Source organism: Pinus tabuliformis, chromosome 1_1, assembly GCF_031772625.1.
Source record: "Pinus tabuliformis cultivar Carrire ecotype Pingquan chromosome 1_1, CPIR1, whole genome shotgun sequence".
Taxonomy (NCBI): Eukaryota; Viridiplantae; Streptophyta; class Pinopsida; order Pinales; family Pinaceae; genus Pinus; species Pinus tabuliformis.
Genome location: NC_142297.1, coordinates 132,940,350 through 133,012,438, shown reverse-complemented (window position 1 = coordinate 133,012,438; position 72,089 = coordinate 132,940,350). Strand labels below are relative to the sequence as shown.

Here is a 72,089-nt window from a genome sequence, read left to right as displayed (position 1 = left end):
TCAATAAGATTTTGTGGCAGAGGATATTTCACCTTCCACTTTGAAACCAAGGAGGATAAAGACCTTATTTTCAGAAACGGACCATATTTTATGGATTCTAGGGGCCTCTATCTCAACAAATGGACCCCGGATTTCGATCCTGAGTTAGACATTCCGAATGCAGTTCCTGTCTGGGTCAGATTGCCCCATCTTCCTCTTCACTACTGGGGGGACGATTCGGTTAAAGCAATAGGAAACGCGGTGGGAAAATATATCGATCGAAGCGAACCCAAAGACAACATGCAGGCATGTGCACGGATCTGTGTTGAGGTCGATTTGGGTCGTGGACTGCCGGAAGCAATCAAACTGAAAGTGGATGACTGGTGCCACATTCAGCAGCTGGACTACGAACAGATCCCCTTCAAATGCAAGGTATGTCACGAATATGGACATTTTGCAAATAGATGCCCTAAAATAGTTAATGTAGAATCTGAAGAGCATGATGGGCAATGGGAAACTGTTAAAAGAAAGAAATCTTCCCTCCCTCCCAAATCTATGGATTCTGATGTCCCTGGCCCATCTCACCAGCCCCCTCCCTTTCATCATCCTCCCCCCTCTCATCCCTCCTCCTCCTCCCATCAGTCCCCCATTCCGCACCCTTCATCTCCCCTCCGGACCTCTGACCCTTCCATTCCTCCTTCTTCTAATCCCTTTGCCTCCCTATCTGAGGAAGGACCTGAGCCTGAAATCCCCTTCTCTGAACCTCCCCTCCACTCCTCCCCCCCCCAATCCTCTCAGCCCTCCCCTGATAACCCTTCTGCTCGGATTACTAGAAGCTCCTCAAAGGAGCACGGAGCTCCCAGTGATATCCCCAAAAAGCATGGGCCGGGCAGGAAATCGGCCAAGCAGCATAGAGAAGAAAGCACCCAGAAAGATATCGCCATGGGCTCCCAGACTCCTATAGAATCCTTTATTCTTGGAATCTCGGACAAAGAAAATAACAACAAAGGCAAAGAGAGGCGGGCACCTCTCCATGTAAGCAGTAAATCATGATGAAAATTCTTTCTTGGAACAGTAGGGGATTAGGGCACCCCTCCAAGACAGCAGCCCTCAAGGATCTAATTCAAAGTGAAAATCCTGAAATAGTTCTGATTCAAGAAACAAAGCAGGACCAATCTGAAACTAATAAATTCATTAGCCAGCAAAAGCGTTACAGTGGGTGCGCAAGTGAAGCAAGAGGAGCCTCAGGTGGCATTTTAACAATGTGGGACTGCAATAAATGGAATTGCCACTCCTCCAGAATACACCAGCATTGGATCTGTGTTGATCTAGAGAACAAGATAGATGGAACAGCAGTAAAGATTTACAATATATACGCCCCGAATCATTATAGAGAGAAAGAAGAGTGTTGGAACACTTTGGAAACAGATATAGATGAAGAGCAGGACAGCAACCTCATTCTTGCAGGGGACCTAAACTTGGTTTTGCATTCCAATGAAAAAAGAGGGGGAAATTTCAACCTCGATCCCTTCAGGAATCGACTTGAAAATATAATGCAGGAGCAAGATCTGGTCGATGTCAGACCCAAGAACCGAAGGTATACTTGGAGTAATAGGCGTATAGGAGCTGGCAACATTATGGAACGTCTTGATAGATTTCTCATAAGTATTGCTTACTTATCTACCTTCACCACTGGCCAGTTGAACATCCTCAATGTCTCCGCCTCCGACCATTATCCAATCACGCTCACTCTGCAAAGTCACTGCCAACTAGGACCGATTCCCTTCAAATATTGCCCCATTTGGAACCGAATCTCAGCAGCAAAGGAAGCGGTTTGGCAGGCTTGGTCCCAACATGTTGAAGGCTCCCCAACTTTCATATGGGAAACAAAATTGAGGAGAACAAGACAGGCTCTAAAAGAATGGGCAAAGAGCAACTATCAAGAGCCCGAGTTGAGCAAGAAAAAAATCAAACAAGATTTAGAGGATGTACAGCAACACATAGAAGCCATTGGGCTGTCCCAACAAGCCAAAGAAAGGGAAACAAAATTATATTCTCAGCTGCGGCAAGCTACAAAGGATGAAGAGATAAAATGGCAGCTGAAGTCAAGACATCTATGGCTGCAGGAGGGAGATAAAAATACCTCCTATTTTCATAAGCAGGCAACAGTACGAAAGGTCCGAAACACTGTGAATACAATAAAAGATAATGAGGGGAACAGCTATTGCACCCAGGAAGCGATAAAAGAAGCAGCCACAAACCATTTCAAAAATATTTTGACTGAGGACAAAAGTGAAGAGGATTACTCAAGTTTTTTACAGCACATGAACAAGGAAGTCACCCATGAAATGAACAATAGTCTCAAGAAGGAAGTTGAAGAGGAAGAAGTTCAAAATGCAGTTTGGAATCTACACCCAGACAAGGCCCCTGGACCTGATGGGTTTCCAATCAGTTTTTATAGAGAGTATTGGCAAATGATCAAGAAAGACCTCTTAAAGATGATACGCTGGGTTCTAAAGAAAGGCAAAATGGGGGGATTCACCAACTCAACCCATCTTGCTTTAATTCCTAAAGAGAACAGACCTTCCTCCTTTTCAAGATTTCGGCCTATTTCTTTGTGCAACTCATCTTACAAAATCATCACTAAAATCCTTTCATCCAGGCTCAAACCTCATCTCTCATCCTTGATCTCCGAAAACCAAGGGGGATTCCTCCCGAATAGACACATCTCTAACTCTATCCTACTTGTTCAAGAGGCCATTCACTCCAGCCTTAGTAGAAAGGAGAAAGGATTTGTACTCACGCTGGACCTTGCCAATGCCTTTGACAGGGTTCGGCATTCCTTTTTGTTCGCTGTCCTACATAGAATGGGCTTTGACCCCTCCTTTATTTCAATGATCAAAGCTTGTATTTCGGAACCTTGGATATCCCCTCTGATTAACGGAAGACCGTGTGCTGCTTTCAAATCCTCTCGAGGCCTTAGGCAAGGCTGTCCTCTTTCTCCCTACCTGTTTATCCTCATGGCTGAGTCCCTTAGCCAATCCCTGGATTTTAATCGAAGAATAGGCCTCATCACTGGTATCAAATTTGAGCATGGCACAAAAAATATTAATCACTCCCAATTTGCAGATGATACCCTCCTGATAGGAGGAGCGTCCACCACCATTGCAAGGCGCTTCAAGAAGATTTTAGATCAATTTATGGAATACTCAGGAGGGAAAGTTAATCAGTTAAAAAGTTGTATCTATGGTTGGAACACTCCCAGCCATACCATCCACAGCATAGCTAGCATTCTAGGAGTCTCCTACAAGCTCAATTGGAACCACTTCACTTACCTTGGAATGCCAGTAAGTCTGGGACCTCTAAAATCTGACACCTGGAATGAAATCATCGACAAAATAAAGAGAAAAATTCAACAATGGGGCACCATGTGGCTAAACCCAGCTGGAAGACTTGTTCTTCTGAAATCAGGCTTGGCCTCTCTGCCCATTTACCGTCTCTCTTTATGTCAAGCACCTGCAACCTTTCATCAGAAAATGGAAAAAAATCTCAGGCATTTCCTCTGGCAAGGAGGCAAAACGGAAAAAAGAAAGTTCAACCTTGTCAGTTGGAAGAATGTCATCCAATCTCAGGAAAAAAGCGGACTAGGAATAAGATCGCCAAAAATTTTGAATTTAGCTCTTGGAGCTAAAATAATTTGGAGAATGATCACTGGTCCCACAGCTTGGTGGAAGAAGGTCTTAGAGGCTAAATATCTGAACAGTGCGAGGCAGCAACTTCTGAGTATCAGCATTCCCAACAGGGATAGCACAAAAATATGGCAGCTCTGCAAGAAAGCCATACCCTTCATGTCTCAAAATATTTCGAAAATTCCTGGAGGAGGGAGCAGTGTCAATTTCTCCACTGATAGAATTCTTGGACAGCACCCAATCGGATCACAAACGGAGGCAATCCCTGCAATACACTGGCTCAGCAGTAGAGAAATAGTATATCTGTCCCAAATATCAAAATGGGAAAATTCTACTCAAGCTTGGATAGGCTGGGAATTTCTGGAATACCCCAGAGAGCTTGAGACCAGCTTTTTTGCTCTCAAGAACCTCCTGCACAGCAAAGCCCCGACGCAAAAAGGAAAGCAAGACAGCTATCGTTGGGATCCTTCTGGAACTCAGTACACGACCAAGGCCGGGTACCATTGCTTATGCGATAACATCTTCCCACAGGATGTTTGGAATCAATGGAAGCTGGTATGGAGAGCTGAAGCACCTCCCAAAATCAAATTCTTTCTTTGGCTACTTTTAAAAGGGAAGGTTCTAACAGCAGAAAATCTAATGAAAAGAGGTATAATGGGACCCTCTCGATGCCCGAATTGCTGCAGCTCAGAAGAGACTCTTCATCATCTGTTCATAGACTACCCTGTAGCTGAGGAATGCTGGAGGACGATGGCATCACTCGGGAATGCTCCATGGGAGCCTAAGGCATCTATTGCAGACACTCTCCTTTGTTGGAAGAAAAACTGTCCGTGGAAAGGAAAACAGAGTAAATTAGCCCAAAGGATTTGGAACACCATGGCAATAACTCTCCTATGGCGAATCTGGTTAGCACGCAACGACAAGATCTTTCAAGGGAAAAATTGCAATATCAGAGTTATGTGCCATAAAGCTAGGATCTTAGCGGCAGAAACAATCACAGCCCATACCAAAGGCAAGATAGATGTCACCAACTGCAGCGTTGAAGAGAGAAGTCTGATTAGCCATGTGCAAGAAAACATAATCAGTGCTCAGGAGATAAGCCAAAGGAGGGTGCAAACGAAAGAGACAAATAGGACATGGAAGCTGAGAGTAAAGGAGGAGGAGTTCGCAAAATGGCTGGGAAACTGCAACAGGTTCTTACTGTTCTTCGATGGCGCATCTAAATCTAATCCTGGCCAAGCAGGGGCAGGGGGCCTAATCTACAATGCGAATGGCGAAAAAATTCTTCAGTTCGAATGGGGATTGGGAGAAATATCCAATAACAGGGCAGAAGGCTTAGCTTTGTATCAAGGGCTCCTTCAGCTGATCAAGATTGGGATAAAAACAGCAGTAGTCTTCGGGGATTCAGCAATCATCATCAGGCTCATGGTGAAACGGCAAAGCACACCAAACATCCTCCTGCAACAGATCAACCACAGGAACCAAATCCTCCACGATTCCATGCAAGAAGTCCGTTACTACCATATCCTCCGTGGACTGAATAAGGAGGCTGACATGTTTGCCAACAAGGCATGTGAGCGCTCCAAGGGCAACATGTACTGCAATAACACCTCCTCTTTCCAACCGATCCCATGAACCCCACGCATTCAGTCAAAGCGCATTGTACTGCCGCTGAAAGCATCTATGACTACCGCCAAACAATCAGTGCAAGGGACAGAACAGGTATGGCTGAAAGGAATTCGATCAGAAATTGGATTGGGAGATCTGCCCAGAGCGTGGGAATCTGGCGAACTGCAGGAGGAAATCGTCCCGCCAGACAGATCTCATGTGCCTATCAGGATTCGCTTTGGGCTGTGTGGACCAATTTTGGAAACCGCATACGGGTTTGTTCCCGCCTCAACAGCATGTATGCGCTATTTATATCTATCCTGAGCTTCAGGATCCTTCAGTTTGGAGAAGCCTATTGTGACAGTGATCATAGCTTCAGCACCGTTTTAGTTTATCCCCCTTCTGCCAGAGGTGCCGACCATAAGGCTGCTGAGCATTCAGCGGAAGCCGCTAGAGACAAGGAGCAAGACCAGCGCCCCTGCATCAGAAAGGTGACCATAGCACATAGGCCTACTTCAGCACCAATGGAGCGCCCAGAACAGTGCTTCCACTGCCGTGACCTGCAGGCAGAATTTGAGGAAGTGTGCGCGCAACAGAGGACTCTGGAAGATCATGTCCGCAGTATGGAAACCAGGCATGCAGACCAAGTTCGGAATCTGGAAGCAAAACTCGATGAACAATGCAGAATCTTACATGAAAAATACCGAGCTGAGATGAATTTATTCCTACATAGAGTTCACTCTTTGCACGAGCAGTTCAACAATCTGAGCAACAGATGTGCTCATGCCGAAGAATCAATCACCGTCCTCAAGTATATGATGGAGAAAAAGTTCAAAGAAGTGTCATCCTCCTCCAGTGCAAAGCCGAACGAGCCAGACCCCAACCCGGAAGACTCTACAGCACGGAAGATTAGTCACATAGAAATTGATTAGCCATGTGTTGCAGTTGTAAATTTTGGTGTTTTCAGTTTGTAAGAATCTATAGTAGTGAAAGATGCCTCATAGGTAGGACCACTAGAATCAGGACCAAGGAAAGGGAATTTTTTGTAATTCCTTGGATCCACAATGCTCAAGAAGCACTATATGTACGGCAAGCTGCCCCCCTCTTCTTTTTTCAGATTAATACATAGCAACCGAACTTGTCAAAAAAAATAATAATACTAATAATTAAAATTAAAATAAAATTTGATTATACATTTTAATTTAGTGTATAACCAAATTAATTATTTTTTCTCTTTTTTTCCAACTAATTAATAATATTGTTTCCTTCTTATTTATTTTTTCCTTTAACTTAATTGATGTTTTATTTGATTATTTCTTCCATTAGTTTGGTTTAATCATTTCTTTCTCCTTTTCTGAATAACTATTAACTAAAAAATAATATATTAATAAATAATTAAAATTAAAATAAGATTCGATTATTTTTATTACATTTATATTTAATATATAACAAATTTAATTATTTTTTCTCTTTTTATAACTAATTAATAATATTAATTCCTTCTAATTTATATTTTTTTCCTTTGACTTAATTGTTGTTTTATTTGATTATTTCTTCTATTAGGTTAGATTAGGATATATTCCTTTATCTTATTATTTTTATTTTAAGGGTCATGTTAGTTAAATATTATTATATAATGTATTTCTAATTTAATTTAATTTACTTAAAAATAATAATAATAATAATAATAATGATAATAAATTAATTAATTAATATTTCGATCCTTTTTCCCATCTAGTAAAAAATAGTCATTTTCTAGTTGTTTTTCCCCATAGTTGTTAGAAGGTCTTGACTCCCTAGATGGATTCGTACCCATTTGATACAACCTCCACTAATCTCAGAGTCAAAACAGTATTGTTGATCACCAAATTCCTTGGCTTCCAATTTCAAAATTTTATTCCTCGTCTCTTATGGAGCAGCCTCAAAAAAGTTGGCTACGGACTCCCATCCAAAAATTCGTTAATGCATGGATGAGGATGGTCGTGTAGCTCCTCCTTGACATGTCAGTTGTCATTTCCTAGGCTCCATGAGTTCCTTGCAAACCACAAAGACTGTACTACTACGAAAGATAATAGAAAACGATGCAATAATTATAGCGAAGAAGTGAAAACTAGATGTGAGTACTAACGTAATAGTTTAAACTAAGGAGGAGAAGGAGATGTTAAAGGACTGAAGTGTGATAAGAGTCTTAAGGGAGACCTAAGACCAAATATGAGTTTTTAACTTGGATAATTGGTGATGTACATAAAGACATGTAGCTGAAACACCTTGATTCAATCCTGAAGACTAAAGACTAATTATATGACCTGGACCCAAAGAGCAGAGTGGATTGTAAGGTCCTGTGAGCCCTTAAAAGTTTATTTTAAAACCAAATAAAAAAAGTACCTGAATACCAAACCCCACAGATGAGCACTAGATAGTTGAAAGAGACGCCAATTGGTTTAGAGCTTTGTAAGGAAGTCGAGGAAAGGATGACGACCAACGCAAAACTGGGTCAGACCCTGTATTGTGCGAGAACAAAAAGAAGAACATGGATGATTGCACCCACCCAGAGACTCTAGAAGCAAATATGAATGACAATTACAAGGTACATAAGAGAATTTGCAAGGAGGGAAGGGAAATCCAGATGTGGAACAGGCCTTGAGATAACACCACTGCCCAGTGGTAGAACCACCATGTCAGAGCTAACCCAAATTCCACAGAACAAAGAGAACTACTTTCGTTTGCAGACGGGGTTCCTATATTATGCCACCCCACAGGATTCGTAAGATCTTTATACAACCTTTTCTGCATGGGATGCCTGATAAGTATAGTGAATACAAAATTGTAGATGTCGCAAGGCGATGGCCATATGTCCTTGAAGGGTCTGAGAATTCGCAATTCAATGTAAAAACTCATGATGCAATCATAAATGGACCAAATTTGTCTTTGAGAAAAATCCCACATGATAACCAATCTGCCATAGGAGGAGGAGTCCATTTCTATAGGGACAAAGGGAATGAAACAGTGCGATGATCTCGAAGTGCTTGAGGATGAAAAGCTCAGGGAGTGGACATTTAATAAGTTGTATCCAGCCAAGAGAAGTACCGTGCTTGCAATCCATTCCAACAATACGGGTTAGCAAAGAGAAGCTATACCACTTAATAGAAACCGCTAAAGATCATGTTAAAAAGAAGACACCGCGTGGTGAGTGGAAGCATGAGAATTAAATATAAGTATTTATTGTGTGCCTATCAAAAAAACGATACTCTATTACCACAAATAATCTAATAGCATTACACAATACATTGAAATAACATTGTACAACGCAATATAAAAAGATAAAATTTTACAACAAACACAAAATAAACTCATAGACTTATTCACTATTCTTATATAAATTATATATAATTATGTTAAAAAAATTGCAAAATGTTTCCTTTCACATATGTTTATATTTTCTAAATTACACCAATATAGTTTCAATGGGTGATAATCTATTAATTATGTTGGTGACAAAGGTTAAAGCACTCCATGTTTTTATTATTTTATAATAAAAAAATTAATATAACATTTATATTTAACATAGATTCTATATTGCAATTATACAATAATTAAATGTTTATTCTAATTGACAAATACAAAAAATTTGAATAACACAAAATTGATAATAATAATAAAAAAAACACAAAGAAGAACAAAATCGTTTTAAATATAAAATTAAGTACAACGAGATGTGCTCACTTTGGAATGCATTCAATCATCAAAGTGAAAGCTTAACCTACGGAGAAGAAGAAGACACGCAACACAAAAGCAACACACAAACGCAAAGCCAGGTATTCTTTAGACGCGTTGTCGTCATGTGACAACAATACAAAGCAAAAGAGACAAATGTAATAATTGAAGTCCCAAAAACTGAACTACACTCCACCCAATGCCAACATGTAAGCAAAAGTTTCCACGTATCCTTCTCCCTTAGCTTCGAAAGGTATAAGACTAAAATTGAATTAATTTGTTATTTTATATTTTAATAAATTTATAAATTTTGTATATTTGTTTTTGTGTGTGGATTTAATTTAATTTAATTTTTTATTATGTTAAAAAAAATGATGTTAGAATTTTTCTTTTAAATTAATAAAAAATTATAGGAAATATAAAACAATTAAACTATACTATATATTAAAGAATGAAATAATTAAATCATGAAATAATTAAATCATGTTTTAGTATTATTGAATAAATGTGAAAATTCTCTCTTCTCCTAATTTTATGACACATAACAATAAAATTAGATTTAATCATTAATTAGTGTTTTTCTTTATAAATTTTGTAAGTTTATTTTTTGATTAGTTACATTATAGTTGAAGGTTTAAGACCACAAACATTTCAACCTTAATTTGTATTTCAATAATCATTTTATATCTACTTAGCCTTGAAAAAGAAAATGATTTGTTCAATTATTTCACTTGATCATAACCTTGATTTAGATTTTAATAATCATTTTACAACCACTTTGCCTAACAAAAATGATTTATTCAATTATTTCACATAAATCATAACCTTGATTTGCATTTTAATAATCATTCTCCCATTTAACCTAGCCAAAGTGATTTGTTCAATTATTTCACATAGGTCATTTCATAGTAAGTTTGCCATCCATAAATATAACCTTGATTTGCCTTTTAATAATCATTTTCCAATTTAACCTAACAAAAGTGATTTGTTTAATTATTTCACATGGGTCATTTCAGAGTAGGCCTGCCTTCCAAGGGTTGTTTCGCACCAACTTAACTAAATATAGGTATATGTATTTTTGTTTAATGTTTTTCCCTTGATTTGCTTCTAAAGGGTCATTCCATGATAGTTTAATTAAATAAAAGTAGTCGCGTGCAAAAACAATTGTCCCTAATTCAATTTTTAATCACGATAATGTGATCCAACAAAAGTGCATATATTTACTTTGATTTACTTGTGGAAGGTTGTTTCCAAGTAACTTGGCTACATAAAAGTGTTATGGGGCTATGTTTTAAGACCTAATTAAATGGAAATATTTATATTTAACAATTAAATTTTGAATATTTTTTCAATTATTTTTTATTTTAAAAATAATAAAATTTATTAAGAAATTTTTTTTGATAGAAATCATATGAGAAAAAAATTTGATTGACATGTTTTGAACCAACAGGTGTGGTTCATCATCAGGACAGATAACGCGTTTCGAACCAATAAGTGTGGTTCATCATCAAGACAGATGAAGAGGCAGACCATGGCAAAGCCTTAAATAGAGAGAAATTAGTCTCTACATTGCTCTCTATTTAAGACTTTGTCATGGTCTGTCTCTTCATCTCGTCTTGATGATGAACCACACTTGTTGGCCTGAAATGCACTGGCCAAAATTTCTCTTATATGATTTCTAGCAAAAAAAATTTGTTAATTCATTATAAATCACAAAAACCTAAATTCAGAAAATAACAAAATTTATTAAAAATGTTTATATTTAATAACTTTTTTTACTTATTTTATTTTTCAAAAAATCATTTTTTATAATAAATTTAATTAAATAAAAAATGTGAACATTCAATATTTCAACGAAGTTTTTTTTAAGAATAATTCCTTTAGTAAATGGAAGTGATCATGCTCACTCAACTTTTTAACAATGTGTTATGATAATATACAAATGCTTTATTCACATTTCTGGCTTAATTAAAGTGTTTGTGTTCATTGTTTAATTAAAGTGTCTGTGTTCATTTTTTTTTTGGTTTTAGGTTATTTTGTTATAACTTGATTAAATATAAAAAGTTCTATATTTAATAAATTAATTTTTATTTAATTATTAAAAAATATTTGTAATATCTATATTTAATAAATTAATTTTTATTTAATTATTAAAAAATATTTGTAGTAATAATAAAGTTAAATTATCACATAAAACTAATTGAAAGATTTCTTAGTATATAAGTTATGGATCACAGAAGCTTAAATTTAAAAATTAAATTATATGTATATAAATTGATTATATTATCTTAAGTAATTAAGAAGAATAATTCAAATCATTTCCAAATTTTATTCTTACAAATACCATAAAGAGCTTTAATATTACCACTTCAAACTTTATTATTAAAGGTAGATAAACTCTCTAAATTTAAAACATCCAGATTTTTCATATAAAATACAAAAATAATTTCTACATTAAAAAAGCAAACATATTTATAATTTAATTATTGTTCAACACTTTATTTTTTTACTATAATTTTAATACTTTTATTTAATGTTTCACTCTCTATTTATTCCCATAAATAGTTTTAGAGTAGTTAATATTAATTAGGTTAATCTTATCCTAGATACTTATAATTTAATAATTTTTTGACATTTTATTTTTTTGGCTATAATTTTAATATCTATATTTATTGTTTCATTGTCCATTCATTCCCATAAATATTTTATAGTAGTTGGTACTAATTATGTTATTCTTATCTATCCATATTCCTCATATAAAATATAAATATTTTTTACATTAAAAAACAAACATATTTATAATTTAATAATTTTTTCCTTACCTATCCATATTCCTCATACAAAATAAAAATATATATATATTTTAAAGAAAACAAACATATTTATAATTTATTGACAATTTATTTTATGGCTATAATTTTAATGTTTCACCCTCCATTCATTCCCAGAAATAGTTTTATAGTAGTTAATATTAATTATGTTATCCTTATCCTACATATTTATAATTTAATAATTTTTTGATGCTTTATGTTTTGGCTATAAGTTTAATATTCATATTTAATGTTTCACCATCCATTCATTCCCATAAATAGTTTTATAGTAGTTGATATTAATTCTGTTATCTTTATTTTTCTATTTGGAGGAGAATTGACCCTGTGACCTCCTAATAAATGAGGATTTTAGTATTGTGACAAAGATTGTCTCAATATGAAAATCAACCATGGTCAGCCATCGCCAATCATGGTCAACCATGGTCAATAATCATGGTCACATTGTGACGAAGGTTGTTCCTTAGTCCAACGTCACAGTATGACAACCATGGTCAATCATGGTCAGCCATGGTCCAATGTTGCATTGTGACAAAGATTGTCTCATGATGAAAATAAACCATGGTCAACCATGTTCAAATGTCGCTTTGTGACGAAGATTGTCTTAATATAAAATCAATCATGGTCAACCATGGTCGAATGTCACATTGTCACAAAGCTTGTATCAATACAATGATCAACCATGGTCGAAGATGATCAACCATAATTAATTTAGGGTTTATAGTATTAAACCCTTAGGTTTAATATTATTCCATTGGGTTCATAATCCCTTACACTTTTAGTATTAATATCTTGTGTTTATTAGTCCCTTGGGTTTATATTATCAATTCCTTGGGTTTATTAATCTATGGGTTCATATTCCTAGGGTATAATATTATTCATAGGGTTTTTAATATTAACCCTAGGGTTTAATATAAATCTTGTGGGTTTATAATCATGGTCAACCATGGTCCAACACCACATTATAACAAAGATTGTCACAATATGAAAATCAAGCATGGTCAACCATGGTCAAATGTCCCATTATGACAAAGATTATGTCAATATGATAATCAACCATGGTCTAATGTTGCATTGTGACAAGGATTATCTCAATATGAAACTCAACCACGGTCAACCATGTTCCAACGTTGCATTATGACAAAGATTGTCTCAATATAAAAATAAACCATGGTCAACCATGGTCAATCATGGTCAACCATGGTCAATAACCATGGTCACATTGTGACAAAGATTGTCTCTTGGTCCAACGTCACATTGTGACAACCATGGTCATCCATGGTCAACCATGGTCCAACGTCACATTGTGACAAATTTTGTCTCAATATGAAAATCTATCATGGTCAACGATGGTGATCCATTGTTCAATGTCACATTGTGACAAAGGTTGTCTCAGTATGAAAATCAATAATGGTCAACCATAGTCCAATGTCGCATTATGACAAAGATTGTGTCAATATGAAAATCAACAGTGGTCAACCATGATCAAGCATGTTTATTTTAAGGTTTATAATATTTATCTTAGGGTTTATATACCTTGGGTTTTAATATTTATCCCTTGGGTTTAATATTATTCCCTTGGGTTTGTAATCCATTGAGTTTAATATTGTTCCCTTGAGTTTATAATCCCTTGGGTATTTAGTATTAATCCCTTGGGTTTATTATACATTTGGGTTTATAATATTTATCTTAAAGTTTATATACCTCGAGTTTATAATATTAATCCCTTGGGTTTAATATTATTTCCTTAGGTTTATAATACCTTAGGGTTTTAGAACTAATCCTTTGGGTTTATAATATCAATCCCTTGGGTTTATCAATCTTAGGGTCCATATTCCTAGGGTATAATATTATTCATCAGGTTTATAATATTAATCCTAGGGTTTAATATAAATCCCATAGGTTTATAATCATGGTCAACCATGTGCTACCGTGGTGCAATGTCACATTGTGACAAAGATTGTCTCAATATGAAAATCAACCTTGGTCAACCATGGTCAAATTCCACATTGTGACAAAGATTGTCCCAATATGAAAATCAACGATGGTAAAACATGGTCAATCATGTTTATTTTAGGGTTTAAAATATTTATCGTAGGGATTATATACCTAAGGTTTATAATATTAATCCATAGGTTTATCCCTTGGGTTTAATATTTTTTTTTTCTCGTTAAAACTATTCTATTATTTACAGGATCAAGAAAAACAGTTACATTCACAGAGTCATTTTACCAGAGGCCAACTGTGGCACTTTGGAATAGGAGAAATAAAAAAGGGCAGCCCTCGCAGGGGCACCACGTCTGAGCAAAACAGCCCACACAGGGGCACTAAACCACAAAAGTGCATCCAGACCAAACTAGACAACCCGCGCAGGGGCTCTGGACCAAAAGTGTTCATCCCGCGCAGGGGCATCAAAAGACCTACAGCAATATCACTTTCGGGCAGAACAGACATAGCAAGAACAGATTTTAATCCAACATGACATAGACAGAAAACCAAAACAAGACCTGAGCAGCGATAGAAGATATGATTCTGAACAGAAGGACGGCTATTCGTCCGGCTCCTCCTCGACCACTCTCCACCAGCCATACTTCTCCATTTCCTCTGCAGTGGGGAAGGCGTCCATGTTGACATTGTCCCCCTTAGATGTCGAAACCTCCTGAGTCTGAGGAAGGTTAGAAACACGCTCTGGAGCATCCGCTGGCATCTCCTTGACATCCTCTGAGCTCCCGCCCGGGCACTTCCCCTTGCTGTGGTGACCATCGCCATCATCCTGAAATTCCTCCAGGAAGAGAACCGATACGTGGGCATTGATACGGGGTTTGTCCAGAGTGCTACTAAAGGTGAAAATGGCAGAACCGAAGGCAGGCATAGGTGCCGAATCAGAATCTGGGCTACTGGAGTCCATGAATTGGCTTGTTTGGAGGGGGTTGGCCTCGGCAATTCGATGGCAATGGCAGCGACAACAGTGGGATTGGGACGCATCGCCTGGAGGACGTGAAGACCCTCCCCGAGCAGAGCCTCGACGGCTGAGCAATCGCTGTCGAGGCCTAACCATCTTTGCAAGAGCACCGATGGTATGGAGAAATGCGGAATAGGATATCTTTTCAGGCTTGAAACGGCTCCCAACAGACTTGAGACGGCACCCGACAGGCTTTTCAGGCTTGAGACGGCACCCAACAGACAGGAGAACCATGGACCATGCAAGAGCCTGAACTCCGAAAACCAAATACTGAGCGTGAACCAGCGCATGGAGAGCCAACCCACCACCTTTTTTAAACTCTTCATCACCACCTTGAGTCCTGTTCGCCATAACTGCAATCTGCATTCGCACCAGTAAACCGACAGAGCATCGAATTGCTTCTGTTGTTCACCCATACAAATATTCCTTGGCGGCGATCTTTGAATTAATTGCCAGCTTTAAGCTTGAGGCAGCGCATGGCTCGCATGTGGCTCCTCATTACCACGCGTCATGTCACCCGCATCCAGGGCCCTTGGGTTTAATATTACTCCCTTGGGTTTTTAGTATTAATCCCTTCGATTTTTATTCCCTAGGGTTTATAATATCAATTTGTTGGGTTTATTAATCTAAGGGTTCATTTTCCTAGGGTAAAATATTATTCATAGGGGTTATAATATAAATCCTTGGGTTTAATATAGATCCCTTTGATTTATAATCATGGTGTACCATGGTCAACCATGGTCCAACGTCACATTGTGACAAAGATTTTCTCAATATGAAGATTAACCATGGTCCAATGTCTCGATATGAAAATCAAACATGCTCAACCATGATCAACCATGATTCAACATCACTTTGTGACAAATATTGTCTCAATATGAAAATAAACCATGGTCAACCACTGTCAACCATGTTTATTTTAGGTTTTATAATATTTATCTTAGGTTGTATATACCTTGTGTTTATAATATTAATCCCTTGGGTTTATAATACCTTTGGGATTTATAATTAATCCCTTGGTTTTATTATTCCCTTAGGTGTATAATATCAATCCCTTGGGTTTACTAATCTAAGGGTTCATATTCCTAGGGTATACTATTATTCATAGGGTTTATAATATTATTCCTATGGTTTAATATATATCCCTTGGGTTTACAATCATGCTCATCCATGATCAATGATGGTCTAATGTCACAATGTGTGAAATATTGTCTCAATTATAAAAATCAACTACGGTCAACCATGGTCCAACATCGCATTGTGACAAAGATTGTCTCAGTATGAAAATTAATGATGGTAAACCATGGTCAATCATGTTTATTTTAGGTTTTATAATATTTATCTTAGGGTTTTTATATCTTTGGTTTATAATTTTTATCCCTCCGGTTTAACATTATTCCCTTGGGTTTATAATCTCTTGGGTTTTTAGTATTAATCTCATGGGTTTATAATATCAATCACTTGGGTTTATTAATCTAAGGGTTCATATTCCCAGCATATAATATTATTCATAGAGTTTATAATATTAATATTTGGGTTTAATGTAAATCCATTGGGTTTATAATCATGGTTAACCATGGTTCAACATCACATTGTGACAAAGATTTTCTCAATGTGAAAATCAGCCAATGTCACATTGTGACAAGGATTGTCTCAATATGAAAATCAACCATGTTCCAACATCACATTATGAAAAAGGTTGTCTCAACCATGGTTAAACATGGTCAATCATGGTCAATCACAGTCAACCATGGTCACATTGTGAAAAAGATTGTCTCTTGGTGCAATGTCACATTGTCACAACCATGGTCATCCATGGTCAACCATGGTCCAACTTCACGTTGTGACAAATATTGTCTCAATATGGAGATCAACTATGGTCAATGATGGTTATCCATTTTCCAATGTCGCATTGTGAAAAAACTTGTCTCAATATGAAAATCAATCATGGTCAACCATAGTCCAATGTCGCATCATGGCAAAGATGTGTCAGTATGAAAATCAACTGTGGTCAACCATAGTCAACCGTGTTTATTTTAGAGTTTATATACCTTGGGTTTATAATATTTATCCCTTTGGTTTAATATTATTCCCTTGGGTTTATAATATTTATCTTAGGGTTTATATAGTTATGTTAATAAATATATATTAATTATACTCCTATCAACATATATCAACCACATTTACTAATGTGGTTGTACATGTGCTTCATATACACCTATCAATGTATATCAACCACATTAGTTAATGTGGTTTTGGTTTATAATATTTGTCTTAGGGTTTATATACCTTGGGTTTATAATATTAATCCCTTGGGTTTAATATTATTCCCTTGGGCTTATATTATCAAAACCTTAGGTTTATTAGTTAAGGGTTCATGTTCCTAAGGTTTATAATATAAATTCCTTGGGTTTATTGATGCCTTGGTTTTATGATTTTAATAATCGCTTACATTTAAAATATTAATCCCTAAGGTTTCCCCGATTGAGGTGCGAGCCAGAAAATGGATTTCATCGAGATCTAGGCCATGTGTAAATTGAAATATGAAAGGGATGGAGGGAAGCTTACCCACAACCCTTACATGCTTGGTAATGAAGGTATGGTGACAATGCACATGCCAACAATTAATAACAATGATATGGGCCAGAGAGATACCTCCTTACAAGTGTCACTGCACCTCCCTCTCAATTGTTTGGTTTATGGTTTTAATACTTGGTATTGGTATAGTGCTCTCGGATAGCTCGTGGACTTTCGAGATGAAGGTTTTGCAGGTTGGTTACCTTGGTGTTGTTGGTTCCCTCAGTCTCATGTCCAAATCCACAAGTATGTTATTTATCTTCATCCTCTTCATTTCCCGCTCTCTGCAACCTATTCTCCTGTTTCACAGATCTTATGGGGAAATCTTTATAAAATGGTCTCTGTAAGAAATTGGAATCTATGTCATGAATTATGGAAAGCTCCCATCGAGTTTTACTCTGTGTTGTTTTCTTTCTATATGACTGTCTCTGTTCTCTTTGGTATTTTATTATCTCACATGGGCATGTACTACATCTCTCTGGCTTGGAGTTATGTGGATGTTGCATGCTTGTTTTTCTGTGCTAGTTGTTTACTCCATTCAATGTCTCTGATAGTGTGGAAGATTCAGAATTTCTTGTGTTTGGATCCTCTTGTTTTACGTTTGTGTCAGGTCGGAAACAGGCTCGGGGAGTCGGGGCATGTTGTTCCTTTCCTTGTGTGGCAGACCCGTATTGTTTTACCTTGGTGTTCAGTCTTAAGCGGGCTCAGGGAGCCTGGGTATGTTGCTCCATGTCATGGGTGGTAGACCCATCTCATTCTCAGGTTAATTGTCAGGTCCAGGCCTAACGTTAGTTATCCAATGCCTCTATGTTGTGATAATTTACCAGGTCTTCACTGTCACTGTAATTTTCAAGACCCCAAGTTGTCAGGCTGCTCCAAGCTCGAGGTCTGGGCATCTTGTTCCAGGGTTTTTGTCGTATCCGTTGTTTTTTCAAGAAGCATCATGGTTCGTCCTTCCTCTGGTTCTAGCTCTTTGGTCAGAGGTGGTCAGGGTTAAGGAAGGCATGCGGGGAAGTGGAGAGACAATGGCCAAGCTCATTCTCGCCAGCCGCAAGGAATAGGTCATAAATCAGTCGCACAACTAATCCAAGATGCAACCCACTCCTATTAGACAGGTACCCCATCTCAGGTTCGGCAGCTAATTTCAAATTGGGAAACATAACTTAATCAATAGGCAGAAGCAGAGTTTCAATTAGAAGATTGGAGAGACCTGTTTCCCGACCCTGGTTATTCCAGAGGTCATACTTCTCAATACAAGAAAATCGTTCACCTCTACTGGGTAATGAAGAACATTGTGGCCAAGGCCATAATGAACCCTCCAATTGGCTTTGTTAAGTCTGATCCTAGTCTTCAGGAAATCCATAAAGAATGTCAACTTCTCCAATTCCAAATTCAGCAACAGAACGTCCATCTTAGCCGCATTGAGAAACACATTTTGTGTCTTCCTTAATCTCAATTACTGGTTTCAAGTGCAAAGGATCCAACTCTAGTGGATTCCTCCGATGAATAACAATATTCTTGACTCTGTTTGGTTTCAATTTTGTTTAACTCTATATGGTAAATCTATTGGTTAGGTTATTATGGTACAGTTATTTAGCTTGTATATGGTTTCAAGACATTCAGTCTTATAAGGCACTATTAGACAAACTCAAACTTTATTGTTTTTGGATGGCTTATAATGTTGTTCGGTGGCCAACAAACCTGGTTTCCCAATGGGTAGGTTGAGGCCACTAAACTCCTTGAATATGGTTGTAACCTACTTTTGATGAATATGAATGAAAAAATCCTACCAAACTTACAAAAAAAATTAATCCCAGAGATTTTTAAATTTATTAATCAATTATTTATTATGAAAAAATGAATTAAATACTTATTATTATGTTTATTTTTTTATTATAAATAAATTATTTATTTATTATTCATTCTTTATTATTAATATATTCATTATTATATTTATTTTTTAATATAAATTAATTAATTAATTAATATTCATTATTTATTACTACTTAATTATTTAAAAAAATATATATTAAATAACTATCTTTATTATTTATAATAATAATTATTTTTTTATTATAATAATTTCTTTAATATTATTTTTATTATTATATATATATTTTTTTTTTTAACTGTAACGGATATGGTTTTTTTTATTGATTCCAGAGAAAAAAGAGTGGGGCTTTGCCGAAGCAGCCCTGATTACATCCTGCTTGTGCTTCTAAAACAGCAGCTATATCTAAACAATTATGGAGGAGTTTCTACAAATCTGTCCTCATTGATGAACAACCACCCTCTGTCCAGAGCGCTCCCTTTGTTAGCCATCAAGTCCGCTTCGGTGTTTGAAGTTCTGAGTATATGATAGAAATTGTAAGATGCAAAGGATGAGAGCACTCTTTTCAGTCTTTCCAGTGTTCTATTGAGACCTGCATTTCTGAATAACTCTCCAGCGTTCAGCTTCTTTATGAGGATCTCCGAATCTCCAAAAATCTGAATGTCCCTGATCCCTTTTTCTCTGGCAATTTGACAAGCTTTAAGAAGGCTGAGCAGTTCTGCTTGATTGTTAGTCTTCAAACCAAGACCCCAGTAGAAAGAATCGCTGGAGCGCCCTTCAGGGGAGAAAATGATCCCACCGGCGCCCGAGGGACCGGGGTTTCCTTTAGAAGCCCCGTCAAAGAAGATTGTATGAGAGTTTTGAGCTCTCCACCAGATCTGGAATGTTTCATCTGCGTCTCTCTTCTTCCAGGATGGGAGCTCTAGATTAGGAGAAAAGAGGATTTTTCTGATTTGTAATTCAAGCTTTCCAATCCACCGCTTCTCTATCTGCTGAAGAGATGCATCCTCTTTATAATACTGTTGCTGCACCGTTTCTAGAAGAAGGGATCTAGCCTTAGCTGCTACTTGCAAGGGAGTTAGATGGTAATCTTTAAAGACCTTCTGGTTACGGGCCAACCAGATCTTCCAGCAGACAAATTTGGGCAAAGCGTTCCAGATTTTATACCAAATCGATTTTTGAGGGATATGCCGAGAGTAACGGTGGCTCCATTCGGCAAAGAGGTCTGGAACTGATATCTGAGCGGGAGAGCTTATAAGCAAATCTTGGAGCGTAAAATTCCATACTTCCTTTGCGTACTGGCAGTCGATGAAGAGGTGTTGAGCTGTCTCGGCGTTGCTTCTACAAAGGGCGCACCAGTGAGGGCCAGCGAAGCTTCTTTTTACTAGATTGTCACCTGTTAGAATCTTATTGTGTATCAGTGTCCAGACAAAGAAGTTGACTTTCGGGAGAGCTGTGGGATCCCAAACGTTTTTCCAGAACGCCGGACTGTGTTTGCTATTTCCCGATGTCTGAAATGCTTTATAGCCTTCAGCTGCTGTGTAATCTCCAGAATGGCCCCAGCCCCATCGGTCTTGCATCGATCTATGAATCGGTGCGGCCTCTTCGATCAGGTCCAGAAATAAATTCAGTTGTTGTTGCAGATGTGCTGGAGGAGCAGGAATTGCCCAACCTGCCCAATCGCCTCTCTGATCCCAAACGGATATGTCAAATAGACTTAACTTCCCACCTGTAATTAACCAGTCCCTTAATCCTGCGATTTCCTCATTTTCGCTTAGAGGATTTCGCCCCATTATCCTGTCCTGCCAGAGTCGAATTTTCTTGCCATTCCCTGGGATTCTGTAGATGTTTCGTTTGAAGATTTTGCTGCTTTTGTAACAGAGCTTCCACAGCAGCGTACTGTTTGCTGTGTAATCCAGATGGAGGTTTCTCAAATCAGTTCTGTTTGTATACTTTGATCGCAGAATGACACTTACAGGAAGACTTGGCTCTTTAAACATTTTCCACAGGATTTTGCTGCCTAAGGCGAGATTGACCAGAGAAGGATCTCGGATTTGCAATCCTCCTTCCTCGATGGGTTTCTTGACTGTTTCCCAATTTACAAGATGGAGTTTCTTATCATTGCCCCTGCCTCCTTGCCAGAGGAAATTTCTAAGGAGAGAGGAGATTTGGTCCATGATATTTCTGGGGGCGAGCAGAAAGGCTGCTTGATAAATTATTAAAGAAGAGAGCTGAGATTTGATTAAAATGACCTTACCTCCTTTTGTCAACCAGTATCCTCCCCATTTCAAGATCTTGGATTTGAATTTGCAGATTATGTCGCTCCAAAGCGATCTCTTATTCACTCCTGAGATTATGGGTAGGCCGAGATATCTGATTCTCTCCCATTGTGAATGCCCTTTGAATCCAAGAGAGTTAGCTATGTTGTTGAGCTCCTGTTGATCTGTATTCCAGCTGTAGACTTCGCTTTTGCTTTCGTTTACCAGTGCTCCTGAGACTTTGCAGTAGTTCCTAATGACCGTGCCGAAGGCCTTTGCAATTCTGATTGAGGCGCCCCCCAGAAGGATCGAGTCATCTGCAAATAATGCATGGTTCAGGGAGCTTGCTCTGTTGGAGGGTTTGAGGCCCGGAATGGATCCTGACAGTCTTTCAGCTTCAAGTTTTCGACTTAATGCTTCAGCCAATATGATGTAAAGATAGGGAGAGAGCGGGCATCCCTGCCTGATGCCTCTCTTGGCTTTAAAGAAGTTTGCAGGTCTGCCGTTTATGAGGGGAGCTATCCATGGGTTGTTCATGCAGGCTTTTAGAAGGTTGACAAACTGAATGGAGAAGCCAAAGGAGAGCAAGACTTTACTTAGAAATGTTCTATTGACTCTGTCGAACGCATTCGCCATATCTAACTTTATGAGCATACCTTTCTCTTTTCTCTGCTTGCTTGAGTGTATGGTCTCCTGAACTTGAATGACGTTGTCCAGGATGTGTCTACCTTTCACAAAGCCTCCTTGAGATTTAGAGATGATTCTAGGGAGCAAGGGCTTCATTCTGTTGGCCAACAACTTTGCCAAGATCTTATAGGAAGCATTACATAATGAAATTGGCCTGAATCTGGCAAAAGTTTCCGGATTAGAGTCTTTGGGAATCAGAGCTAAGTAGGTTGAGTTAGTGCTGCCGCCTACTTTGGCTTTAGACATGAATCCCCTTATCATCTTTTGTAAATCATTTTTTATGATGTCCCAGCATACTTTGTAGAAGTGAATGGTAAATCCGTCCGGCCCGGGGGCCTTGTCGGAATCCATGGACCAGATAGTTTTGATTATTTCTTCCTCTGTAACAGGTTTGCATAAATCTGCGTTGTCCTCCAGAGAGATTAAGGAGGGGATATGGTTGAGAAATTCTGTTTCCTCCATTTCTTCACCTTGGTCATTCGAGCTGTAGAGATTCTGAAAGTGTAGTTCTGCAGCTTCTTTGACTTGCTGATTGCCCTTGCAGATTTGGCCCGCCATAGTCTTTATTTCTGCTATATGGTTCCTTGACAATCTAGCTCTGTACTGCCGGTGGAAGAAAGAGGTATTGCGGTCCCCTCCTTTCAGCCACAGGCTCCTAGACTTTAATCTCCAGTATTCTTCCTCATTTCTAAAAGATTGGTAGGCTGCTCTCTGCGCTTTTATTTCCTTGTCCAAGAGGTTTTCATTAATGTTTTTACATTCCATGTCATTTTGAAGGGAATGCAAAGCCTGGACTGCTGCAACTCTAAGAGAGGTGGGGTTGGGAGTTGGTTTCTTGATCCACTCCTTCAATGCTTTTTTGGTGAGTTTCAGTTTTTGCTCCCAAACAAAGCTTGGGGAACCTGAAATGGAGATGTTCCAAGATGCTTTCACCGTGTCCATAAAGCCTTCTCTTTCAATCCATTGAGGAGAAAAACGAAATGGGATGGGACCCAAATCCTCTTCGTCTTCTAAACAGAGCTGTATTGGCTTGTGATCCGAGGACAACTTGGGCAGAATTTTTGTTGTTATGATTTTCTTATTCATGAGGAGGGATTGCACTAGAAAACGATCAAGCCGAGCAGAGATATGATCTGTTCCAGTTCTGTTATTTGACCAGGTGAATAAGCCTTGGATTGGATTAAAATCTTGGAGATCCCAGAGCTGAGCAAGTTCCTCCACTACACCCACCATAGGGTCCTTGGAGTCAGAACCTCCTCTTTTTTCTTTTGCTTTCAAAACTATATTGAGATCTCCAGCGAGAATGATGTTGTTAGGGGTTTCCTGTTCAAGAAATTCTGCCAAAGATTTCCAGCAGTCTCTTTTTTCTGAATAATTGACAGGTACATATAGATTGACTAGAGAGATAGATAACTTACTTGAAATGTGGGTTATTTCTGTATATATCCAGTGCAAGGTCTCATGAGTGCTGATGAGTTGGAATTGTTCTTCGTTCCATAGCGTTGCCAGACCTCCCGAGGATCCCCGAGCGCTGACAGCTATGCCTGAGTTTTTCTTCCATTTTGATTTGCTGGTTTCTAGCAGGGCTTGACCGCCTATCTTAGTCTCTTGGAGCATGAGGATATTAGTAGGTTCCGATTTTAAGAGGTCCTTAACTGCTTCTATTTTGGCGGGGTTCCCCAGTCCTCTGCAATTCCAAGAGACTAAGTTCATTATTTACCTATGCTTGGGGTGGAGCCGCCCTTGGATGACCTGGGCCTGTTACTTCTTCCGATTGTCATTTCTATCGTGGATTGGCTCCCTTGTGTTTTGAGCCTTTCTGCTTCTTCTTCTCTTTTTTCCTTGCAGGATTTCCTTCCGAGTCTTTTTAAAGGTCTCTCAAAGAGTTCTTCCTCTGAGGACTCAGAGCTTTCAGCTGGCTTTTTCTTCGTGATTTCTGCATAGGTGGGGCTTGAGGGGCTGCCTTGGGTGACTTCGATGTGGATGTCACCCCCTCCCTCATTGCTTTCAGGAGGGGTTTCCTCATGGTTCTCTTTTACCTGGTCTTTGATCGGTGGATCTGGTTGCGCCTCCTCGGTTCCTTTTACATTTTCTCCTGTCTCCTGAGTTGGGATGACATTGTTCCTGTCTCTTGTTGCTGCGCTTTTTCCTGTGTCCTTCTTTGCTTGGGCTGTTCTCTGGACTAGGGTCCATTGCTCTCCATTCTGTTTTTCAGCCTGGTCCTCTGCTTTCTTCTTACAATTCTTGGCGAAGTGGCCGTAGCCGTGACAGTGTCTGCATTTAAAGGGGAGCTGCTCATAATCGAGCTCTTGGATGTGCGTCCATCCTGCCACCGTAAGCTTGATCGCTTCAGGCAATCCTTCTTCAAGGTCCACTTCGACGCAGATGCGCGCACAAGAATATTGGTCTCTTCTTACAGCCTGGTCTATATACTTGCCTAATGCGTTCCCAATAGTCTGAAACGATTTTTGGTTCCAGCAGTGAAGGGGCAGATGGGGGAGTCTTACCCACACCGGCACAGCAGATGGGACGTCTTGAGAGGGATCAAAGTCTGGGTTCCATTGATTTAAATACAGTCCCTGCGGCCCCATGAAATAGGGGCCATTTCTGAAGATTAAGCTTCTGTCTTCCGAGCTTTCAAAAACAAAAACGAAGTACCCTTTGCCCACGAAGTAACTCTTCACTCCGTTTTTTATCAGAGGTTGCCAGTTTCTTTGGGTCCAATCCTCCACGGATTTGGGGGAGGGCCATAGGCCTGTAAACTGGCCTATGAGGCCTTTTTCTGCCAAGTTCAGAGCAGCTTTGCAGGTGTCCTCCTCTGGCAGGGCAACAGAGGGTATCGAATCCATCCTTTTGATGAATTTTTGCTGAGTCGCAGAAGGAGACCGATTTGTTCCATTCGCTATCAAGTTTCTGAACGCTGTAACTTCGGGGGGCGGATCCGCAGGGGGGGAAGAGCTCTCAGGAGCCTCCATCTGGCTGCAGAGGGAGGGACGAGGCTGTGCGCAGAGGCGCAGCAGCCTGAGCGACGCCGCAGACACTCAGAACCCTAGCTTGAGAGCGAAGGGTCGGGCCGCGCGCAGAAAAAAAAAAAAATTGGTTGTTATCTTTTAGTTGTGTGTTTTATTATTATATATTTATCAATAATGTATATAGTAAATATAAATATAAATTTAATTAAATGCAATTATGTTAATAAACATATTATTTTTCCCCTCATTTAAATATTTTTCCATATAAAATCTTTATAATTTATATGTTCGAATTCCTTTCTTAAAACTTCATTGTTACATTTTCCTAAATAACAACTTATTATATATGTAAAATTTCCTATATGCCATCCTCGAGATCTAAACTTCTTAGTATTATTTTTTTCCATAGTTGAGATGAAGTGAAGTGTAATTACACCATCAAGATAAAGTCATTTCCTTGCATAAAGATAGCACCATCAAGATAGATATAGATCACACCATGTAGATAGAGTAATCAACATTTTACACATGTTTATTTGTAATGAAAGTATATAGCAAATTTGACACATTTAATTTGTCTTCCACTATTGAATAAGGAAATCACTCAATCATGGATTTTTTTTAGCAATATACTTAACATGGGTATTTTTGTCCATGGAAAAACCTCTAGCATTTAATTTAATAGATATGATCCTTCACTTGAACATTTAGTCAAGACTGGTTAAAACCACACAATCATGGAGTTTTTTTAACAACATACTTTGCTTGATATTTATGTTCATGGAAAAACCACCTACCTATGACTCTTTGCATAAACGTTAAAGTGAGTGAAGATAGAGTTGGGAATTTGTTTGCATGAAGATCCACCGTCCTTTTATTAACGAACATGGACTCTTAACCAAAATTTTAAAGTGAAGTGAGGTGTAAGATAACATTTTTATGCAGCTATGACAATTAAGGGATTTGTTTTTTAAATAGAATCATGCTTATGTTTATGGTTATAATTCAAATCCATATCTTTTTCTCTTTAATGGGTGATATTATTTATATAAAAAGTTGTGGTATTTTTATTATAAAAAATTAATTAGTCATTGCAGGGAAGGAATTCTAATAACTTTTCATAAAGTTATTTATGAATTGAATTTCAAAATCACCAAAATTATTTATTTATATAAAGATTTATCAAATAGAAAAGGTTTGAAACGCTTAAAATCAGGGAATTGGTCGGTTGATCGGTTGCCTATTAACTAAAAACATTTTTTTCCCTAATTAGAAATCTAAATTGGCTTTCGAGTTAGTTAATTTGTTGTTATGTCATAGCATAGGGAACCATTCAATCTTGCAGTTCGTTTTTTGACAACACATTTAATTATGCAAAGAATAGCTTCTAATTTCATGTCTTTGGTCTTTGGTCCAAATTATAAGTGTCTCAAGATGATAAATGAATCCCCTAGAACAAGAAAATACCTTCGATGGAATGTATGGACTAGTATAATACCCTGTAAAAGAGCATATTTTTTTGCTAAATTGTTGTAAATAACTCCTAATGAAAATACATAATGTCCTTCCCTCGATCGGGGTGATGGAGTGGGTAAGGAGCCATAACGGCGATGTCAGAAACTGGCCAAAGCGAGGACTGCTTACCGCAGCTCGCATGAGTGAAAGGCAGAACGTGGAGCGGTACTACCAAACGTTCGAGAGAAATGGCGTGAGGACTGCTAGGACGAAGAGAGGTGGGGAGGACAACGAAGAAGGAAGGATGGGACAACAAGGTGATGTGAGGAGGTATGAAAGAGGGAGTAAGGAAGGAAGGATGGTTAGAGTTGGAGAGAAAAAAAAGAAGAAGCACGACGAGGAAGCTAGACAAACAGCCAGAACACAAGAAGCGAAATACTGGGTATGTTTACTATCTATGCTCTATAATTCAAATAGCAAATTGCAGTATGTCAGATGGGGTTAGAAACAGGGGTCTGGGGGAGAAGGCAAGACCTTGTGAGGAGGTTTTGTTGCATAAACAGCATGGGAATCGGGGGAGAGGAGAGCCCGGTAGCTCAGCTCTGCGGCAGGAAAAGAAAAGGGGTATAGATATAGATAGGAAGGGGCCTACTGAGTTCAGAACCAAAATCATAAAGGTTAAAATGGAGAGTGATAGTGAGGCCGGGAGGTCGGATAGTCTGGACAATTTAACCAGGCAAGGAGTCTAGGTAGGGGAGGGAAGCCCGAGTCATAGAAGGGAGCGAGCCTGGGAGGGGAAACCGGGTAAGAAGCCAAGAAAGAGGGAGAAGACCTCCCAGGGGGGAACACAGACGAGAAAGGGAGTGGAACCAGCCAGCAAGGGAGGATGGGGGAGAATTTTAATAGTTAGATCCATGGGTTCACCATACTGGCGAAGCCCTGAGAAAGGGTTAGCTAGTCGGAAACAAAAGGGGGAGACCGAGGAACTAACGAAGAGACAGTTCCCAGAAACTTGAGTGAAAATCAGGAAAGGGGGAGTAGGGAGAAGGGGCGGACTAACTTGGGCCCATCGGGGTATCTAGGAACAGAGGAGTGCAGGCACAAGCGAGATAGGACAGGTAAACAGAAAACACCAAAATTTATGGGAATTTGGTTGGAAAACGATTTTATCCTGACTCAGTACTGTGAACAGATAGAAGGGAGCGAAGACATGGCACGAACAGCCAGAGGTCGTGGTCGTGGTCGTAGGGGCAGGACAAATATTGGTCCGCGCTCTCAGGACAGTGACACCCTAGGCAAAAGGTTGGGGCGACGTCCCATGGACGAGACCGTGAAGGAAGCGGCCAGAGCTTATATGAAAGACACAGATGTTGGCATCAGGAAAATTATTGATGAGATGGAAGACAGGGTTAAGGAAGAGGACTCGGAGGAAGAGATGGAAGAATGGAGAGACCTCATTCCTGACCCTGGCAATACGAGAGGCCAGATGTCTCAATATAAATAGACTCTTCATTTGTACTGGCTCATGAAGAAGTTGGTGTGTAAGGCAGTGGAGCAAGTCTCCATGGGGATGGCACTGATAATCAGGGATATGCCTGATTACAAATGGGACCTGCAGACCATACAATTCCAGCTTTGTAAACAAGATATGCGCCTGGATCGTATACAGAGACACATCCCATGTATCGTGGAAATGACACCAGCAAACAAAGGCTCAGCAAAAGATCCAACAGTTGTTGAGCCAGACCAGGATGAGCAGAAGGAATAGACTAAGCATATGATCTCAGGTCACTGTTTTTTAGCGACTGGTTTTTCTTTTTATATGCATGTTTATGGGAACTGTAGATAAAAACTGGTTTTTAAATAGTTCTGTTTATATAGCCTGGGTAGAAAGACTTCTAACTTACCAATTTTGGATGGCGTATAATATGCATAGGTGGCCAACAAACTTGGTTTCCCACTGGGCAAGTTGAGGCCATCTATTGATAGTACGTGGATTCAGCTTGTTTTTATATAAATAGAAAAAAGGACCTACCTAAGCTTGCAAAAAAAAAAAAAAAAACATAATGTCCTTCAATTATTCCTTTGGGGTGAAAGATTCCAACTCATCACCCTTGCCTCCCCTTTTAAAAAATAAAAAACATGGTTAGACTTTAAGATATTTGACAATATTACCTTTAAATTAATACAAAATTATCACAACCACAAAGATCATATAAAAATAAAACCAACAATTTTTTAAAAGATAAAAAATCAAAATTACAGTGTTATAAAATGCATCATTTATTGAGAATTAAAATAATTATACTTTACTAAACTAAAATTAGCATCTATTCATAATTAAAACTAGTTACTAAAAATATGAGTTTATGAATTCATCAAAGAAAAATAAAAGAAAAACTTAAATTACATGAATTTTTTTAGTATTTTTATTAGTTAATTTTGTTCAAAAATTAATAGAGATTTTTAATAATCATAATTTGAAGTTGTTTAAAATGCAAAGTTGGAGTGTCTCAAGTGTTTTTTAGGGTGCTAAATTAAAAGTAACATTTATTTATAATTAAAATTAGTCAATAAAAATATGAGTTAATGAATTCATCAAGAAAATGAAAGGAAAAAGTAAAGTGCGTGAATTTTCTTGAGCTTTTTTATTACCTAATTGTGTTTTAAACTTAATAGAGATTTTTAAGAATTATAAGTTGAATTTGTTTAAAATGCAAAGTTCGAGTGCCTCAAGGTTTTTTAGGGTGTTGATTCCATTTGTATATTCAAAAACACATTTGAAATAATAAGAAAGCACAATCTCAGTCAAAATTGTATTCTAAGATTCCAACCAAGAAAGTTGAAAATTGTATTTCGAGATTCCAACCAAGAGAGTTGTTTCGTCTATTAGTTAGATTATGCCATTTGTAATTAGACAAAAATAAAGATGATTATAAAAATAATTTATAAAAGATTAAAAAATATAAATAGATAAAGTAAGTTGTAATTGGCCAACCATCAAAATGATTAAAAAAATAGTTGATAAAAGATTAAATAAATACATATATATAATTAATGAAGTATAAAAAAATTATTATTATTTTAATTTTAATTTTTAAAATGGGGTTTGATTTCAATATTTTAAATTATTAATTTATTTAATAGAAATGGAAGTGTTTCATAGTAATGTGACACAGTGCATTCCAACCACCTTTCCAACCACCTTTTAATATGCATTAGATAGACATAAATCTTAAAGATTTGAATTTCCAATCTTTTAATATATAACACTTTATTTTCACAACACTTACCAAATGAATTACCTTAAAATTATAATACATTATTGCAATTATCTAATTTCAATTTCATAAATATATAATCAACTTTTAATTTAAATATACATTTCCTTTTAAAAAGACTTGTAAAAACTTATCGAAAAATTCACACATTAAAAAATTATAAACAGTGTAACATTCTATTTCATGGCTCTTATCTAAGAATCCGCATATCTAAACTTATAAACATGGTGTAACATTATAAGCATCTATATTATGTGACAACTTAGTTTTATTGGAAAAAATGAGTTGTTTTTCCTATTATTTAAGGAGTTTAGTTTAATATATTTTTTATTATTTAGAGTATATTATAGGAGTATAGTTCCTATATAACGTGAATGAATGTAATGGTTAAAAGCTTGTATTTTTTGTAAGGATATAAATTTAAATTTAAAAAAAAAATATAGAATGCAAAGTTCTATTAGTAGTGGAATGTTAATTCAATAAATTTAATTATAATAATATTTAATTAGTATTTATTACAAAATAGTAATATGATTGAATTAAAATATGTGTATGAGTAAAATAATTACAATTACAATGATGATTTTAATTTAATGTATTATATAATGTTGAATGTATAGTGCAATAAGTGTAATTAAGTAGTTCACACAAAATTTACATTAAATATAGTTGGCATTGTAGCATATGATATTAACAATTGAGTACTTGCTTTTATTTATTGGGAGATATAATGTGATGTCTGGTCATGTGTTAAATTTATGTCTATCACACCCAATGATGATAAACTATCTCTTAAGCCTAATAATTCTTTGATGATGAACCATTTTATTAGAGTTCCTTCTCCCTTAACTTGGATGTGTGACTTATTAACAATCTTTAGCACTTACGTAAAACCTTGGATGGCTTCTTTCCCTTGGTCTCTTGCACTTAGTTATCAATTTGATTCACTTTGACCCTTAAGGAACTCATTTGGGGCATTTCCTAACTTTATGGATTTGGTTGGGGATGCAAACCGTCATTTCACCCCTAAACACTTAGGATGCTTTATTGTGACTTCACAACAATGAAATGCATTTAAGACATTATTAATGGGGCTAGAATGAGTTAAAATTAATTGAACATACCTTGTCTTTTGGCAAAGAATGTTGGTTGAGGGTTGGCTTCTTAAGAGGATACCACATCTATGTTCCACAACACATGTAATAGAGAGGTGGTTTGGGCTTGGAAGTCTGGTGCATAATATTATCAAACTTGTGGTATTGAAACAATGCACATGGCATGATTATTTTAGATGACTCATGCCTTTTAATGACTAACCTAATGCATTAAGGTCGCTACCTTGCCTATTTATACAATTTAATCTCCATTTGTAAAAAGGCACATCTACTATTGGCTCTTTTTAGATTATTTTGAAAACTTATTTTGGAAACCCTACTTTGTAGATATACGCTCAATAAGAAACACATCTTGATTTTCCACCTTTTCTATATTCTTGGGCCACTTGAACATGCCATCTTTGGCATCTCTTTGTGATTAGCTTGAGTCCAACCTTGAAGACTTATTGTAATGAAGGCTTGTTGATTTATGTATGACATATTTTTTGGCATAGTTCCATTTATGCCTTGGACATTTCAATCCTATAACCTCAAGGGAGGTTCCATCAACACTTAGACAAGGAGGGTATCACACTTTCTAATGGAATTACTTAGTTTTATCATTGGAATATATTTTATGGTAAGAGATCTCGTGTGCAAGTGTGTGTATTGGAGATCAAGTTATGTCTTATCTCGTAGGAAACTATAAATGTGTATGTAGGATCTTCCAACATGGTTATCACTCTTGGAGGAAAGTCACACTCTCCTCTTATGCACCTACATGAATGAATTTTGGGTGAGTTCTTCCCACACTTCAATTTGTGTTTTCAATATTAGAGTTTTTAGTGTATTAAAGGAATGGCCAATAAATTAACTCTAATTAATAAAAAAAATAACTTGATTTTATAATAAAGCCTAATTTCTAAAGTCCATGTGAAGGATCTTCATAATATATAACCATAAACTAACGTAATCATGATTTAAACCACTAACTACCCTAATAACCTAATAGGCTTCCCTCTCTTCTTAATCCTCTCTTTCCTCGTGCTAGATTTTCTCACTTGAGTTTACTCAAGTAGCCACTCACTCCCCTCTTTTCAGTTTGGGTGGTCCTCCATCCCTACCTTCACAATACATATGAAACTCAACTCTAAATTCATATTATTTTGTTTTGTATTACTTGTATTACTATCAAAAACCAAAGAGATTACATAAGATTTTGCTTATGAAATTGTTCAAGATGCTGGAAGTCTCAATGTTACCAAAAAACCTGGTTATAGAAACCAAAATTAGGGTCATTCTAGACATATGTAGACCCAGAAGAATAGGGAGTCACTGAAACTATTCATCTTCCTTTCTACCCCCTATACAAAACTTACTATTTAGGCTAGTTAAAATGAGTATGGTAAAGTATAACAACAAGAACATAATAGAAACCACAAAACATAAATAATAAAATAGAAATATAAGTAGATTAATCAAGGATGACGACTGTCGATCCTAGAGAGCCAACTTCATGTGAATTATTCTCCGATAGGGTTGAATTGGAAAAAAATGGAAATGAGAGGAACTGCATTGGTAACTGCATCCTCTTCATCGTGACCTTTGCATGCAGTGTCAAAGTCTGAAACAATATATCTTTCCACCCGATTCAACCTTACTGTTGTGTTATCCAAGTTGTAGTTGATGTCTCTCATAATGCGCTTGATTTCTTTCTGGCCTACAAAGATTTTGTACTTGTCAATTTGTGTGTTTATCCCTAATGACCATTTTAGTAGAGCCTGCAATTGGCGATGAAGGGTGATGGAGTGCAGACAGTGAAGTCGTCTCTTCCTGAATTTGTCAAGATCCGGTACCCATATGAGACAACCTCCACTAATCTCAGAGTCAGAAAAGTATTGTTGATCACCAAATTCCTTGGCTTCAAGTTTCAAAATTTACTTCCACACCTCTAATGGAGCAGCCTCAAAAAAGTTAGCTACGGACTCCCATCCAAAAATTCATCGATGCTTTGATGAGGAAGGTTGTGCAACTCCTCCTCAACATGTCAATTGTCATTTCCTAAGCGCCATGAGTTCCCTGCAAACCACAAAGACTAATACTACGAAAAATAACATAAAACGATGGCAAGAATTATAGTGGAGAGGTGAAAACTAGATGTGAGTACTAAAATAATAGTAAACTGAGGAGGAGAGGGAGATGTTAAAGGACTGAAGTGTGATGGAGTCTTAAGGGAGACCTAGGACCACACATGAGTTTTTAATTTGGAGAACTAATGATGTACAAATGACATGGCACTGAAACACCTTGATTCGATCTTGAAGACTAACGACTAAATATATGACCTGTACCCGAAGAGCAAAGTGGATTGTAAGGTCCTGTGAGCCCTAAAGACTATTTTAAAACTAAATAGAAAAATCCCCTAAATACCAAACCCCACAAACAAGCACTAGACAGTTGAAAGAGACAACAATTGGTTCAAAGCTTTGCAAGGAAGTTGGTGAAAGGGCGACAACCAACTCAAAAACTAGGTCATACCCCATATTTTGCAAGAACAGAAAAAGAACATGGATGATTACAACCACCCAGAGACTCTTGACGCAAATATTTACGACAATTACAGGTTACAAAGAGAATTTTCAAAGAGGGAAGGGAAATCTAGATGTGAAACGGACCTTGAGATAGCGTCATTTCCCAGTGCTAGAACCACCATGCCGAAGCTAACCCAAATTCCATAGAACAGAGAGCATTGCTTTTGTTTGCAGGCAGGCTTCCTGTATTCCGCCACCCCACGGACTTAAATATATATTAATTCTGTTAAAAAAATGCAAAATGTTTCCTTTCACATATGTTTATATTTTCTAAACTACACAAATTACTCCCAAAAAGTGTGGATGCAATTATCAAAGTGAAAGCTTAACCTACGGCGAAGAATTAAACACGCAACACATAAAAGCAAAGCAAGGTCAGGTATTCCTTAGACGCGTTGTCTTCGTGTGCCAATAATACAAAATAAAAGAGACAAATGTAATAATTGAAGTCCAAAAAACTGAACTACACTCCACCCAAAGCCAACATGTAAGCAAAAGTTTCCACGTATGAAGATTCCCCTTCTCCTTAGCTTCGGCAGGTATAAAACTAAAATTGAATTAATTTGGTATTTTATATTTTAATAAATTTACAAATTTTGTATATTTGTTTTAATGTGTGGATTTAGTTAATTTTTTTAATTTGATGTTAGAATTTTTCACTATATAAATTATTTAAATAGATAAATGAATTTATGAGATTAATTATTGAATTTAAAAATATAAATTTTAATGTATATTTCAATTTTTTTAATTAATTAAAAATTAAAAATATATATTTTTTTTTTCAGAGGAAAAAAAGCTATATTTGTTATATTGAGATCATATAAGCTGTCTGATAATTACATGAAAAAATATATATATATATATATAAAACAATTATTGAAAGATGAAATAATCAAAATATTAAATAAATTTTAAATTAAATTAAATTATTAAACAAGGTTTTAGTATTATTGAATAAATGTGAAAATTCTCTCTTCTCCAAATTTTATGGGACATAGCAATAAAATAAAATTTAATCATTAATTAGTATTTTTATATTTTAATAAATTTATAAATTTTGTAAATTTATTTAATTTTGATTAATTACACGAGAAAAGTGAGTTAGGTTAATTATTAAAATTTTAAATTTAATTTTTTTAAATGGATAAATAATTAGTTGATAATTTGTACAATACAATATAATAATATTGGGATATCGACGAAAATGTTGCATTGCAAAACATTAATAACATTAAAAATATTGTTACTTCTAAGTTCAAAGAAAAAATGTGGTGTGAGAAAGATTTAGCACCTAAAAGAAAATTAAGATATTTTAAGGAGGTCATCAACCCCACCCTAGAAGATCAAAAGTATCTCTCTGTTTTAACTAGCTCAAAGAAGAAAATTTATATAGCCAAGATTAGAATGAACTCTCATGAGCTCCATAGTGAAACAGGTCATTGGGCAGTTCCTAAAACACCATGGATGGAAAGGTTCGGCCATCTCAATGACAATATGAACATCTAGGATGAAAATCACTTCCTCTTAGAGTGCCCCCCGTACAACCACATTAGATCTCAATTTCAAAATCTTTGTTGTAACACTGACCTTCCTAGCCTTTTACGATGTCAAAAGTACAGTGATCTTGGGAGGCTCTCTCCAAGCTTTTTGAGCATAGGAATAAAATCTTAAATCAAACTAAATAATTTGTTTCTTTAGGTCTGATAGACCAAAGTTTGATCTCAGTGAACGTTAACCACCACCACCATCATCATCATCAGAAAATATATCTAGATATATTTTTTAGTTTTATTATGTATAAAAATAAAATTAACTTAAATTATTAATTAGTATTTTTTTATTTCGATAATCTTATAAATTTGTTTGTATTTTATAAATTTATTTTCTTTTAATTAATTAAATAAAAATAAAATTTATTAAATTATTTATCAAAATGTTTAATTTTTTTAATATATAAATAAAATTGCATAGTTAATTTTTTTAATATTATTAAAGTATAAAGGAAGATTTTCCTTTATCCTTTGCGTATAAAATAAAAATAATAAAAATAAAAATCATTAATTTGTATTTTTATATTTCAATTAATTTATTAATTTGATAAATTTTTTATTTTAATTAATTAAATTATAAAAAGAGAAATAATCCAATTATTTAAAAATAATTCAAATCATTAATTCGTGCTTTCATATTTCAATTAATTTATTTATTTTCTAATTTTTTTGTTTAATTAATTAAATTATAAAGAAAAAAATAATCAAATTAGTTATAAAAATTACAAGTTTAATTTTTTAAATATAAGATGATTTTAAATAATTAGTTGATATTTCAATATTATCAGAATACGTAGGAAGATTCCCTTTCTCTTAATTTGTAGTCATAATTATTAAAATTTGACTGGAATAATTAGTGTTTTTTATGTTTTAATTAATTTATAATTTTTTTAAATAAGTTTTATTTTATGGCATTCTCTTAGTTTTTAGTCAAAATTATTAAAACTCATTCGAACAATTAGGGTTTTTTATATTTTAATTAATCTATAAATTTTGAAACTCAATTTTATGTTTTTAGTTAAAATTATTAAAATTGATTCGGATAATTAGGGTTTTTTGATATTTTAATTAATTTATAAATTTTGAAAATCAACTTTATTTTATGAGTTATATTTTAGGTTTAATTAATGTATTTTTAATTTTAATAAATTTGTTTTATTTTGATTAATTTAATTATAATTGAGAAATATAATTAGTTAAATTAATTATGGAAAAAATTATATTTAACTTTTTAAAATATATAATAAAATTAGATAATTAATCAAAATTTAAATATTATTATAATCTAATTTAAAATATATTAAAATTAATAATTTGAATTTAAAATATTTTTTTATAATAAATTTAATTAAATAAAAATTTTGAATATTCAATATTTCAACTTTAATCCACGTGATGAAGTTTTTTTTAAATAATTTTTTTAGTAAAAGCAAGTGATCATGATCACTCAATGTTTTAACAATGATAATGATGATGATGGTTAACGTCCGCTGAGACCAAACATTTGTCTATCGGACCTAAAGAAACAAATTATTTATTTTGATTTAAGATTTTATTCCAATGCTCAAAAAGCTTGGAGAGAAGCCTCCCTAGCTCACTATAATTTTGACATTGTAAAAGGCTAGGAAGGTCAGTATTATAACAAAGATTGTGAAATTGAGATCTAATGTGGTTGTACACGGGGCACTCTAAGAGGAAGTGGTTTTCATCCCGGATGTTCCAATTCTCACATATATGGCAGATCCTTTCCATCCATGGTGTTTTAGGAACTGCCCAACAACCTATTTCACTATGGAGCTCATGAGAATTCGTTCTAATCTTTGCTATATTAATTTTCTTCTTTGAGCTAGTTAAAATAGAGAGATACTTTTGATCTTCTAGGGTGGGGTTGATGACCTTCTTATAATAACTTAATTTTCTTTTAGGCGCTAAATCTTTCTCACACCACATTTTTTCTTTGAACTTAGAAGTAACAATATCTTTAATGTTATTAATGTTTTGCAAAGCATCATTCTCCTTGATCTCCGAATAGTTTAACTAGGCCCTTGTGTCTTTATGCCACCCCCGATTGAGCCTTAGGTGTTCTTGGCTAGAATTTAAAGCTAGCTTAGGTGTCTTTATGCCACCCCGATTGAGCCTTAGGTGGTTTTGGCTGGAATTTAAAGCTAGCTTAAGAAGTCTATGATCGTCTATGTTATTGAGTTTGTTATGATATTCACTTTTTTTAGCATAATTAAATTAAAGTGTTTGTCTTCGATTTTTTTTTGGTTTCAAGTTATTTTGTTATTACTTGATTAAATAAAAATGTTTATATTTAACCAATTTATTTTATTTAATTATTAAAAAATATTTGTAGTAATAAGAAAGTTAAATTATCACTTAAAATTAATTGAAAGATTTCTTAATATACAAGTTATGGATCACAGGAATTTAAATTCAAAAGTTAAATTATCTATATACATAAATTGATTAGGTTATTTTAGGTAATTAGGAAGAATATTTCAAATCATTTCCAAATTTAATTCCTGCAAATTCCATGAAGAGATTTAATATTACAACTTCAAACTTTATTATTAAAAATAGATAAACTCTCTAAAATTAAAACATCCATATTCCTCATATAAAATATAAAAATATTTTCTACATCTAAAAATTATAAACTATAAATCTTAGATTAACAATATTAACATTAATATTCATTAACATTAAAATTATAAAAACAAACATTAAAATTAAACTTGTGCCATTAACATTAGATTATTATTAAATTCAAACTAATTAATTTACTCTAAGTAATAAGAACAAATCTAAAATAAAATCAATTATGAAACTAGGGAGTAACAAACATAATATAATTAATCATAAATTAAATAAACAACAGCTAAAAATAAAAATAAATTAAAAATTCATTTTAATATTAATATTGGAATAAATTACCCCGGATGCGGGTGTTTAGAGTCGCATTCACTGCGATGGGACTGGAGTGGGCGGAGCCGAGACGCCACCTGCCAACCTTGTACAAAGGACCGAAAGCCATGTGGAGGGAGGATCATCTGCATGTGGGATTAACAGGGTGTAAGGGAATGTTTGAGGTTAACATTAATTCGTCGTCCCTCCTCGCACACACTGACTGTTATCGGCTCTCGGCTCCCATGAATGCCATAGTTATGGCAGGAGGGTCTCGAGGCAGGGGAAAATGTTTACTAGCCAGTTTCCTCCATGGTTACACTCTGTTGTTTCTTGTGCTGTGTTGGATGGTTGCGGGTGCTGCTAGTGCGAAGTCTCCGTGGTGGTTGGGCTCTGGCTCTACTTCACCGTCCTCCGCTGTGGCTTTGGGCACCCATCCGCAGGCTTGTGTGTTTGGTCCGCGTTGCACCTCTCCTGTTGTTTGTTTTGTTAACATTCACGGTGTTTTCATGCCTCGGCTCCGCCAAAGGATGCTCAGCCGCAGAGGCTCAGCGCGGGGCGCTCCTTCTCGCCCTTCCTCCGGTGATGCCGCCTCGAGTCAGGACCCTCGCTCACGCAGTGGAAGAGGGGGCATTCTGAGGCCCAGCCAATTTCTCGAACCCAGCTCCCCAGGCTCTTCGTCTTCGCCCTCCTTCGGCTCAGCTATCTTCACCTTCAACTGTTCCCTTAATCGCCCACAGATCACTGCACATGTTTCAGTCCTCTTTCTAGAGGAAGCCCAAGAAGAGGGCGATCCCAGTGCTCCGATGCCAATTGCAGGCTCACCGCGAGAGATGGAACCGCCGGCCAGCATTGTCAATGTCACTCCAATGGCGCCTGTTCCTCCGGTCACGCACGAAAATGAGGCGACCCAAGCTCAGGACCTGGCTGAAGGGGGTTGGTGCAGGATCGTGGAGGAGATACCGGATGTTTAATCAAGCTTTGCAGCTTCTTAACAGGTTTTGCGGCCCAGTTGAGAGGGATTTTTTGTTAAATGTGTCGAACTTAGTTTCTGCTATCGTGTCGAGGTCAATCTTTTGTTTCTGTTGTGTTTTCTCGCTGTTTGTGTTCCTCTGGATCCCCTGCGTGGGACTGCAAAACAAAGTCTCGTCCAATTTCTTAGTTTTGGACACTTTCTGTTTCAAATGGCCTTCCTCTCAGGCTAGCTGGCTCACTATGCTCACCATGTTGTAATTTTACTCTTTTACTGTGAATAATAGTATAGTCTTATTTAGAAAAAAAAAAAATATTGGAATAAATTAAATATTCCTATCACATAATTATAAACTTCTATATAATCTAATTCAAACTAATTAATTTACTCTAAGTAATAAGAACAAATCTAAAATAAAATCAATTATGAAACTAGGTAGTAACAAACATAATATAATTAATCATAAATTAAATAAACAATAAATAAAAATAAAAATAAATTAAAAATTCATTTTAATATTAATATTGGAATAAATTAAATATTCCTATCACATAATTATAAACTTCTATATAACTCTAAACAACAAGAACAAAAACTAAAATGAATGTAATTATAAAATAAAACAATAACAAACATAACATAATTTTTCATAAATAAATTAATAAATAAAAATAAAAACAAAAACAAAAATAAATAAAAAGAAATAAATATATGTATATTAAACTACATGAACATAAAATTAAAAATTATTAATTAAACAATTCAATTACATAATTAAATATTTCTAAGTCAATTAAAAATATTTAAAAATAAAAATTACAAAATTACAAAATAAGTTTGGCAAAGTCGACCTTTCCCTGTGCATCTCTCATCCCTATTTATTCAAATCCAAGGAGATTTGTCCTACACAATTACTGATCTATCCTGATGATGAGCCACGGTGGAGGGCTCGAAATGTCGATACAAACAAGTCATGGATGCGAGAACTCATGAAGAAAACAACACACAAAGCACTGATTGCAGAAGCCTCAAAACAACACACAAAGCACTGATCGCAGAATCCTCAAAACAACAATATTTTCTACATTAAAAAAACAAACATATTTATAATTCAATTATTTTTTAACACTTTTCTTTTCTATAATTTTAATACTTATATTTAATGTTTTGCTCTCCAGAAATAGTTTTATAGTAGTTAATTGTAATGCCCCGGGTTAAAAATGTAAATATTTAATTTACTGTGGTAAATGTAAAACTGAACCTGTTACTTTTATCTATTTTAAAAATTTAAATATAATTTGTTCTCATGATGAGGAAAAGGAAAAAAAAATGTTTTCCCTAAAAAGGAAAAATCCTCAAGGAGGAAGTCGTCCTCTTGAGGTGGAAAGACAGTTACTGTGGAAGCAACCCTAACTACCTCCCCTAACTGGAAGAGTTTCCAAAGAAAAGGAAGGGAGGAGAGGAAAATCTGCGTTGTAGGGACACGCAGAGGTGAAAGAAAAAGAAATCTAGTGGCTAAGTCTGGTGATGACCAGATAGCCTTGCTCGTTGTTTGAGCACTTGCAGAAGATTGCAGTCTAGCAAGAAGCAAGGGGGGAGATTCTGGTCCTGAAGGACGAATCTCATGGTCAGGTGGATTGAAGACAGCAGACCCTGATTCGGGTGACTGTCAGAAACAACTCTTCAGCCGGAGGACTCCAAGTACGTAAGAAAACTATGTGTTAGGATTATTTTAGAAATCTGTATAATGTTAATCTTGTTTTCCTCCTTGGTTTTCCTTTATGCATTGTGGGAAGGGAGTGAGAGGAGTTTTCTTATAGGAAACCAGGATAGGTAGCTAAGCGGGAAATGACTGTTCTCCTAGGGAAACTTTTACTGACAATAGTGTATGTCGCTTGTGAAGAATTTGAATCTTGTTTTCTCTTCTTTAAAATTCTGAGAGTTAAATGTGGGAATGGTCTACTGGGAGACTCTTTCAGAAATTACAGTAGAAGGAAAAATAGAACAAGAAATCCATAGGTTCACCATGGGTTCAGGGTCTTCTCAAAAATTGCTCTTGTAATAAAAAAAAGAAACATTCCGTTAAACAACAGAAGGGCCAACAGATCTCTTTCTTCAAATTTGTTCATATGCTTATCACAAAGAAAATGTAGGAAAATATAATGTTTCAGATTAGAAATTCGAAGCATTTGCGGAATAACGATATACATATAAAACAAAAATTTCTGAGCGGCATAGTCGCAACCGCAAAGGGATGCAGACTTTATAACTAGGGTTTAGTGAACCTTCTCCACATGCAAATCCATCTACGAGACAACAGGATAAGCATTCAGACAAATATACACATATACATGAAAAATGACTGCAAAACAAATCTTATAAGTCTCGACCTCATACAGAAATGAATAGCTCAAAGAGAATGCATATATGAGGGCAAATTTAAGTAATAATCCTGTAGGATATACACATGAGTCTAGTAGTATGCAGAGCCAGATTCTCATTCAATGTCACGCAAGAAAATTAAAACTGGGTAGAGCAAAGCCCTTGCTATCGTGCGGTGTACATTATACAATATGAAAAAGCTTAACATTATACAATACGAAATGGAACCCCCCGCTGGCAACGGAGGAGTGCACAGAACGACAACATATATTATATATATTTGCAAGAATACACTGCTACAGTGGCATATTCATCATAATCCCATAACTTATAAAAATTAACAAAGGGTTTGTAAATACAGAGAAATTCCAAGGCGAAAGGTAATGTGCCTCAAGGTAGGCATTTACCCCTTAACCGAAAAAATTTGGGTTGTAGAAGCTAGACCAATAGTAGGAGAAAAAAACTGGAATTATGCATAAAAGCATTGTGTGCATGAATAGCCGTAAAACCCAGGAGTAAAAAATGTTCTCCAGGGTAAGAACCTGAATAAAATCACTTAACAGAGTATCCATTACATGAACAATAGTATAATAGAGCTCGAGGGATCATCCAAAATATAGTCAATAGTTTAAAGAAATAACCCTCTCGAAGGATGGATTCCCAACCCTGCGAGAGCTGGGCGGGCCCGTCAGGTTTGAATTCTTTCAATACTCTGCCATTAAGCGAAAGAGAAAAGCTGTAAGGAATGGGCCAAAGGGCCATCTCTAGTTGACAGAGGTAATATGCAACTCTACATATTCAGAAAGGCCTTCATTACTTGTTGTAGCTTAAAAAAAAATATAGAACGCAGAGGAATATAAGAACATACCCGTCAGCCGAACTTGGAGATAGCTACACCAGCACCCATACATGATTCACGGAAACAAGAACTAGAATCCTCACCTATAGAGATCAAATCAAGCCTGTAATGTGTTAGGAACCTTGGGCTGAGCAGAAAATTAAAAAAAAAAAGAACTAAAACTTGTAGACAAATAGCACTATGCTAACATTTACCAAAGACCTCTGTCGTTAAGGAAATAGCTCCAAGTTGATCTAGAAACGCGGCTAGGCAGCAGGACGATAACCCTCCCTCATCAAGCTGAGGTTCTAAGCCTGTTCGACTCTGAGAAGGAAATGGATTTGTGCAGAGTCGAAACTAAGTGTTTTGTTGAAAGCCATATTGGAGCAATAAATCGAATTGATATGCATCGAGCCAGCTTCACCCTCGGATGGGCTATCTCCCATCTCCACCGTCAATGCAGGGAGAAGCCCGAGGGTGCGGAGGCAGAGGAGCCCTCATCACGTGAACAAGTCAGCCAATATAAATTCCATAGGCCAGGTGGATCGGAAACAGCATGTAGCATTTAAATCCACAGACAATACCCTATCTTCTGCGGGATATTTCCCAATATGATTAAGGTCATCTAGATAATTCCATTCATAGTCCTTTTCTATCGTTGCCGCGTGTAGGTGACATTAAAATCGGAAAAGCAATTACGTACAGAACCATGCAGGGTGGTAAAATATGTGTAAATATTAAAAAAAAAACTTTATAAATGTGTAGGTCGTGTAGGTTAATTGGCGGGGACATTACAAGTGGTATCAGAGCCCAGAATCAAAAACTGTGGCCTCTGGGAAATTTGAGTTGTTATACAGATCAAATATAATTTAATTCCATCTCTACTGAGCACTTAAAAAAAAAATTGTGTGACTACTCACCTGTTATTTTATGTTTAAGTACAGGAGAAAGATTGACATCATGAGGAGAGCAGACAGTGCGTCCCACAGATTTGTAGTGGGATAGGGACCTGCAGAGAATAACCTCGAATTATGGGTACAGCTTGGGGAGGCGGCTCACAATACAAACCTTGTAATTTTGGAGACAGTGCAGGAATTGAAAAATGAGATGGCTCGATTGAGGGAGGATAACGCAAGGTTAACAATGGAACAGGAAAGAATTATAAAGAGCCTATTAGACAAGTAAAATCAACAACCACCAAATCCTAGTGCGTAACAACAAACGATGTCAGGGGAACAGAATCAAAATACAGTACCTGAAGAGTCAGAAGGAAGGGAAGAGGAACGATCTGATAATGCCTCCAAACAACGAACATCAAAAAGGAAACAGATAGAGTTGCAAGGGGAATTTCGCAAGATTAAATCGCCACTTTTTGACGGAGAACAGGAGGAGGCAGCTGAGGCGTGGTTGATTAATATGAACAAATATTTTCAGCTGTACGAATATGATCACAACCTTAAGGCAAGGTTGTCCGTTTTCCAATTGCAGGGAAAAGCCACCTTATGGTGGGAGGAGGTTAAAATGGTGAAAGGAGTAAGCAAACAGACTATCACTTGGGAAAAATTTCAAAAATACTTTAAAGAAAGATACTTGACAGAACGTTTCTATGATGAAAAGGCAAGAGAATTCCATGACTTAAGATTGGGACAACAAACTATGGACGAGTTCATCACTCGTTTTACTTCATTATTACGTTATGTGCCCTATATTCGGGAAGAAAAAGCTAAAGTACAAAGGTTTGTCAGCAGTTTACCCTTGAGTATGAGAGAAAGAATCGAATTTGATCACCCAAAGACTATGGACGAGGCTATACGCAAAGCCCGAATTTGCTACCAGCAAAGCAAACAGAAGGGAGAAATCCTGGGTAAGAGATGGGCTGATAAGAAAGGCAGCAAGCTGACTGGAAGTACTAAGGGTAATCGCGGAGGTGGCAACAAAGGATTCACCAAGGGACAAAACAGCAGAAGCATACAGAAGAACTCTCTCCGATTAAAGCCTCCCATTGAGTCCAGAATCAATGAACAACCCGGAAAAATGGACAACGAAGGGACATCAAGGCCTCCTATGCAATGTTGGGGCTGTGGTGGACCCCATTACGTTAAAAACTGCCCTCAACAAAAAGGAACTGAACACATTTCCCAAGTCTATGAAGCTTCTACGGTTGGCGATGTAGGACGGAGTCTACCGAAGATTAATGTTGTTATGGAGGATCGTCAGGCGGAGTACCAGTCGACCATGGTGGAATTTGAAGGTAAACTCTTAGACACTGCTGTAACTATTTTAATTTACCCCGGTGCAACATTAAGTTACATTAGTCCTAGAATTGTGGAGCTCTGTAAGTTACAACCCGTTAAGTTTAAGGACCCTTGGCTAGTTCAGTTGGCAACAGGGTGCAAAAAGATGGGTAAATGCTAAAATAAAAAATTGTCCTTTAAAAATAGCAGGACAGTCAGTTACAACAAATTTAAATGTGCTTCCTCTTGGTTCATACGATGTATTAATTAGTATGGACTGGTTGGAGAAACACTGGTCTATAATTAATTGTAAAACTAAGACTATCAGTTATAAGGATGAGCTTGGAATAAAGCAGGAAATGCAGGGAATCAAGCGTGCCTCACACTTAACAAAATGTATTAGGAAGGGATGTCAGATTTATGCTGTCCAAGTGGGCTATGCCAACTCGAAAGATAAAACAGCCGCAATAGAGAATATTCCTGTGATACAGGAATTTGTTGATGTGTTTCCAGAGTAGATTCATGAATTACCACCTAAAAGAGATATAGACTTTACCATTGGATTAGTGCCAGGAGCAGCCTTGGTGTCCCAGGCACCCTACAGAATGAGCATACCAGAATTGACAGAATTAAAAATGCAATTACAGGAGCTGCTGGACAAAAACTATATCCGCCCCAGTGTGTCACCCTGGGGAGCCCCGGTGTTGTTCGTTAAGAAGAAAGACAGAACCCTTCGCATGTGTATAGACTACCGTCAATTAAACAAATTGACGATCAAAAACAAGTATCCTCTGCCCCGTATTGATGAACTGTTTGATCAGGTAAAGGGAGCAACAGTTTTCTCAAAGATTGACTTGCGATCAGGATATCACCAAGTCAGAATTAAAGAAGAGGATATAGCTAAGACAACCTTTAGAACACGATATGGTCATTATGAATTTGTGGTGTTACCCTTTGGATTGACCAATGCCCCCACAACTTTTATGTGTTTAATGAACAGCGTATTTCACCAGTATTTGGATAAGTTCGTACTGATTTTCATTGACGATATATTGATTTATTCTCGGACTATGGAGGAGCACCAGGAGCACCTCAGACTAGTGTTGCAAACCCTCCGAGAACACCAACTATACGCTAAGTTCAGCAAATGTGAATTTTACAAAGAGAAAATACAGTATTTGGGGCATGTAATTACTAAGGAAGGAATCGCAGTGGACCCCGAAAAAATAAGGACTATAATGGAATGGCCGGTGCCTAAGGATGTGGCGGACATCCGATCCTTCATGGGGTTGGCAAGCTATTACAAACGGTTTGTAGAAGGATTTTTGAGGGTAGCTTACCCCATTACTTCCTTACAGAAAAAGGGAAGGGCCTTTAGGTGGACCCCTGAGTGTCAAAAAAGTTTCGAGCAACTTAAATACCTGCTCACCAACGCACCCATTTTGACCATAGCGGACCCCAACAAAGATTATGTGGTGTGCACAGATGCAAGCAAAGAAGGAGTGGGCGACGTGCTGATGCAGGAAGGGAAGGTAATAGCATACGAATCAAGAAAATTAAAGGAGCATGAGCAGAAATATTCTACTTACAATCTAGAGTTGGTAGCTTTGATTCACGCCCTGAAAATGTGGCGCCATTACCTTATGGGGAAAAAATTTCTGTTGCTGACAGATCACCACAGTCTAACCAATTATTTTAGCCAGCCCACTCTAAATGCAAGGCAAGCACGGTGGGTAGATTTCCTAAGTGGTTTTGATTTTGAAATCAAGCATTTAAAAGGAAAGGAGAACCGGGTGGCGGACGCGTTGAGTCGGAAATTGCATTGCCTATACGAAGTTTCTTGCAGTGAAGGGAAAATCCCCTTCGGGGAAATGATTAAAAAGGCAGCCGAACAATATGTTGTTTATCAGCAAATAAAATAGCAAATACAGCAACCAACCAGTGAAGGAAAACAACCGGATTATGCCCTGGATGATGCTAGACTATTGTATTATAAGGGAAGGTTGTACATGCCCAATCAGAACAGCATTAAAAATCTGATATTGGACGAATATCATAAGAGTCATTACGCTGGACACCCAGGATATCAAAAGATCACAGCACTTCGAAAAGAATATTATTGGCTGGGAATGAAGAAAGATGTGGCTGGTTATTTGGCACGCTATCTAGAATGTCAACAAGTTAAAGCAGAACATCAGCATCCTGTGGGTTTGTTACAACCATTACCCATTCCAGAATGGAAGTGGGAAACCATCTCCATGGACTTTATAACCAGTTTGCCTAAGTCAAAGAAAAATAACAACTCCATCATGGTGGTGGTGGACACGCTAAGTAAGTTAGCACATTTTATACCAGTACAATCTACCTACAGAGATGTGCAGATTTCCCACGTGTTCATGCAAAATATATTTAAGCTGTATGGGTTGCCAAAGACGATAATTTTGGATCGCGATGTGAAATTTACATCGATCTTTTGGAAAACATTGTTGAGGAGTTGGGAACTCAGCTGAACTTTAGCACGGCTTATCACCCTCAAACTGATGGACAAACCGAATAGGTGAACCAGGTGGTGGAATACATGTTGAGAGCTTATGTGATGCAGCAACCAACCAAGTGGGAGGACTACCTACACTTGGTTGAATTCGCATACAATAATGGCTACCACACATCATTGCTAATGAGCCCTTTTGAAGTATTGTACGGGCAGAAGTGCCGCACCTCCTCGAGCTGGAGTGGACCAGAAGACAAACTGTTGTTAGGTCCTGAAATGCTCAAGGAGATGGAGGAACTGGTAAAAAGGGTACGATCTAATTTGAAGGCGGCTCAAGATAGGCAAAAGAACTTCGCTGACCAGAAAAGGAGGTTTAAGGAATATCAGGTCGGTGATCATGTGTATGTGAGAATTCGAGCAAAAAAGAGCTCATTGCAGTGGAGCGGGTGTGCTAAATTGGCACCTCGATACTGTGGACCATTTCAGATCTTAGCAAGAATTGGGTCGGTAGCTTACCAGCTCGCTCTGCCAAGTCACATACGAGTCCACAATGTCTTTCATGTCTCCATGTTAAAGAAATATGTTTATGATCCTAAGCATGTGATTAAATGGCAGAATATTCAGGTGAGAATTATCTCTGATAGATCAATCTAAATGTTTTCTTTTAAAGAAAAACTAACGTAGGATGTTGCTGTTGCAGGTAGAACCGGAAGGAGAAATCCGGGTCGAACCGTTGAGCATCCTCGATCGGAGAGAAGTAACGCTGCGGAAGCGGGATATTACCCAAGTTAAAGTGCAGTGGCAGCACTTTGGGCCTGACGAGGCCACCTGGGAAGATGAAGAACTTATGAAAAGGGCTTATCCAGGGTTGTTCATAGCTGAAAGACATCGGGACGATGTCCAATCTCAGGGGGGGAAGATGTGATGCCCCAGGTTAAAAATGTAAATATTTAATTTACTGTGGTAAATTTAAAACTGAACCTGTTACTTTTATCTATTTTAAAAATTTAAATATAATTTGTTCTCATGATGAGGAAAAACCAAAAAAAAAGTGTTTTCCCTAAAAAGGAAAAATCCTCAAGGAGGAAGTTGTCCTCTTGAGGTGGAAAGACAGTTGCTGGGGAAGCAACCCTAACTACCTCCCCTAACTGGAAGAGTTTCCAGAGAAAAGGAGGGGAGGAGAGGAAAAATCTGCACTGTAGAGACAGGTAGAGGTGAAGGAAAAGAAATCTGGTGGCTAAGTCTGGTGATGACCAGATAGCCCTGCTCGTTCTTTGAGCACTTGCAGAAGACTGCGGTCTAGCAAGAAGCAAGGGGGGAGATTCTGGTCCTGAAGGATGAATCTCATGGTTGGGTGGATTGAAGACAACAGACCCTGATTCAGGTGACTATCAGAAACAACTTTTCAGCGGAGGACTCCAAGTACGTAAGAAACTATGTATTAGGATTATTTTAGAAGTCTGTATAATGTTAATCTTGTTTCTCCTCCTTGGTTTTCCTCTGTGCATTGTGGGAAGGGAGTGAGAGAAGTTTTCTTATAGGAAACCAGGACGGGTAGCTGAGCGGGAAATGACTGTTCTCTTAGGGAAACTTTTACTGACAATAGTGTTTGTCGCTTGTGAAGAATTTGAATCTTGTTTTCTCTTCTTTAAAATTCTGAGAGTTAAATGTGGGAATGGTCTACTAGGAGACTCTTTCAGAAATTACAGTAGAAGGAAAAATAGCAAATCAGAACAAGAAATCCATAGGTTCACCATGGGTTCAGGGTCTTCTAAAAAATTGCTCTTGTAATAAAAAAAAGAAACATTCTGTTAAACAACAGAAGGGCCAACAGAGCTCTTTCTTCAAATCTGTTCATATGCTTATCACAAAGAAAATGTAGGAAAATATAATGTTTCAGATTAGAACCTTGAAGCATTTGCGGAATAATGATATACATATAAGACAAAAATTTCTTAGCAGCATAGTCACAACTGCGAAGGGATGCAGACTTTATAAGTAGGGTTTAGTGACCCTTCTCCGCATGCAAAATCCATCTATGAGACAGCGAGATAAGCATTCAGACAAATATACACATATACATGAAAAATGACTGCAAAACAAATCTTATAAGTCTCGGCCTCATACAAAAACGAATAGCTCAGAGAGAATGCATATCTGAGGGCAAATTTAAGTAATAATCCTGTAGGATATACACATGAGTCTAGTAGTATGCAGAGCCAGATTCTCATTCAATGTCACGCAAGAAAATTAAACCTGGGTAGAACAAAACCCTTGCTATCGTGCGGTGTACATTATACAATACATCATACAATATGAAAAGCTGAACATTATACAATACGAAATGGAACCCCCCGCTGGCAACGGAGGAGTGCACAGAACGACAACATATATTATATATATTTGCAAGAATACACTGCTACAGTGGCATATTCAACATAATTCCATAACTTATAAAATTAACAAAGGGTTTGTAAATACAGAGAAATTCCAAGGCGAAAGGTAATGCACCTCAGGGTAGGTATTTACCCCTTAACCAACAGAATTTAGGTTGTAGAGGCTAGACCAATAGTAGGAGAAAAAAACTGGAATTATACATAAAAGCATTGTGTGCATGAATAGCCGTAAAACCCAGGAGTAAAAAATGTTCTCCAGGGTAAGAACCTGAATAAAATCATTTAACAGAATATCCATTACATGAACAATAGTGTAACAGAGCTCGAGGGCTCATCCAAAATACAGTCCACAGTTTAAAGAAGTAACCCTCTCGAAGAAAGGATTCCCAACCCTGCGAGCGCTGGGCAGACCCGTCAGGTTTGAATCCTGTCAATACTTTGCCATTAAGCGGAAGAGAAAAGCTATAAGGAATGGGCCAGAGGGCCCTCTCTAGTCGACAAAGGTAATAAGCAACTCTACTTATTCAGAAAGGCCTTCATTACTTGCTGTAGCTTAAAAAAGAATATAGAACACAGAGGAATAGAAGAACATACCCATCAACCGAACTTGGAGACAGCTACACCAACACCCATACATGATTCACGGAAACAAGAACTAGAATCCACACCTATAGAGAGCAAATCAAGCCTGTAATGTGTTAGGAACCTCGGGCTGAGTAGAAAAAAAAAAAAAAAAAAAGAACTGTAACTTGTAGACAGATAACACTGTGATAATACTCACCAAAGACCTCTGTCGTGAAAGGAAACAGCTCCAAGCCGATCTGGAAATGCGGCTAGGCAGCAGGATGATAGCCCTCCCTCGTCAAGCCGAGGTTCTAAGCCTATTCGACTTCGAGAAGGAAATGAAGTTGTGCAGAGTTGAAACCAAGTGTTTTGTTGAAAGCCATATTGGAGCAATAAACCGAATTGATATGCATCGAGCTAGCTTCACCCTCGGATGGGCTATCTCCCATCTCCACCGTCGATGCGGGGAGAAGCCCGAGGGCGCGGAGGCAAAGGAACCCCCATCACATGAACAAGTCAGCCAACATAAATGCCATAAGCCAGGTGGACCGGAAACAGCATGCAGCATTTAAATCCACAGACAATACCCTATTTTCCGTGGGATATTTCCCAATATGATTAAGGTCATCCAGATAATTCCATTCATAATCCTTTTCTATGGTTGTCGCGTGTAGGTGACATTAAAATCGGAAAAGCAATTACGTACAGAACCATGCAGGGTGGTAAAATATGTGTAAATATTAAAAAAAAAACTTTATAATCGTGTAGGTTAATTGGCGAGGCCATTACATTAATATTAATTATGTTATCTTTATCCTAAATACTTATAATTTAATAATTTTTTGACATTTTATTTTATGGCTATAATTTTAATACTTATATTTAATGTTTGATGGCCCATTCATTCCCAAAAATATTTTACCTTTATCTATCCATATTCCTCACATAAAATATAAAAATATTTTCTACATTAAAAAAACGAACGTATTTATAATTTAATAATTTTTTCTTTATCTATTACATTCTTCACATAAAATATAAAAACACCTTATCTTATCTTATCTAATTATATTATCTTTATCTATATAATTCAATAATTTTTTCTTTATCTATTCACATTCTTCACATAAAATATAAAAACACGTTATCTTATCTTATCTAATTATGTTATCTTTATCTATCCATATTCCTCACATAAAATATAAAAATATTTTCTACATTAAAAAACAAACATATTTATAATTTAATAATTTTTTTCTTTATCTATTGAGATTCTTTATTTAAAAAAAAACAAAACAAAACAAAACAAAAAAACATATTTATAATTTAGTATGTTTTTAACAATTTATTTTATTACTATAATTGTAATGTTTCACCCTCCATTCATTCCCAAAAATAAATTTAAAATACTTAATATTAATTATATTGTCTCTATCCTATATATTTATAATTTAATATTTTGTTAACACTTTATTTTTTGGTTATAAGTTTAATATTCAGTATCAACGTCCATTCATTCCTATAAATAGTTTTACAGTAGTTGATACTAATTCTGTTATCTTTCCTTAATTTTATAGTAGTTGATACTAATTTTGTTATCTTTATTTTTATATTTGGTGGAGAATTGACCCTACTTCTTAATAAGTGAAATATTTAGCCATGAGAACTCAATTAATTAAATTAATCTTTAAAATTTTTCTTTATTTTTATTAAAATCCATTTAACACCACACAAAATGGAGTTGTCTGTAGTGAGATTTTTTGGAGGCTTTTCCCGTGGGTTTTTCCGATCAAATTTCTCTAAAATCCGGCAGTAATTTATTGAAATCACAAGTTTGATAGGAATTTCTGCACAATGAAAGGGTCCTAGGGTTTTTCAGGTTGCTGAATCCAAATATGCAGTTAAAAAACCATTTTAAATAATACAAGTCAAGATTTAACCTCAATTTTTTCAGCTGGATTCCGTCACCGGAATCTCCAAAAAATCTGCACTAAAAACAACTCCACACAAAATTAGGTGTTTATATTTATTTTTATAAATTCTGATAATATTAATAAACATATTCATTTCTATTAAAATCCATTTAACACCACACAAAATTATTTATTTGTATTTACTTTTATTTCAAAATTTAAATTCTGATAATATAATAAACACATTAGCTTAATTTTTTAATCACGGTTTTATATTAATAAATATATTAACTTAATATTAATATTTTAAACATTATTTTGTATTTTTAAATTTTAATCATTTAAATTATTTCATAATAAATCAATCTTTTTATAAAACGAACTTTTAAAATTTAAATCCCCATTAACAACATAAAATATAACTCTAGAAAACTGCAGACAGATACAAAAAAGAATTTCCTTTGTACGACAGAGATTGACTTTGTATTCCCAAGTCCACATCCAGAAAAAATAAAATATATATATCTTGACGTATATCCATTAAAAAAATAAAATATATATATCTTGACGTATATCCATTAAAAAAAATGCAGAGTCGGTGCCAGGTGGTTGCATTTTACTTGAACACGAAGTAGTTGTCAAACGTTTTTTTCCAGTTTAAATTCCTTGTTTCGACAACTCAAAATTATCCTCAATTTTCAAATTTAGATAAAATAAATTCCAGAGAGTTCTACACGCAGCCACGACAATCCCATAACATCTCCAATGTCCGGGTCCACAGGGAGGATTAATCTCAGCCGCAGGACTGTGATCCACACCCTCTGTCCAGTAAACAATATAGACCGCGTAAATGGAATAATTTCCACGAATTTGCCCACCGGTGCCACAGAATGTGCTGATATCGTTACACGTGGCAAGAGCAGTGTTTGGATCAATCCAATGGGGGAATTCATCTATTTATTGGGGATCCAACCTGCCCAGAATCCCCACATACCAGAATCATTCGTTCAAGCGTCGGCTTTTCTGCAACGGTATCCATTCTCAAATTGCAATTGCTGTGTAGTGCTGTATACTCTTCTCATACGAATTGCCCCCTTGTTTCCCCTGTATTTAATATTCCGTGTAATTTGTCGAAGAATCCCCGTAGTCTTTTGTACAGAAATCCTGTTGGCGATCTTTCATTATACATAAATTCACTTGGGTTGTCACCAGATTGACTAAATTTTATTCAGATTCAATCCCCAAATTGTCGAGGGAGGGCTTCAATCTAGTATTTGTCTTTAACAGAAAGCCCTCGTGCGTGTCCAGATAGAAATTACTGCTCTGTTGATTGTTTTGTGCATACTCAACCCAAATAGAAATTGCTATTGGGTTCCTTGTTCTGTTGATACCTGTAGAAATCCCCATTTTGGGTTCATTGATTTTGTGCATACCTACATCCGAACCTAAAGTGTACATATAGTCGTTCTGATTTGATCAGTTCCTGTGGTTTTTAATTGGATTTGTATAAAGCTCTGCTATCTTCACTAGATTTTGTTTTGTGTTTCTTGAAATTTGTCATCATGTCTCTGGTAATTCCCCATCAAATTGGGTCATTGTGCGGAAGTATTGTAGCCCATGATAAGCTTTCATATTCCGAGACATCTTCTGATTGTTGCCTAGATGGGGCTGGAAGTATTATATCAGCTCAATGGAAGCCTCGGTCAGGCCTGAGTTCTAAAACTCAGAGACCCAAGGTAGATTTTGATATTCACCCACTGCTACTTTCTTCACCTTCTGTAAGCCCGTGGAATTCTTCTCCCTCTGCCAATGTCCGGTGTAGAAGGTCTGTTCATAGCCCAGTAGGACAACATGGAGGAATTCGGCCAGATTTGGCGGTGGCCTGCAAAGCATTTGACACCCAAACTCAGGCTTCTCCTTCCACCGACAGGGAAGTTGGAACTGGAGCCCAATTTGAGGAGAGATATGAAGAAAAAGTGCATGCCTCGCCTCTGGCTTCCGTGAAAAAACACGGAGGTGGGGGAGTCCCTGTGTTTGTTATGCTACCTCTGGATAGCATAACCCATAACAATACCGTCAACAGACGGAAGGCTATGAATGCCAGTCTTCAGGCTTTGAAGAGTGCTGGTGTTGAGGGAATTATGGTGGATGTTTGGTGGGGTCTTGTTGAACGGGAAGCTCCAGGCCAGTATAACTGGTCTGGATACAGAGAGCTGCTGGAAATGGCGAAGAAACACGGATTGAAAGTCCAGGCTGTGATGTCATTTCACCAGTGTGGCGGAAATGTTGGGGATTCTGTCAAGTATGAACGCTAAGTTTCCCTATAAAACTCTAATATTTTCGCTGTGAAAGTTCATTTTATTTATGTGAAATTTCCCTTCTTTGTGCTGCACTTTGGTTCAGGACTTGAATGTTTATGTGGATTGTGATTGTGCAGTATTCCATTGCCTAAATGGGTTGTTGAAGAAATAAACCGTGATAATGATCTGGCCTACACAGATCAGTGGGGCAGGCGAAACTATGAGTATATTTCGTTGGGATGTGATAATCTCCCAGTTTTGAAGGGAAGAACGCCTGTTCAATGCTATGCTGATTACATGAGGAGTTTCAAGGAGAATTTTAAGGATCTTCTGGGAGAAACCATTGTGGTAAGTTTTATCCAGTAATAATATAGTTCTCTGGGACAGATGTTTCTTATTTCTCTTGTATTCTCTTATCTTAATTAGTTACAACATGATTCGTTGTTTGGTCACATGTCTTACCCAAGTGTATATGTTGACTTTTTTTCTTGCTTGCATTTAAAAGCATCTTGAATCAGAGTCAAGAAGAGTGTTGCTCTCATAATGGTCTATATTTTTATTTTGGTTTTGAGCTGGCAAACAGTAATTTGAATGGTTTTAAGTCACAGACTAGCCCCAATGGAAGGCACTCCTCCTGGGACAAAATACCTCTCCACTTAACCAGTGGATTCAAACCTATCACCATGAGAGAATACATATTCTTAACTCTTTCAGACCCACCCAAGATTATGCTTGCATGTCTTCCACAATCTCTGTCTGCCTCGCTGTGCCTGACAGAGGCTTAGTTGAAATTAACTCGATGTTTAGTTATCTTTTATACCTTGGGATGTCGGTATCATACTTATTCGCGAACTCAGAGATCCCCATCCTATCACAAATCGAAAGATCCAGATCCCTGCAACTAGGTAAGATCCCTTCAACCGATCCCCATCTTATTTCAAATTGAAAGAACCAGATCCCTGCCACTGGGAAATATCCTGCAACCGAGAAGTTACAGGTGGGGTATCTATTCAGCCAAATTTGCCTGGGATTTGTACTTGGTATGTATTCTGCCAAATTTACCTAGGATTTGCATTGTGTAGGATTTGTATCTCTGTATCTGGCGCTAACTGATGGAAGATCAAACCTTGGTTCTTTGCACAAAGATTTCCATCCTATCTCAAATCAAAAGATCCCTGTGATTGAGAAGCAGTAAGTTCGCCCAGATTTGCACTTGGCCCAGTCTATGATCAAGTAAGATGGTCCATGACTTGGAAAACTTGTGTTTTGAAGATTGAAACCTTTGGTAGGTTTGAGACATTCCTGTTTTACCAGCTAACCAAGGTCCTACTGGTTATCATGTCTATTTTATCTCATCCAAATCCACAAGACCTTAATTTTTGGGCATATACTTGGCCCAACATGCACTCTCTGAACTGCTTTCTTAAATACCTCAATATCTTCCATGTTGCACCTCATTTTTACCACATAGTTGGCACAGTGATTTCTCTGCCACCACCTCTCTTAAAAAAGTTGTTTGCCCCCAACATCAGTTTTACCAGAGTTTGCATATTGATAGTGAGCTATTTTCCATAGAGATTGCATGACCCAAGTATTTCTATGTAACCCTATCAGAGGGCTTCTTTTCCATGTGGCTATATATGATGGCTTATGAACAATTAACATGACCAACCTTGTATTTATGAATTTTGTACAAGATATATCATTTGGCTAAAAATGCTATAACCTGTTTTGGCCCCAGCTTTAATGAACAGGGCTTCTTTTCTATGTATTTATACAGGTTTTGGTCCAATGGCTAAGAAGTAATTTTCTTGGATCTAGTATATTTTTTATATTTCCAGTTCTGAGAATATGAAGAGGCGTCTATTCAGTTTGAACAAATCAATGTAAATTGTTCTGAATTTGTATTGCAGGGTAAAAGCCTTCAATGTTGTTATCAAAACTGTCTGCTGCCTTCTTTAACTTGTTCTTGACCTGTTTGCATTTACATAAATGCATTTACCCTGAAAATGTTTTAACCTGTGTCCCAACTTTTGTGAATAAGCCTAGACTGTCATGCATACTACAAGTCTTACATATCTATTCAGTCTTCATATGTCCAATTTCCCTAATGTATATTGATCCAGCTTTTTATCACAGCCCTAAACTATCTACCTGGGTGTTTTTTTGAGCTTGTGTTCTTTTGCTTGTATGTCAAAGTAAACTCATGATTTGAATCGTTTGTATGTCTAAGTAAGCTCGTGATTTGAATCTATAACTGAAATTTGTCTAACATGGGCGTAATTTGTCCATGATAATACAGGAAATTCAAGTAGGAATGGGTCCTGCAGGAGAGCTGAGGTATCCATCTTATCCTGAGAGTAATGGTACCTGGAGATTCCCAGGAATTGGAGCATTTCAGTGCTATGATAAGGTATTTACAAACGTTTTCTTAAATTATTCTTTTACAGAACGGAGCTGCATCTTACCTTACCTTTTTTATAGCTATGCATATGTATAGCTGCTATATATGCATATATAGCTGCTATTTAAGTTTTTAAAGCTGTTGGGGTCAATGTCCCTTATTAACTAGTTTGGATATCCTTGTATTGCAGTATATGGTCTCTAATCTTAAAGTCGTAGCTGAAGCTGCTGGCAAGAAGGAATGGGGTAATGGGGGCCCAAGTGACGCAGGCCACTACAACAACTGGCCTGAGGACACACCATTTTTCAGAAGAGATGGTGGCTGGAATACTCCTTATGGTGAGTTTTTCCTTGAGTGGTATTCTGGTATGCTTCTTGATCATGGAGAGAGAATCCTAACAGCAGCTGAAGCCATTTTTCGTGGCACTGGTGTCAAGCTTTCTGGCAAAGTGGCTGGAATACATTGGCATTATGGAACCAGATCCCATGCTCCTGAGCTCACTGCTGGATATTATAATACCCGATTCAGAGATGGGTATCAGCCAATAGCTTCCATGTTTGCGAGACATGGGGTGATTTTCAATTTTACTTGCATTGAAATGAAAGATTGGGAACAGCCAGGAGATGCACAATGCTCCCCAGAGAAACTGATCAAACAAGTCATTCTTGCAACACGGAAAGCTGGGGCCCCTCTTGCTGGGGAGAATGCTCTTCCAAGATTTGACGAAGGTGCATACGAGCAGATCGTTAGGAATGCCAATCTCCGACTACCAGAAGATGGTCATAACACCACAGTGGAACCCATGTGTGCATTCACTTATTTGAGAATGAACCAGCATTTGTTCCAGCCTGAAAATTGGAGGTTATTTGTCTCATTTGTTAGAAAAATGGCACAAGGAGGGGCCTCAAATTCATGGGAGCAAGAACACAGAGATACAGACTCATTTGTCTATGCCACGGTCCCATTGGTCCAAGAGGCTGCTGCACTCTTGCATAATTAAGCCTAAAGCTCAACTTTTTTGAAGCAGGCAAAATCTGAATGTAAAACATATTTATTGTTGGAATTAAAGTAATGCGTTATTTCACCTATCCTGCTCCTCCATGTGATCTTGTGCAAATACAGGATTTTAAATCTGAATGTAAAACATACTTATTGTTGGAATTAAACTAATGTGTTATTTCACCTATCCTGCTCCTCCATGTGATCTTGTGCAAATACAGGCTTTTAATGGCTATGCCAACTTAGCATAATTAGTCTGTGTTGCATTAACGTGACTTCTAACTCGGCATAATTAGCGTTTATCACATTAACATACATTGATTTGAAGAAGTGTTTCAACAACATCATTGCAATTGCAGAACAATTCGCATCATTGCAATTGCAAAACAATTCGTTGTGATTAATTTAACTTTATAAGTATGTAATTCAATTTATTATGGGACAAGCTTAATACAAGCGTTTAGTTAGTCTGCCATATTCGTTCAAACACCACAACTTCAAAAAAATAGGCACAACATCTCGGCACTGGAAAAGACCAGAATTGAACTGTGTTTATCGTGATTGTCGGTCGTTTTTTATGATCTGCTGAGTTCTCGTTACATTGATCACACAGTGGAAAATAGAGGTCCTTCCTCAAATTGACCACACATGGATGGTATAAACATTTTATTGTAATGTTTATCTAAAATCTATCATAATTTAGATTTAGAGGTACTAATCACCGATTTTAATCATTGATTATTATTTTTAAGTATAGAGATAATAATCATTGATTATTATTTTTAAGTATAGGTTGACTAGCTACTCTTTTCAAAGATGCGAAATAATTAATTAGTTTGAGAGTGAGAAATAATCAATTAGTTTGAGTTTGGGGTTTATAATGAGGTAGGCTTTTGCTTTAAAATGTTTTGTGGAATGTTTTTGGATTATTATGTTATTGATTTTTTTTTAATCACATGGTCAATCGGTCACTGTCAGTTTTAATCTATGGGAGATCTAGGATCAATGCTCATAGTTGCCTTTATAACACTAGGAGTACATCCAACTACCTGCAAGTTGATATACTAAGATCTTATGATTTTTAGCAAGAGCTATATTCACGTGCCGCCAAGATGGAATTGAGGAATTTGTCCCTTTAGCTACAACCACAACAGGTCAGTGTACTCAATGAGATTTGAACTGCGGTCTCCTGGGCTTCGCCCAAGTAGACTCACCGTCAAACCACACATCAATGTACATGTTATTGATTATTATTTATCCCTATTATTGCCAGATGGCATGGGACTATAGTAATCGGTTGGCGATGTCAAACAATTAAATCCCCTATTTTTTAGTAGTCAAGATCACTTATAAACCAAAGTTTTTCGACGCATATCATTTCACCATCTTATTTGGCCTCTTCCCGAGGTGGAGAGGCCAAAAGCATATATTACGTGTACTTATTAGTCTCTATTTCATTATGCTTTCAAAAGTGTCCAACTAATGATGGTATTAGTTTAACATATTAAATGTTATGAAACGCTGAAATGTTATTGTTATTATAGCAGACTTGAGCTAAAGTCATTAAAGGCGGCTGAGGTTGGTTGAGGTTAGCTTGAGGTTGCCAAGTGCTGAATGCATATTGTTGTGTCGAAAACCAGATGATCAAACAATGTGCGGTGTATGCATGTTGTTGTTATGTCTGGTTTATGCAACCATGTTGTTGTGGTGTCTAAAACCAGTGAATGCAGCCCATGTTGTTGCGGTGTCTAAAATGAGAGGATCATAAGTCGTGTTTCCCCTGCACAACCAATGCTTGCTTCACCTTCCTAGCCACCGTAGCCTGCAAGGGACTAAGACTTTTGCTCAGGAAAGAGCACCAGAATACAGCTAGCTCATGGAGGAATATCCGATCCAGGGATAGTAGTTAGCTTCGGCGATGAGGCCTTTGTTTCTTAAGCAATCTCCATGTTTAGAGAATGGCAATCAAGGTTTCCTTAAGGGCAGCAAAAGACATCTAAGAAGGCCACGGATGGATTATAAGCAATAACTTAAGATCTTAGAGACTTCGACGTTCATTTTATAGATAGAAGGCACAGGCGTAGGCAGATAGAGAGCTGCGGTAAAAAACATATTATATAGAAATCAAGCTTCCATGGGCTTTGGTTCCAAGCTTCAATGGACCTCCAACTCTTATCTAAAAGTTGATGATATCTCCTTCAATCCAAGGTGAGTTTGTGTATGAGATGGCTATGACAGAACAATTTACGACCCAGCCATAGGAGTCCACTGCGAATGCCACCCCTGAGCGGAGGCTATGAACTGACAAGTGGAAAAGGAAATCCACTCATAGGGATCTCTCAGAAATATCTCCACTAAGACTAAACAACTCTTAGGAGGATAAGGCACACGGTCTTTGAAGGTCTTGTAAAGCTCGTATTGCTGCCAGATTCTCCAGGGCGCCTTCGAACAGGCAAAAGGAATCGTCCTTAACAACAAATTGTTTAATTAAAATGATCAACTCTGATCATTTTATCAGGGCTCAAAACAATTGAAAATCTCGTTTAAAACTTATATTTCGTTCTTCTGCTAAAATAGCAGAATTCTTTGATTTACCCGAAATATGGCAAAAACCCAATTTTACACACGGAACCAAAAGGAATTAAAACCCAGCTTATAATCCTCTCGGGTCTGATTCTTGAATTAACCTGCGCACATCTTTGCCACGCGATCACCGTCGGATCGTGCCCTTCACAATGAACGGATTCGATTGATCTGGAACTCAACTAGATCAAACTGTATTCTATAAAATATCGCGTCTGAATTTTATATTAAAACTCGTTCATTTTTCAACGTGATTGTCGTCGGATCTACCTCCTTTAATCGGACGGTCCAGGTTAACTGGGTTGTTAACTCAGTTTAATAAAATATTGCGTCCGTTTCTAGATTAAACCTCAGCGCCTATTTTGCACGCGATGACCGTAGATCTAACAGATCTGTTGATCGGACAGTGTTGGGCTTCTTTGGGTTTTCTCGCGAATTTATCAGGGATTTTCCTTGCTGCCTTCCTGCTTCGATCTTTACTGTGGCCTTACTTCCAATGAAGACCGTGGCATAATGCTTCGCTCGACAAACCTACCTAATAGACCATCTCCCCACTCAAAGTAGGGACTAGCTGCTACGCAGCCTCTCTTGTTTTTAAGTATAGGTTGACTAACTACTCTTATTCAAAGCATGTGAAATAATTAATTAGTTTGAGTTTGGGGTCTAGGTTTTTGGATTGTTATGTTATTGATTATTATTTTTAAGTTGACTAGCTACTCTTATTCAAAACATGTGAAATAATTATTGGGAAATAATTAATGAGTTTGAGTTTGGGCTATATAAAGAAGTTTGAAGTTTGAATTTGGGGTTTAGGTTTTTGGATTGTTATGTTATTGATTGTTATTTTTAAGTATAGGTTGATTAGCTACTCTTATTCAAAACATATGAAATAATTATTGGGAAATGGGAAATAATTAATTAGTTTGAGTTTGGGTGTTTTTGGATTGTTATGTTATTGATTGTTATTTTTAAGTATAGGTTGATTAGCTACTCTTATTCAAAACATATGAAATAATTATTGGGAAATGGGAAATAATTAATTAGTTTGAGTTTGGGCTCTATAATGAGGGGGGGGTTTGACTTTTGTGGAATGTTTTTGGATTTTTTATTATTACATGTATGAAAAAGTGAACAATATTAAAGTGAATATAAAAGTGAAGGTGAATTCTAACAATTTTAGATTATACTCTAAGATTTCTTTCAGTGCGTTATATTTAAAACTACAAAGTTATTGAAAGTCAAAATTTCTTATTGTGGTCAAAGCTAATGTGGATGATGTAAATGTATATTTTTTCATAGACACTTGGCATTTTAAAAAATATTAATAACAAAAAAATATGTGAATTGTTAATAACAATAATAATAAAATGAATACTGAATATAGATAGAATATTTCAATATATGTGTGTGAAAGAATTTTAGTGAGAAACAGATCTATCTTGAGCAATGACCCATTCCCCTTAGCTATCTAGTTAGTTCCAACTACTATCTATCTTTGATGTTTTCCCACCAATGGATTGCTCATGCACTCACTCGTCTGCCTGAGTGGGGAACCTTTCCAATGTGAATTTAGTCACTGGCAAGGAATAATTGTAGTGAGAATCCGAACTTGATTTTTCCAAGTCCTAAATACACTTATCAATAGTTGTCCGCTTCCATAATAGAGGAAGAGAAGAATGAACTGAACCAACCCATGAATGACATGGGCAACTCTTTATAACTCAATGGAAGAACAAAACCTTCGAAAGAGAATGGCATAACATACTTGTGTGTATGATATCTAGTTAAACATATATAAAGTAATTGAAAGTCAAAATTTAAATGGTGTGTTGTTGATTACGAGGGATATGCACAATTGCTTGGATGATCAACATTGAGTTGAAACATGGTGTACATGTATGTATGTCAAGCTTAGATCCATCTTAATACTAGGTCTATCATTAAACCACTATACATTCATTTAACTTTGAATCTATTATGCATTAACATAGATCAAATCCTTCTAGGTGCACAACTTGATAAATAGCCTATATTTTAAGGAATTTGAACCCTTTAATGATAGATTTGGAGTTAGGATGAATCTTTGTTAAAATATTTCATTAGAGTTAATACATTAAGTTGTAAAAAAATTAATGTCAATGTTAAAAAATATTAATTTGACCATAAATTAAAAAAAAATCAATTTCAACTATATAGAGAGATATTTTGATGGTGAAAACATTTTATTATTATGTTGCTTTATTTAAGATATATACATAATTCCTTTTGTTGATGTGTGTTTCTATTGTGTGGGAAGAAGGGTCAACTTCTTAGAGGTGAAAATCTTTTTTGGAATAGAAAACTCGAGGAAATGATTTGATCCCTCTCTAGGTATGATACATCTAGAGTTAAGATGTATTTATGCTCGCAGGAAAATTCAATATGGTAAAAATCCAACTAAAAAGTGGGACCTATACGTTGCTCGTTTCTTCCTAGTCATAAAATTTAATTATAGATCTTTTACTTTCTTTGTTATGTGTCACTATTACACTTAGATGTTTTTGTCAACTATAAAAGCATAAACATATATCTCTTCCTATCGTAGTGGTCAAGTGTTTAATGTGGCCTAATAGCTATCTAGGATTAAGGTTTTTGCACACCCCAAATCCTAGTCAGTGTTATGGTTTTAGACCCTTTTTTGAAATCCCACACGAGTAGCTTTATGTGTCAGTATGAATATTGACACGACATTTGTCAACAAGATAAATCAACGTGTGTGTAACAAATAAAATATATAAATAATATAAATTTAATGTACATGATAATAATCATAAATAATTATTAGTTAATTAGTAATTAGGTTGAAGAGGCATGTTCAAATGAGACATGACTCTTCATGAAGAGACACTTGCGTGATATATAAGCAAGCCTCTTGTTCTCATTGTAAATCATTATCATTATCATTTTTATTCATATATTTAATATAATATTTATATCCTAAATGGATATCTTGACATTCCATGTTTTTTGGAGTAATTAATTTTTAGAAGGAACTTTGTTTCACTTCACTTGGTATCGGAGCAGTTTGGTCCTCTAGGTTGTTTGACCTGTGCACAAAGCTCGTTCTCTATTCCAAGTCTTTGGCTATCAAAATTCGTCAACCTTGTTGCCGTATAATTGAATCATTTTGCTCAATATTTGGGAGTTTCTCCTTTTCTCGGTTTTTTCTAGGGAGTAATAAAATAAAAGAAAGAAGAAAAATAAATAAAAAATAAAAGAAAAACAAAATGGATACAAAATTTCATACCAAGTATATTTAAAACTTTTTACGTGGAGAAGCCCGTGGTTTTAAAAACAGCCCATGGTAATTACCCATGGTATTTTAAAAAGTTAAGGGAAAAAAAAAAACAAAAAGAACAAAACAAAAACAAAAGGAATACGTTTTACTTTTACATGGAGAACATTTTAACGGAGGTTTTAAAAACAACCCATGGTAATAGCCCATGGTATTTTAAAAGTTAAAGAAAAAACAGGGATACAAAAGCTCTTACGTGAAAGGTAAATATTACTTTTTACAGGAGGTTTTAAAAAAACCCATGGTAATAGCCCATAGTATTTTAAAAGTTAAAAAAGAAACAAGGATACAAAAGCTCTTACATGAAAGGTAAATATTACTTTTTACTTAAAAAGTATTGTGAACATCGTGGCTGTGTCATATGAAAAGACGTGACACTTAGCCACACACCATACTCAACCAGAGACTCTAGCTCATAATGCTATGATACCAACAAAGATTTTCTAAATGCACTCATAATTGTATTCACATGAAAATAATAATACAATATAAATACATCAGGTTATGTCTTGAGATAGTTAGTTTATCTTGGACATACAATCTCTTGGTTGAGTTAATATCTCAACCACACACCAATCTAGGAAGCTAACTAGTTGGAGAGAATATCTCAACCAACTAGACCTCAAAAAACTCCCAAATACTAGGAAAAAACTCCTGAACATAGAATGAATCACAACAAGGACAAGTAGGAATTATATTTTTCCAAGCTTTAATGACTACTTGTCTCAATCTCAATCAGCAAAGTCTAATTGTGGTCATGTTATTTACATACATGATCAAAAAATAATATGTCAACGTCCATATAAAGGAACAACCATCTACTGGAATGCATGAGTACCAATCGCCAGTCTACTAGGATGTCTTTCATGTACATGGTTCAGTCAACCCTTATCTGCATACATGTACCTATACCTGTAAATCCCCCTCCATCATCATCATTGCAGTTTTCTCGAATTACCCATAACCATGTTTTGGGTTTTATCGACTTACCCTAAACCATGCCCAAGGTTTTTTTGGCTAACCCTAAACAATGCCTTCAAGAATCCTTGTCCACTTCACTCTCACGAGTGGTTTCTGGCTTACCACAAACCTACACTGCAAAGTGGTTTTCGGCTTACCACAACTTTGCACTTCCAAAGTGATTTTAAGATTACCACGAACTTTATGGGGTTACACATGCATTATAAGGCTAACAATACAATTCAAGTACATAATATTACAAACCATTCAAGGACCACTACAAAACACCATAAACTTGCTTATATTTAAGATGTGTGACTCATAATACAACATTCTTGTGAATCTATCCCACAAACTCACACAAACTTTAACTTAGCTATCCATCATCCTTTAATATTTGATGGTGCTTCCATCACCATCTTTTGATGCCATCTTCAGTGTCATGTCTTCATCATATCTTGTAATCAATAATTCTTGCAAATTTGTGTATTGGTGGAATAACCAGTTCCAACACAGACTCATAATTGTGACAATAGTTGTTCAGACCAATGCCACTTCAATGACAGCCATAAATACTATGACATTACATATTAATACACATAACAATGCTCTGTAACTTGCAACGTCCAACAAGACCTTGACATCAATGGCTGCAAAACCAATAAAACACAAACCAAAAAATTTGAAAACACTGAAAACACCACATATGGCATTAAGAGAAATCGATATTAGCAGTAGCTTTACTCCTGCACTGGAGTACGCCAACATCCTGGTTCAATGGTCCGACATTGGTAGAAGACCTCACTACCAGAATTGATGGTTTTATATGCGCAGAAGATGTTACTTACTAGATGGCGTGACATATGCACGTTCTGCATCATATATGATCTGTGACTTCTATTGCAGTTTCACACAAGTGGCTCAGCACAGTCCTATAACACCACAACACAATTTATAATGGGTTATCGTCTACTCATGATCCTACATAGAACCAAGTGCCCCAATGTTCAAATTTTCGTAGGAAACGCCACGGCCCCCAAAACAAAAAATTGAAGGCGTTCACTGTCTTCAGATCTTTGCACAAAAATCCATTCACCGCCAAACTACCTCCAAAGGCATGATCAACCACACGGATATTTTGTACAGGATCTTTGCCAAAACTATACTTTCGCATCATACACAACAATCAACCAGAGTTTTGGAAGAATCTATTAGCCTATAGGGTTTTCAAATCCAATGCACCAATGTTGATGCTTTGCTTTTTCAATTAGGTGATTCACTCTTTGCTATCACCATTAATCTCCACAGCTATGGTGCATCCCTGATAGCATATGACTCAAATAGTGTGAAAACCCCATGATGTAGCTCTAATACCAATTAATATTAATAATGGATAAATTATGAAGGACATGGTCATCTCCCAGGTGAGACTAGCTCACCATGAGAGTGTCTGCACATGGCACACCTCTTCAATCAATCAAAATGCTCATATATATATATATATATATATATATATATATATATATATATATATATATATATATATATATATGATTACGAATATGTTGAGGATTTTCAATCAATTAGAATGTTCATACATATATATGATCCAAGAAATAAACATGACCTATAATCTCAACCAATAGCTAATCTAGAACACCTTATATTTCTCCATTATTCCAAGTGATTTTTGTGTAGACAAGCCTAGGTCTGAATCTCCCATAAACAAGGTTTAAACCTCTCGATTTTTGCCCACCGTGGACAATCTTGTTTCAAAGCTAGGTGTAAATCCTAGGCAAATTTGGCAGAATAGACCCTAGTTGGGGTTTGTCAGTGTTGAAAACTAAAAAACTAATAATAACACACTCAATAAAATAAATATCAGACATATAGAAAAACCAGACATGGCGGAAAAGGCCTCAGTCTTACAACATTCCTCACATTCTCATTATTAATCAATCCAATGTACAAAGAATGATAATAGTACAAATAAATACATGAGGAAGTTGGTCTCAAGATAGTACATCTATCTTGGACACTATTGTTGAGAAAATATCTCAACATCACACTAATCTAGGAGTCTAACTAGTTGGAGAGAATCTCTCAACCAACTAAGCCTAAACTAACTCCTAACCATGAGGAACAAACTCAATCTAGAAAGGTAGGATTAAATCCTAACTTTCATGATTTTAATTAATTTAATTATTTGGAATTAGAATTGTTTTTAATGTGAGAGTGAGGCTAACATCCCCCCCCCCCCAATGATAAGTCCAAAATAAGAACAAGGAACCCTCTTCCAAGTTCTCAAGTTGATCCTCAAAAAAACACTGCCTGAAAAACCACCAAAGCTGGATGCTGAAGAAATTGCAATATGAAGAGACCATGAGTCATCTGCATGTCTGATTCATCTCTAAATGTTGCTTGACAACTCCATCACGTGCCAAGCTGCAAAAGGATCCATCTGTCCTTTGCTTGAAATCAGCATCCTGTGTCCACTGACAAAACATTGAGAACGCCCACTGGCTACATTGATGTTGATCTCCCACTGGCGAATTTGTTGATGAAAACTACTCACTGCAACTTTTGTTGTTGATGCCCACTGGCTTATTTGAAGAAAAACAACTCACTATTGATTTTTCTGTGTTTGAAAACTGCTCACTGTTGACTTTGTTGTCGATTTCCCACTGGTGAATTTGTTGATGCTCACTCACTGATGAAAATGCCCATTGGCTGCTTTGTTGATGTTGTCGAGACCTTCAATCTGACAATCACTGTCAATTTCATTAACACTTTCTCCCCTTTGTCAGTTGAAAGGAGAGACAAGCTTCTTCAAATTATTTCTAAACTTCCCCCCTTCAGGTATAGGAGTGTTTCACTAGTGTCCTCCCCCATTCAATTGCAGAAGAGTACCATCTTCATTTTTACTGTTGGCTGCAATATGTGTGAGTGAATTTGATTGTAAAACTTATACAATATTCTGACCGTGGATGACCATTCCCAGGGATCAAGCCATGAGTAATCAATCTTCAATCTGGTTGTTGCTTGTTGCATTGTGCTGATGAATGATTTGACTTGCCACAATGGTGACAAGGATGGAGTTCAAAACACTGATCTTCCATATGACTGGTTCTGTGACATTTTGGTTTGACTGCAACTTCATTTTGCACACATGTCTGTTTGTCTGCAACTTTCTCATGGCTTGTTGATTATATTTGACCAAAAAATCTTGCACTAATGAACTTGATCGGCTTAGAATAATCGGGGATATGCAAGTTGTTTTCATTTTTGTCATATCCTAATCCTCGTCGATTTCTGTTACTTTGGATTTCTTCCCATGGCTTGATGATTGGTTTGGAAGAAAGTTGAATTGGATCAGGGACCACTTTGACACTTGAAGTTGGTTGGATTAGTGACTTGGAATCAACATCTTTATCTTTATTTGTACGGATGAAAGACTTGGAAACATCACTCTTCTGTTGCAACTCATCTCTTTGAAGTTGCGACTCCAATTGAAGAAACTCAATCATTTCATGTGCATGTTGAAGATGTACTTGAATATCAACAAAAGTTATTTTGTTGATGTTCACCATGTTGCCCGCTGATGATAAAATCAAATTGCTAAGAATTTGGGACAGTTGAATGTGTGTCACCATGTTAGATTGTTCACTTTGAATTCAGGCTCACTTGTATTGTTGCTTATTGCTAATGATTTAAACACTTGCTATAGTTTTATAACTTGGTTGCTTGAACTCTTGATTTCATGCTTGCTTGATGACGATTGCTTTGCTTGAAAGCTTCACTGACACGTTGTGAATGCTTCAATCCACTTCATACTGGCTCGTTTGTTGTAGATGTCGTGCTTTGAACTGTCGCACTTGATTTTGACATGCTCTCTTGCTTGATTGTTTGAATGACACATTCGCTTGCTTTGTTGTTTGAATGACACGTTCGCTTGCTTTGTTGTTTGAATGATACGCTCACATGAAGAATAAAATACTAGAATTCACACTCGTTTGATGATGATTGCTTGCTAGATGGATTGCTTGAACTTGCTTTATTTATTACTGACACTTTGTGCTTTCATGAATGTACTCAAACACTATCGAAAATGCACCCAAAAAACAAATGATAAGTTCAATCTTGATGACTCAGTTGAAGACTTACTTGACTTAATGTATTCACCTTAACAATTCAAATTAGGGTGTTGGTTACAACCGAGAATGCACCCGTACAATTCAACTTAATTTGACTTTGATTACAAATTGACGTACAAAAAAATAAATATATTTGCAAGCTATAGAATTACTCATTGTCGTTGAATTTGGATGTAGACTTTGCCTTGGAATGCTTGAGTTTATAGCTTCATTAACTCGATTGGAGGTTGATGTAGAAATGTCTTTGACAACTTGATTATGTGTTTCTGCTTCTTGATTGCTTGTAGTTTGTTTGATTACATAATGTGAAATGTGCTTGCTTGAAAGATCATCTTATCAAGTTGATGATGTGACGCTTTGTGCTTGTGTACTTAAGCTTGATTACAGGATCTTGATAAAGTGTTCTGATACTTAAGCTTGCGTATGTGCATGTAGTTGTTTAAGCATAATACAAAGAGAGTGTTTTGATAATCTGAACACAAGTCATGCACACACATTCATTACACACAGTGTACTTAAGATCCCCTTATTCAATTTCGGGCGGATCTAGGACACAAGCACCACAAAAATTATGATTTTATTAATTACTGGAGTACATCTTTCTTCAATGTCATAACTTTGTCTTGGAAACTTCTCAAAGAGAATGTCGCACTTGCAAATTGTCTTCAAAAATTGCTTGTAATGACTCAATCGCTCTCAAAGTAAATTTTGAATTACAATAATGACTTTCACTCAAACAAATTCACTTATCTCTCCAAATTGACAAAACACCAATGACTCCAAATTCACTTATGACTCCAATTTGCTTCAAATCTCATTAAAGCACCTTCATATACCCCTGAAATACTTCTTTCCTTAAACTTTAAAAAATTGTGCCACTAAAAAATAATTCCATAGGTAGGAAATATACTCCATTAAAAAACGGACGGAAGAGTGTTGTGAAAAGTTTGACTTTGGAGATTTGCTTTGCATAATGGAGGCAGAAGCACGAATAATTGAAAAAGGGCATGCATTAAAATCGGAATCGAAACAAAAGTTGAAGCAAAAGAATGCCTTTCCAATCGTGTTTTCTTTCAATTCTCTACAGCGTCACATGCCCTACATATCCTGTTACAACAACGCTGCCTCACTAAGTGACTTCAACTCGGAGGAACGAGGGAGCCGATATGTGGTTGTATTACTTGGACTGTGAAATCTAGTGAAACGCTTGATAATTAGCAATTCCTTTCCATCAAAACCTCTGCTCAACAATCTTAAATCCATGCATAGCTCTCATCTACTGCTGCTCCATGGCTCATGCAGATCCAGCTTCCACACAATGTCTCCGCAGATCCGGTTAATGCTACACGAACTCCATGAAGATTCAATCCAACAGCGTATTGATGATTTTACTATGAAACACACATTTACACATTCAGAATTTGTTTCAGGTGATTGTCATGGATGGATCAACTTCACATAACTATGGTTGCAGGTTGGAGAACTTGGTTTTTGGAGGCCACACCTTCAAGCAAAGTTGTGCCCTCACGTAGCTGATTTTGATTTTAACAGGACACCACATTGCTACAAACTTAATCCCAATATACTTCTCATGGCTCCATGCTAAATCTCTTATTACAACCGGCTTCAAATTCCATGCTCCACAATGCGTAGGTTCCACACGCTACTCAAGTTTCACAACCATGCAGGTTTCCCACAACAGTATGCTTTCACACATGAAAATCCATGCACACAAATAGGTTTGACTATGCACAGATCTGTCTACACAAAGGTTTCTCGATGCCACAAGCTTCAGTACTCCATCCAACGGTCCAATCTTTTTTTTTTTCAGCGATCGAATGCAGGGCTCTTCAACAGTTGCATGTCTTAATCCCCAATGCTATAAGCCACAAATCTGTGTGATGCTCCAATCTCACACATTGTTGCACACAATATTCACACGTCGAATCTATAGGTTGCGATGTTTGAATTTTTCTTCTTCAAATATGGCACACAATGATAAAGAAATAAAAACTAGATTTCTTGATATTCATTATCTAAGTGCAGAACTTCGAAAATGACAAGAGAGCATGGATTCATATTACTGCTGAAGTAAACTCGCTGGCACATAAACTTTAGTAATATCGTTGAAAAACATTCACCAGAACTGGTAACATTGAATTTCAAGGGCTACTTCAACTTGAAATTCTGCTAAAGAAAATGTTGTTCGGAGACAAGACCGAAGTCAGTATGCACATTTCCCTCCTCAAGGTGATAAAATTGCCTAAAGAAAATCTCTAGCAGTGAAGTTGGACAGCGAAGCTTCACAAAAAGAAACAGAGAGACTAAATGCCATGAGAAGTCACGTAGAAGGCAGTACGTGTAGTGTACGAACGAATACCTCTGATGGTTAGCTTACTCTCACATTAAAAACAATTTTAAGTCCAATTATAAGATTAATCCAAAAGATAATAGGAGGCTACATTAGTACGGATCTTTCGATTTGAGCAAAGGATAGATATATTTGAGTTCTTGGGTTCATGGAAAAATTAATGAGCTTCGAGTTAATTTTGAGAATCGAGCAACTAAGAAGAACGGAGAGATTGTGGAAGGCAAACAACCAGAGATTTAAGTTCGATCCACGAGAAACTAATAAGCGGAGGGATAGTAACCAAGTTGAGTTTGAGCCCTTTAACATCGTAAATGCATTTTCAAATAAGACACTCTTTTCCAAAAATTACTCAATTGAGAAAATAACCAGACATGTGAAACCCCAAAATCAATATCAAATTACACATTCTCGAGAGATTAGAGCGATGCTCTCCTTTATCATGATTGGTAGATGCATTTCTATTTAAAAAAATGGGAGGCAAATGGTTAGATGTACTGTGACCAAACAACTAGCAACGCGGTAAAACTAGTTAAGAAAAGAAAAGGTAACACTTGTCCCAAATAAGCTGTAGTCTTATCATTAAGAAAAATCCGCTGGAAATAGCAGAGCAGAAAACAATCAATATCGCAAATTTTTATGTGTGGGTATGCACAACGTTGTATATTGCAGATGAATACTGCATTGAAACTCTTGACGAGTTGGGGATCGAATCTGAAGACAGATTACTCAATCTGATGACAACCCAAAAGAATTTATGTATAATGAAAGATGCCCAAACAGGATTTATATACAAAAGAACTACAGGGACTGTTAAACAAAGTGCACAAACAGAGAAGCAGATAAAATTGGTATCAGGGTTGTACAGAACTATACAATGACTGCAATTTGAAAACGGGCAGTGATTCAGAAAAGGCGGGAATGGAACTAATGATTCGTGTATGGATTCTGCCTCGTTTGGATAAATCAATAAATAGTTGAATACATGTGAAAAATCGTTGTTGAAACTATCCAGTTGACGCGGCCGTATGAATATTTTGGCCAAGTTGCATACTTCTGGCCGGAATTTGACTTAGTCATGGGGTGATTTGTTTGTCAAATACAGATTAAAAAATTATAAAATCTAAAAAATCTGCTTTGAAATTATGAAAACAAGTTGGAAACTCTGAAAACCTCAGAGTTGGAATTTGATTTCGTCATGGGTTGATTT

At 36.5% G+C, this 72,089-nt stretch overlaps 4 protein-coding genes across 4 annotated transcripts in view; 3 read left to right on the top strand and 1 right to left on the bottom strand.

Annotated features, from left to right (window-relative positions):
• Positions 1-5,303, top strand: part of LOC149211999 (uncharacterized) — a 5,588-nt gene extending 285 nt beyond the window's left edge. Inside the window, exons 2-4 of the mRNA XM_089388530.1 lie at positions 102-351; positions 568-1,014; positions 1,149-5,303. Coding sequence (XP_089244656.1) covers positions 102-351; positions 568-1,014; positions 1,149-5,303 — 4,852 coding nt within the window. The remainder of the gene's footprint in view (positions 1-101; positions 352-567; positions 1,015-1,148) is intronic.
• A 14,298-nt stretch (positions 5,304-19,601) lies between these two features.
• LOC149211998 (uncharacterized) lies at positions 19,602-25,108 on the bottom strand. Its single transcript, XM_089388529.1, has 3 exons — positions 23,886-25,108; positions 23,552-23,820; positions 19,602-23,470 (listed from the first exon to the last, which is right to left on the bottom strand). The coding sequence occupies exons 1-3, from the start codon at positions 25,106-25,108 to the stop codon at positions 19,602-19,604; spliced, it is 5,361 nt and encodes a 1,786-aa protein (XP_089244655.1).
• Positions 25,109-43,403: 18,295 nt separating this feature from the next.
• LOC149211997 (uncharacterized) lies at positions 43,404-44,931 on the top strand. The gene is made up of 2 exons (XM_089388528.1): positions 43,404-44,430; positions 44,624-44,931. The coding sequence occupies exons 1-2, from the start codon at positions 43,404-43,406 to the stop codon at positions 44,929-44,931; spliced, it is 1,335 nt and encodes a 444-aa protein (XP_089244654.1).
• Positions 44,932-52,757: 7,826 nt separating this feature from the next.
• On the top strand, positions 52,758-57,569 carry LOC149211996 (beta-amylase 1, chloroplastic-like). Its single transcript, XM_089391644.1, has 4 exons — positions 52,758-54,079; positions 54,215-54,425; positions 56,380-56,490; positions 56,672-57,569. The coding sequence occupies exons 1-4, from the start codon at positions 53,340-53,342 to the stop codon at positions 57,479-57,481; spliced, it is 1,872 nt and encodes a 623-aa protein (XP_089247770.1). The 5' UTR covers positions 52,758-53,339; the 3' UTR covers positions 57,482-57,569.
• Positions 57,570-72,089: the final 14,520 nt, after the last annotated feature.

Coding starts and splice junctions, on each gene's coding strand:
- LOC149211996 (XM_089391644.1), top strand. CDS start 53,340: ATGTCTCTGGTAATTCCCCATCAAATTGGGTCATTGTGCGGAAGTATT. Junction 54,426..56,379: donor TTCTGGGAGAAACCATTGTG/GTAAGTTTTATC, acceptor ATGATAATACAG/GAAATTCAAGTAGGAATGGG. Junction 56,491..56,671: donor CATTTCAGTGCTATGATAAG/GTATTTACAAAC, acceptor CTTGTATTGCAG/TATATGGTCTCTAATCTTAA.
- LOC149211997 (XM_089388528.1), top strand. CDS start 43,404: ATGTCAGGGGAACAGAATCAAAATACAGTACCTGAAGAGTCAGAAGGA. Junction 44,431..44,623: donor GACCATGGTGGAATTTGAAG/GTAAACTCTTAG, acceptor TAAAAATAGCAG/GACAGTCAGTTACAACAAAT.
- LOC149211998 (XM_089388529.1), bottom strand. CDS start 25,108: ATGGAGGCTCCTGAGAGCTCTTCCCCCCCTGCGGATCCGCCCCCCGAA. Junction 23,821..23,885: donor GGAAGAAGTAACAGGCCCAG/GTCATCCAAGGG, acceptor TTGGAATTGCAG/AGGACTGGGGAACCCCGCCA. Junction 23,471..23,551: donor AGAAATAACCCACATTTCAA/GTAAGTTATCTA, acceptor AATCTTTGGCAG/AATTTCTTGAACAGGAAACC.